The sequence below is a fragment of the Megascapheus bottae genome, chromosome 2 (assembly GCF_031878675.1).
Source record: "Megascapheus bottae isolate mThoBot1 chromosome 2, mThoBot2.hap1, whole genome shotgun sequence".
Lineage (NCBI taxonomy): Eukaryota > Metazoa > Chordata > Mammalia > Rodentia > Geomyidae > Megascapheus > Megascapheus bottae.
In genome coordinates, this window is record NC_143510.1 from 46,448,930 (window position 1) to 46,509,877 (window position 60,948).

Here is a 60,948-nt window from a genome sequence, read left to right on the forward strand (position 1 = left end):
GAAGAGGGGAGCCCCTCCCCCCGCCATGTGCTTGCCGACCCGGCAGACCCCAGTTCTCCCGAGCTGACTGCCACGTGTCCAATCCAAGGCTGACGTGTTTCAGCGGGGTCCCGCCCCTTCCCAGGCCCCGCCCCAGGCCCCTCACCGTGTAGTGTATGTGGAGCGTGTCTCCAAAAGCAGCGGGTTCCACACACGGCTCGGGGGGCTCCACCTGCGACCGGACTGTAGGGATCACGGATGCTCCTCCAAAGATGCCGTTCTCGCCCACCCCTGGACCCAGCACCACCTCCCCAGCTCAGAGCCCGCACCTCCCTCTTCCCCGCTCCCAGGTTCCCCGCGAGTCCCCGCCCCGCACGCGGGAGTCGGGGCCGGTAGGACGGTGTCCTCACCAGGGTCTCCACTTGGAGGGTCCGGACAGGACTCTCGGTTCCGACCTCAGCTTTCGCCCCGCACACCGCTCCACTAAGCAGCAGCAGCTGCAGCAGCAGCAGCCCCCGGAGAGTCCGGAGAGAGGGTCGCAGAGCCATGGCTGGACCGGGGCCCAGGGCCAGCTGCTCAGATGACGGCGACTCGGAACGTGCTACCTCTGCGCCCAGGCCACACTGGACGCGGAGGGCGGCGATGAGCGAGCTCCTCCTCCCGCGGCCTACCCCCGCCCCACTTAGTTCCCACCCCCCTGGAAGGAGGAAGGAGGAGGCAGCCGGGAGCCCTCCCTATCCTCTCCCGACCTCGCCGTTTCTGACCAGTTCGGTCCCCTGACATGGGGTGGGCGGCACGTTAACTCTTTTGTGCGCCTACGGTGTAAACCCTGAAAGGTAGACACGGTGTTCCCATGGTACAGCTAAGAAACAGGGTGCTCAGGTTAACTCACTCTGGACGGGATTCCATCCTAAGCCTGCCCAAATCCAGCGTGTTTGTGCTGCACTCGCTTCATTAACTGGCTTGCCCCACCCCAGCAGGTGTCAAGGATGGCATACTTCTCCACCTAACCCTTCCACCGGAATCTCTGGAGAAAATGCATCCAAAAGCTAGCAGGCGGCTCTCAGCCTCCTTCGCGCCCAAAGCTAACTAAAAAGTACAATAAGCTATTTTCTTGAACGTATGGGGGAAATCCCTGATTTTTTCCTCCAACACTGCCCTATCTCTTCTGGTTTCGCCAACCTTTTGAAATTGAAAGCTCATGTTTGTGAAGGACTTCAGTTTTTTTTTTTTTTTTTTGCCAGTTCTGGGCATGAGTCAGTCTGAGGGCCTGAGCACTGTCCTTGGGTTTTCTCAAGGCTAGAGCTCTACCACTTGAGCCTCAGCGCCACTTCCGGCTTTTTTCTATGTATGTGGTACTGAGGAATCGAACCCAGATCTTCATGCATGCTAGGCAAGCATTCTACCACTAGGCCAAACTCCTAGCCCCAGGACTTCAGTTTTGGTTTTTTTGGCCAGTCCTGGGTTTGAGCTCAGGGCCTGAGCACTGTCCTTGGACTTTCTCAAGGCCAGAGCACTACCACTTGAGCCTCAGCATCACTTCCGGCTTTTTTCTATGTATGTGGAACCGAGGAATCGAACCTGGGTCTTCGTGCATGCTAGGCAAGCACTTTAACCACTAGGCCAATCTCCCGGCCCAGGACTTCAGTTTTTTAAATGGAGTTTCAATGTATTTCCAGTGATCTTACCTGTCCCTCATCCCCCCCCTTTTGTTTTTCATGGTTTAAACCCTCACTGATATCATTGAGACTTTGGCACTAGGATTTTGCTTTGCTCAAAAGCTATCATCTAGCTCAATCAAACTCTTGGACTGTTTTTTTATTTTATTTTTAAATTTTTTAACCCCTCCTCCCTTGGACTGTTTTTTGGCTAGCAGTTCTCTGGCATCTGAAGCCACTGATCTCTGACACAAGCTCTACACACAGCTGCCTACTAGGCACCCCCAGGCATCTGGTCAGTACCTCAGACTCAATACACCCAACACACAACAGTGCGTCCTTCCCTTGCAATCTCCTTTGTGATGACATTATCATCATCCTGAGTCATCTCTCATCACCCATCTCCAACCACTCTCCCTTGGATTCTTCCTCTACAACATCTCCAGCTCTTCCTTTGCATTCCATGGATACTATCATCATTAAGCCCTCATTTTTTTTTGTCATTGTCAGTGCTAGAGATTGAGCACAAGAGCTTGTTCATGATTGGCTCAATGAGAGCAAAGACAAGTTCTAGTAAATGCAAAGTTCTGAGTTCAATTCCCAGCACTGGGGAGGGGGGAGACAGACATCTCTACCAACTTTAGGGATATCTGTGAATAATAAAATGTATCTAGAGGCCAGGAATTTGGCCTAGTGGTAGAGTGCTTGCCTGACATGCACAAAGACTGGGGTTCAATTCCTTGGTACCATATACATAGAAAAAGCCAGAAGTGGTGCGGTGGCTCAAGTGGTAGATCTCTGCCTTGAGAAAGTCCAAGGACAGGGCTCAGGACTAGCAAAAAAAAAATGTACCTTGAGAGGAACATGAGTTAGATGAACGCATGCCTGTGTCAAAACTTGTTAAAATATGTTCTTAGGATCTGTGCCTCTTGACATGCAATTATATCTCAAATATATTTTTAAAAAACTGGGAAGTCACTGGGTGCTGGCGACACATCTATAATTGTAGCTACTCAGAAGGCTGAGATCTGAGAATCATCATAGTCCAAAACAAGCCTGGGCAGGAAAGCCTGTGTGCCTCTTACCTCCACTATAAACTACCAAAAAAAAAAAAAAAAAAAAAGAAGTGGAGCTGATTCAGCTACAGTACTAACCTTGAGCAAAAAAACTCAAGGACAGGATTAACACACACATACACCGAAGAAAACTACATTTCCAGGTTTCGCTTAGAACGGATATGAACATTTACATTTAACTGATGAGACAGGGGAGTCCTGAACTTCCAAAGCTTCTCCATGGGAGTTTAACTGGCTAAAAAGTGGATTATCATGTGTTCTTTTCCTTCTTCCTCCATCTTTCCTTCTTTTTGCTGCCTGCAATGTAAATGAGGTGAATTATGCTTTGGCAGCCACATTATACTATGAAGTCACCATGAAGATACCATGTTCTAGGTTGCTGAAGTAAAAAAGATAGAAACTTGGGTTGGGAGTTTGGCCTAGTGGTAGAGTGCTTGCCTAGCATGCATGAAGACCCAGGTTCCATTCCTACTTACCACATACATAGAAAAAGCCGGAAGTGGTGTTATGGCTCAAGTGGTAGAGCTGTAGCCTTCAGAAAGCCCAAGGACATTGTTCAGGCCCTGAGTTCAAGTCCTAGGACTGGTGCACGCACGTGCATGCACACACACACACACACACACACACACACACACACACATATACACACACAACACAAGGGTGTCCTGGGGCTTGAACTTAGGAGCCTGGCTGGTATCCCTGTACATTTTTGCTCAAGACTACTGCTCTATCACTTGAGCTTCAACTCCACTTCTGGCCGTTTGGTGGAGATGAGAGTTTCATACTTTCTGCTCTAGTTGGCTTAAAACTGATATCCTTAGATCTCTGCCTCCTGGGTAGATATTTGAGAAAATTTGGCTTAGCTAAAGAGTAGAGGAGATGAATGCAGAGGAAGTGTAAGACTGATTTGTAGAAACTACAGATATCAACAACATTTGATGTAGGGAGAATTTACGCATTACACAAATGCAGTAGAACTGGAATAGGGTCGTGATAGTGGAAGACTAATTGTCTTTTCTAAACCATCTGGAGTTCTGTTTATGATGCTGAATGGGAAGAGGGAATGGATGGATTAGAAGAGAACAGTAGTGGGAAATAAATGGGCAAGAGCCATGTGCCAGTGTCTCATGCCTGGAATACTAGAAACAATTCAGGAGGCTAGGATCTAAAGCCAGACGGGGCAGGAAAGTCTGTTAGCTCCAGGACTGGCACAATCAATCAATCAATCAATCAATGTTAGTTAATTAGAGACAAGAGTATTTCAGACAAGATTCACTTGCATAGGGAGGACCAAGCATACCTGGACCCAGGAGGGTCCTGCAGGAACCATTTCTTTCTATCAAGAGGACCCTGATGATCGGAGTTTAACCTAGTGGTAGAGTGCTTGCCTAGCATGCATGAAGACCTGGGTTTGACTGCTTGGTACTACATACATAGAAAAAGCTGAAAGTAGTGTTGTAGCTCCAGTGGTACAGCTCTACACTTTGAGAAAGCCCAAGGACAATGTTCAGGCCCTGTGTTCAAGCTCTGGGACTGGCCAAAAAAAGGAGGGGGGGCAGAAACAGAAAGATGTGGTTTAAGCAGCAGAGCCAGTTTGACTCAGGCTAGTGGCACAATGTAATGGGATGCCCACTCCTAGAACAGCCCCTGCCCTTGGAGGTGTTTCCTTTCAGTTAGCACTACATTCATTTACGCCATTTCCTCATTCATTAAGTTCACATACTTATTAGATGCTAGAGAGTAAGTTGTGCACCTTGCTTCTGGGGATCAAATGAGGCTCACTTCCTTGTCTTGTGCTACACCAGATGGAATCCAGGGCTCAGCATGCTAAGCACAAACAAGCTCTACTACTAACCTACAGCGCAGATCCTCTTTTAGGTATGTCTGTGCACTCAACTATCTTAAAAGCTACCTTCCTCCCAGACTCTCCCTCTATGGCTACTCTAAGAAATATCATCCCTGGGGTTGGGAGTTTGAATTACGGGTAGAGTGTTTGCCTAGCATGCACAAAGACCTGGGTTCAATTCTTTGGTACCACATACACAGAAAAAGTTGGAAGTGGTGCTGTGGCTCAAGTGGTAAAGTACCAGGCTTGAAAATGCCCAAGGACAGTGCCCAAATTCTTAGTTCAAGCCCCAGGACTGGCAAAAAAAGAAAAAGAAAAGAAAGTATTATCCCATCAATACAAGATCTGACAAAGGCAAAAACAGCCTCTTTCTCCCATCTGTAACATAGAACCAAAGCAGTGCTGTTTGTACTCAACTCAAAGAATCCTTGTACTTGAGACCCAAGCTAAACCCTTAAACCTTTAAAGTCCTGTTTCAATACCATTCTAGGATAGCTCTCAACAATGTGTTGCTTTGTTGTTCCTTTGTGTGGTGCTGGGGATTAATCTCAGAACTCTCACATGTGAGGCTTCCATGTACTCTCCACTGAACAATATACGAGATTGAGGTAGGAGGTGGAGGGTAGGCGGACAGGCTCATTTTCAAACCTCTTGAGTGGCCTAGTCTAATTGCCAGTGGGCTATCAACACACCTGGCTTGGAAGAAAGGGTGGCAGAAATTTTGGTTAAGTAGATTGGTCACCTCTGAACAGAGTACCAGGGTTTTTTTTTGTGTGTGTTTTTTTGCCTTAAGTGTCCTTCTCCACCCACCAGCTCAGGAGTCAGTCATATGATCACCTGAATTATAGCCCAGATACATTCCATTAGCTTCCATCTAAAAGACACAAACAAGATGATACCTTTATGATTTGACAGTAAATGGTCCTAACCCAACTTCCTCATATTCAGAGCCTCACTAGCCATTAATGGCTTGGTTCCCCTTACCGTACACAGGGCTTCCATTTCCTCTGTCCTAACCTTCTTCACCTTTCTCAGAAACTCTGGGTCATTCTTATCCACCCTGGCAATCAGGGCCAGGAAATCCAATTACAAAGAAAAACCTGAAGAGGAAGAAAGGCATCTGGCTTCTATCACTCCCCAGTGACCGTTAGCTACTAGTTGAGAGAGAACTGGACTCTGGTCTTTCTACCTCTTTGGAACTGGAATAAGGTACTTCGTTTTAGGATGGCCTGCCTATGGACACCATTCCCTATAATAAGCAGCACTGAAGGAGAGGTATCCTCTTATTTATTCTCCAACTTCCACTACCCAGCATGCATTAGATATCCCAAAGGATTCCAGAGCATCCCAGAACTAGATCTCCAGCAGAGACAGCAAATGTCTAATAAGAGTAATGTAGACTGAATCTGATCAATGTACCTTAGTATGCATGTGTACAATTAATTTTTCCTACTAAAGTTATATTTAATGTTTTTTTTTCAATCATAGGAATTGAATTCAGGGCCTGACCGCTGTCCCTAAGCTTTTTTGCTTCAAGGGGTAGTACTCTACCAGTTAAGCTGCAGCTCTACTTCTGGTTTTCTGTGATTAATTGGAGATAAAAGTCTCATAGACTTTCTTGCCCAGGGTGACTTGGAACTGCAATCCTCACATCTCAGCTTCCTGAGTAGCTAGGGTTACAGGCATGAGCCACAGGTGCCTGACTAATGAAGTTATTTTTAAACAGATCCTTAAGAGTCCCTTCCTTCTGTAGGTTTGCTCCCTTTTTAATGGCTAAAAACATAGAGGATACAAATATGTGTCCCCTTTCTGCTCTAACCACATGGGCCTGCACTGATGAGTGTAGTTATATGGGTCCCAAGAGCCTTCAGACATTGTCCTTCAGGTCTGAGAAATACACACATACTCACTGGCACTATTCCACCTAGGCCAATCCGAAGCCTTTCCGCCTTTTCCAGGTTCATTTTGGAAGCTCCTTTGCCCATATCATCCTGAAACGTATTGAACCCTGTCAAGCAATGGCTGATGAGTTCTTCATGCTCTGGAGGACAGAGCTGCTGTTGGTGCTACAGCTTTCACAGGTTCAGCATCCTCATTCCATGTCTCCCCCAAAGCTGGCAGGTTTAAGCAACTGCCACAAGAGGGCTCTCCTCAACCTCATTCCTAAACTGAGCACTGAGGGGCAGAAAGGAACTGGTAATTATCTCCCCAAGTTGTTCAGAGTGGGGAGACCTCTGTTCCTTAAACTCACACTGGCTTGTCATTCGGCTAAAAAGATCCATTTTTACTGTTTCATGAAAAAAAATACAGTACTGGAATTTATGTATTTATTACACACCTGGGAAAGGTATTCTTAACTCAATAGCTACCAGTCAGCAAGTAGGACAAGTAAGAAGCCTTATAGAAGGAAAATTAATGCTTGAGGCTACAGACTGGTAAAGGGGTCTCTGACTGGAGTAGTTTGAAGGCTACAGATGGGCAAGAAGCCTTATACAGTCCTTGAAGTAAAACATTAACAACAGGACGGGCTGAAAAGGACAATTGGCAAGGAAGGCAACAGAAGGGCTGTCTTCTCACCCACCATGGCAGGTTCAGACCTTTATACTACATGCTTAAGAAAATAGTGAGGGGGTCAGAGTTTGGCCTAGTGGTAGAGTGCTTACCTAGCATGCACAAAGACCCAGGTTTGATTCCTCGGTACCAATACATATATAGAAAAGCTGGAAGTGGTGCTATGGCTCAAGTAACAGAGCACTAGCCTAGAGAAAGCCCAGGGACTGTGCTCAGGCCCTGAGTTCAAGCCCCAGGACTGGCACCAAAAAAAAAAAAAAAAGAAAATAGTGAGAATGGGAGGACTACTTAGCTCACCCAGACTAAGGGTAGCACCTTTAGGAGTGCTAAAGGAATAGGGCAGAAATAGGGCAGAGGTGGGAAAAGGATGGGATAACGAATGCTTTATGGGGAAATAAAATTCCCTAAATTATTCGTGCAATCTCTGGATGAAGGATGGCTTCCTGAGAAAGGAGAACCACCTTCCAGAAGTAGAGCTGTGCATGGCCACAGACTGTAAAAGAATCAAGTTCATTACACTATATAGATGCTTATCCTTCATGCTTATTCACTGCCAAAGTCCAAACCTAGGTAGGAGGAGAATCCAATTGATGGATATGGGGACTGGTTTTCAAACTAGAATTACCTGATGGTGTGGGGATAGGAAGGCCTGAGAATAGAGGAAGTGTGGGGTCTTCCAACCATTGTCTAACAACAGTTGATAAATATGGCTGGATTCAGGGTTAAGCCCTTCAGAACTAGAAGAGCAAATTCACAGAGTTCATATTCTGGTGCCAAATTAATTTGGATGCCCCTGTGGAATAGGATGGGAAGATATAAGCAGTCTTCCCAGCAGGCCCTAAGTCCTTTCACTTTCCATCCACCCCTCGGGTGTGCCCTTTCCCCCTTGTGCCAGAAGAAGCAGCCTAGAAAGAGGGACCAGAAGCAAAATGCCCTCATCATGAACCCACTGCACACAACTGCTGTATATCAAAGATGAAGGTCTGCTCCAAAGCTGCATAAAACATGTTTAATTTCCAACCAGGGTCACAGTCATCGCGTTATCCCACATTTTGAGCAAGGATAGAGAAGGTGAATTATTAAACATATACAGTCTATATTCCAGAGGAAGAAAAAAGAGAAAAACCAATCCAGAACTGCATTTAGCACTATAACACCACAAACAAACCTGGGGGAGGGGGGAGGGGAGTCCCAGGAAAAATGCTGGAAAAAGGGAAAAAGCATAAACTTAAACCCACCTGAAGGAAGCTGGGAGGGAAGTGGACAGAATAGGAATAAAACACCCAATCCCAAAAGAGCTGTTAGGTATAGGAATGCAGAAAGGAATCACCCTGCCCAAAGGCCTCAGAGCCAGGGATGCTACCAAGAGCACTTACTACCCCCTGCTGGACATATCTGGAGCAGCGCAATGAAACCCCCCAAGGCAGCTTCCTTGCACCTGCAGCCCAGTTTGGCCCTGGCAGCTCCCCAAAATAAAAGGGAATAGGTGAGGCCTGAAGCAAGAAAAGTCTATTTTGAACTGGCATCTCACTTAGGGAGGGTCTCACAGGGACAGGGCAGGAAAAGAGCTTAAAAATCTTTACCTACAACCAAGAATGGGGTAGGGAACTATAGAAAAGGGGGAAAAAATAGGCAACAGCAGTGAATGAATAAAGGCAGCAAAGAAAAGGGTTCAGAGGAAAAGAGCAATAGGGCAAGACATGAAAAATCAGGAGAGCAATAATATGGAGGGAAGCATCTGTGGAGTCAGAGAAATAAACCCATTTTAAAATAAAATAGAACCTCCAGTACCCCCCACACACATACTACGCACACCCACACATGCACACACACACATACATACAGACATGTGTCCACACAAAGGCCTAGAGAGCAGGACACCTGCACATATCTACATCTTAATAACACATCACAAAGTAACTGGCACTGAGGGAGACACCCCTGAAACCTTTCACAGTCCATCTGGAGTGGGGTCAGGGGGTACTAATCTGCTTGCTATAGACAAGGGGGACAGAAAGCCTGATCCCTTGGAGTAGAGCTCTGGACAGTCCTTCTGGGAAGGGATCCTTCAATCAGGCCCTGGGCCCTGACTTTAGCAGAAAGGTCATGGGCAGCTGTCTTGGAGCTCAGGGCGCAGCCAGCACACACACAGGAGCCTACAAACAATAACAGCTTCCCAGAAACTGCAAGTCAGGTCCCTGGCCAGGACCTCAGGTACAAGTGCCCCTGTATACAGATACTATAGCAGCAGCTTCTGAACAATACCTGATAGTGAGGGGAAGACCCTCAAGACCACTGCACCTCACCAGCACCAACAACCACTCAGGGTCCCAGTATCCTTCACTCCAATTCCCAGATTCATTAATGAGAATGGGTGGGAAAGACCAGGAAAGCTGTTGGACTAGAGGAGAGAAAACAGCAAGGATGGTCTGCAGGCCTGAAACAATTTTAAAAACTCCGTTGGTTAGCTTGTCCTGGACTAGAAAAAGAGTAGAGGGTTTGACACTGAAGTCTGCTATGTCACCCCCACTCCATGGCTTCTCATTAAACCATTCACTCAGCCCTGATCAGGCTAGCAGAACTACTAGGGTAAGAAAACTTCTGATGAAGGATAGATGAAACCATCCAGACCGTAAGATCAAAAGGTATGTAGAGAAGGGACGGGAAGGAACAGGACTGTCCATGTTTCATCTCCTAATAACAAGAGAATGAGGATGGAAAAACCTAAAGCCTACCTCATGATACCACACCCCACCCATCCACACCCTGGGTCCAAAATACACACCAGTCTTTCTATCGCTTGAGCTCCTGAAGAACCAATCCAAGGATGGTAGGAGATCAGCTGAATACTCTGGACTTGAGTGGGCTCCTCTCTCCTGCCCACTAACAAGCAGAGCAGAATGGTATCTCCCTGCAAACAGGCATCTAGAGATAAATTCCACCCCGATGATTGTGCAGAACCCATCATCTGTCCTATCATTCAGAAACAATTACCTATAGAAAAGAGAGAAATGAGTCTCAGACTGGGGCAGTCCAGCAAACCACCTTTCTTGTATCTCACCAACGTGGAAGGGACAGATGACTAGCTCCAGTGGGCAGTGTCCTGGCTGTAAGCCCTGAGCTGCGCTCTCCACAACCTTTCCCCTAGCCCCACATATATATCTCTCTATACATGTATATACAGGCGCACACATGCACGCAACACACAGAGAGGCCCGTGCAATTTCCATGTAAAATAAGGAGAGGGTGCTGAAGGAAAGGAAGATGGAGTAGGAAAGGGATCTGGAAGAAGGGGGATAGGGAAGGGACTCAGATGCCAAGAACACAGCAATCAGTGCCAAATGATGCAAATGGAGAGACTACCCCATTCTACTTCCCAAAACCCAAAGGGTGAGAAGAGAGGGCACCCCATGAAACCATAACAACCTCATTTTTGTTTTAAATCCAGTAAATTGGAATGATTCATCATCAGGACAGCAACGGGGGACTGGTCATGTCAGTGGACAGGGCAGAAAGGAGAGGAAGGGAGGAAGGAGAGGCAAGGCTCTTACTGGGCATGCGGACATGATACCCAGGGCCTTAGCCACACTTGCAATGGGAAGGAAGGAGTTAGGAAGGGCTGGGTGGGGACACAACAGGTATGTCAGGGGTGGGTGGGGCAGTCGGACAGGACTGCCTGGCTCTCACTTCTTGTTTTTGAGCTGATTGGCCAGCCAGTCCAGGCCTTCATACAGCCCATCCCCGCTGGTGGCACAGGTCGCCTGAATGTACCAGTTGCGGTGACGCAGGGAATGCAGGCCAAGCTTGTCTGTGATCTCAGCAGCATTCATAGCATTCGGCAGGTCCTGGGGTGTGAGGGAGACACACAAAGGAACCTCAGGATCTTTCAAAAGCTTCTAGAGCACCCATCTACCAAAGAGACATGTACCAGGACTTTGTCCCTTCCTTCCTCTTAGAAAACCCAAGATCTGAAGGAGCTACTCTGGACTCAGTCATTGTAGAATTCCAGATTTTTCATTTTATCCCACTGAGGAGCTGGAAACCAAAGAAAGGGATAATGAGAAATAGGTGATTCAGACAGGCTGAAAAATCAAGTCTGACAGCAGAAGTGAGGGCAGCTGGGCGCTGGTGGCTCAAGCCTGTAATCCTAGCTACTCAGGAGGCTGAGATCTGAGGAACGGAGTTCAAAGCCAGCCCAGGCACAGAAGTCCGGAAGTCAATGAGACTCTTATCTCCAATTAACCACCGGAAAACTGGTAGTGGTGCTGTAGCTCAAACAATAGAGCAGTACCCTTGAGTTGAAGAGCTCAGGGACAGTGCCCAGACCCAGAGTTCAAGCCCCATGACCGCCAAAAAAAAAGAAAAAAGTGAGGACAATTCCAATAAGGTGCATTACAGGGAAAATCAAAGAGAGTAGAGTTGATGTACCTATTACACCAATGAGTTACTAAATGAAGATGGGTAGGAGACAAGAGGAGTACAAAGAAGCCCATGTTCATGGTTCCTACGCTTCTACATTGAGAACAGTACAGGATTTCCCATACAATGGGCCCTAAGGCTCCATGGTTTCCATAGCAAGTTTGCCCTCTCTCAAATTCAGGGATGGGGAGAAATCTTACCTGTTTGTTTGCAAAGACAAGGAGCACAGCATCCCGGAGCTCATCCTCTGCCAGCATCCTCATCAGCTCTTCCCGAGCTTCATTTACTCGCTCCCGATCATTGCTATCAACCACAAATATCAAGCCTGGGGAGGCAGAGCATGGGCTGCACAGAGATGACAGATGTTCCCCTCCCCCACCACCAAAAAGCAACACCCTCTTCACACCCTCCAAATATCTGTTCTCTTTTCTCTTTATCTTGACCACCTGGAGCTGTAGCAGAGTTAAGGTTGGCTGCTTATAACCAAAGAAGAGAGCCACACTCTACTCAACTCCAGGCAGCACACGCCAGCCCTGGGAATTTTATCTGCCATACCTTGGGTGTTCTGGAAATAGTGTCTCCAGAGGGGTCGAATCTTGTCCTGGCCACCTACATCCCACACCGTGAAGCTGATATTCTTATATTCCACTGTCTCCACATTAAACCCTTGGAGGAAAACAAACAGGCAATGACCATTTGGCTTCAAACACCAGACCTACAATGACCCACTTAGACTGGACCTATTTCCTCCCAGTCTTGGTCATGATACCAAATGATGCAAAGCTAAGACCGCCCTAGGCCTGATGATACTTGACCAAGTAGTCAGAAGGCCATAAAGCAAACCTATAAAGAGAAATCAAAGCAGATGAGGAAGGTGGAGAGACAGACAGCCAACCAATTAGGAAAAGATATTTACCAATACTACATCTGACAAATGCTTAATATCCAGTATCTACAGGGAACTCAAGAAACTAATCCTGGGGGCCAGGAGTTTGGCCTAGTGGTAGAGTGCTTGCCTAGCATGCACGAAGACGCGGGTTCAATTCCTCGGTACCCCACATACACAGCAAAAAAAAGCCAGATGTGGTGCTGAGACTCAAGTGGTAGAGTGCTAGCCTGGAGAAAGTCTAAGGACAGTGCTCAAGCCCTGAGCTCAAGTCCAGGACTGGCAAAAAAATAAAAGAAAAGAAACTAATCCTCCCCACACCCAACAAACCATTCACTAAATGGGCAAGGGAACTAAAGAGAGACTTATCAAAAGAAGAGATTAACATGGCAGAAAAGCATATGAGAAAATGTTCATCATCCATGGTCATAAAGGAAATGCAAATAAAAACAACCCTAAGATACCACCTTACCCCAAAAAGAATGGCCAAGATTTTGAACTCAGACAATGACAGATGCTGGCGGGGTTGTGGTGAAAAAAGAACCCTACTGCATTGCTGGTGGGATTGTAAACTAGTTCAGCCACTCTGGAAAGCAGTGTGGACGTTTCTTAAAGAACTGAAAATTGACCTTCCCTACGATCCCGCCATACCACTCCTGGGCATCTACCCTGAACATCATAACCCAAGATATGATAAGGACACCTGCTCAGCTATGTTTTATCTCTGCATATTCACAATAGCCAGGCGATGGAAACAATCCAGATGCTCTACTGCAGATGAATGGATATATATATACAATGGAATTCTACATAGCCAACCAACAAGATAAAATAATGGCATTTGCAGGGAAGTGGATGAATCTAGAGCGAATCATGTTGAGTGAGACAAGTCAAGACCAAAGGAACAAAAGACTCATGGTATCCTTAACATGTGACTATTAGATCCAAACAAGAGCAAGGACTCAAAAGTTGCATACCCAATGCTATGGACATGGTATTGGAAATATAAACACAACTACATAGTCATAAAAACTTATGACTCTATAGACATAATGTTTTATTACACAGATTATTATGCATCTATGACATACAAACCCTCAGCCTAATTTTGATTATGTTCTAAAATCTAAGTGCCAGTGATTGTATATAGAGATTCCCTTCTTGAATACCTATTTATTAAACACGTCATTTGAAATATTATGTAAAAATCAATGTTAATAAATTCTGTAATTAAAAAAAAAGAAAAAAAAACAACAGATGAGGAAGCCCCAACCAGGAGGTTCACAGCCACTAGGGTAATGTGAATCAACCCTCCCCACTTGCTCATTCAGTCTTTGGCTCTAACAAAGAAATGACTCCGTTCCACTGGTATACCTAGACCACTCCAGTCTTCCTAGGCTAAGATGTGCTGACAGCACAAAGAATGAGCAAAGAGCTACAATCCTGGAACCCCAAAAAGAGAACAAAACTGATGACAATAAACCAGAATCCCCATCTATGCAGCAGATATTCTCTTGTAAGTCGGTAATCTTGTAACCAGGATTGGCCACTGAAGATCTAAACCAAAGCAATTGTAGGCCTCTGGCATGAACATCAAAGCTCTTTACTTGGCTTTCCAAAGAACACAGAGAACAAACCAACTCCAGTGCCTGAGGGCAACTGTTGAGTGAGTGTGTGTGTGTGTGTGTGTGTGTGTGTGTGTGTGTGTGGCGGGGTGGGGGGGGGAACTTCCCTCATCAAGGAGGGCCGGGGTAGGTAGGCAAAAAGCAGCCCTAACAGCTGCTAGTAAGCTAGTAAGAGATCCTTCTGGGGGGCCCCACAAAATATGTGGGACTTACCTGGGGAGAACAGGCCAGGTGGGGAATCTAGGAATAAGCCACTGCCCTGCCTAGCCAACAGCACAAAAGACCACATAGAAGCTTACCAATGGTAGGGATGGTGGTGACAATCTCCCCCAGTTTCAGTTTATACAGGATGGTGGTCTTCCCTGCGGCATCCAAGCCCACCATCAGGATGCGCATCTCCTTCTTCCCAATCAGGCTCTTAAGAAGATTTCCAAAAATATTGCCCATGATTACAGCAGCTGCTTTCTAAGGACAGTGGGGCTCAAGTGGAGGTCAGTGGAAGTCTGGTTTTAGCCTGGTCTCTGGTATGAAAGACTTGATCCTAGGCAAAAGAAAGGCAAAAACTCATTACCACCATTTGTTTATCAGAACTTCACATAGACTAAATTGGAGTTCATTTACTGCAAATAGAGAGCCTGAGGGGACTGAGTCCCACACCACATCTGAAACTGAGAGCAGAGACAAAGCAGTGAGCATTCAGGATCAGCAAGGAATTTACTATGTGACTTTGAGAAAGTAAACTTTATTTTCCCAGAACTGTAACTGTAAACTGAGGAGAGGGGGATTTACCCTAGTGATTTTTAAAGATCCTTTCAGTTCCGACATTCTTGCTATACTATACCCCCAAGGCACTGCAGGATCTTTTATGTGCCTCCCTCCCCTAACCTTTCTCTGAGACTTCTAGAAAGGGTGAGAGAGGAGGGAGTGGAATGAGGAGTGGCTCTGTGTGACTCCTGACAAAGTTCAGACTTGCCAATTCCCCAAGGTCTACCCCTTGTGTTCTAATCAAAAGACTGCTTCTTCCTTGCCTGTAATTCTCCAATTCCATCTTCCTTCATACCAACCTAAATGATGAAGAAATAAGCAGTATTCCTAAAATAGGTTGGTCCTTTATGGAACTGCCTGTCCATCTAACAGCACACCAAGCACACCGAGAGTTGGGAGAGGGTGAGCTAGCGCTCTACCACTTGAGCCTCAGCACCACTTCTGGCTTTTTCTTTTTTCTATGTATGTGGTACCAGCAACTTTACCATTAGGCCAAACTCCTGGCCTTCTTTCTTAACCACAAATATCCCAGGTAGTCATACCACTCTATTCTTATTCTTCTGCCTATTCACATAGTGGCCACAGTGGCTTTTTTTTTTTTTCAACCAAACCTAGGGCATGTGGTTATTGTATTAAAAATCCTGTGAAGGATTTACAGTGCCATTTAGTAAAATTCAAACTCTCTTTTACCAGATCTCCTATTTTCACTCCAATTCTCCAATATTTTCTTCTCTCAAAACTTTTGTACTCATCTTCTCACCTTAAACAGTTCTCTACAAGAAACCTTCATGGACTACTCCCTTATATCCTTCAGGTATGTGTTCCAATGTTATCTAGCTAAGACACCTCCCTAAAGACCTGTATAACACATACCCCTAAACTTCCTATTAAATTATCCCACTTTTCTCCAGAATGTTTATCACCATGGGATACATTACAGCATTATTGCTGGCTGTATTTTTGGTTCTCCTACTGTGTCAGTGTTTTCTTGTTGTTGTTTCACTTTTTCCATTGCTGTGTCCTTAATACCTATGCCAACAACCTACAGCATAGCTGAGTAAGTGAAATAATTCCTAAGTTCTCCACTGACTTCACTGGATATGTAAGCTGGTGGTGATGGCTTACACCTATAACCCTAGCTACTCAGGAGGCTGAGATGTGAGGACTGAGGTTCAAAGCCAGGCTGTGCAGGAAAGTCTGTAAGACTCTTTTTTTTTTTTTTTTTGCCAGTCCTGGTGACTGAACTCAGGGCCTGAGTTCTGTCCTTGGGTTTTTCTCAAGGCTAGTGCTCTACCACTTGAGCCACAACACCACTTACAGCTTTTTTTCTATGTATGTGGTACTGAGGAATCAAACAGGTCTTCGTGCATGCTAGGCAAGCACTCTACCACTAGGCCAAACTCCCAGCCCTGTAAGACTCTTACCTCCAATTTACCACCAGAAAATTGGAAGTGGAGCTGTGGCTAAAGTAGAGCTTAAGTGCTCTAAAGGGACAGTGCCCAGACTCTTTTGAGTTCAAGCCCCCTCTCCCTCCCCAAAAGGCCACCCATCTGCTCCTGGCCATTATAACCAACAGACAAAATCACAGTTTTATCCATTCACCTCTCCTCTCCTTCTCTGTGGCATAATCTGAAATGGGAGTTCAGAACTACCCATACCAGTCAGTCCTCCATGCCTGCAGGAGGCATGCACTAGTGATCAGCTTATTCAGCAATCACTATATGCCAGCTGCTAGCAAACTCTACAGACTGGAAACCAGACACACATATATGCACGCCCCAAATGTAGACGAAACAGGTCAAGACAGAATGCACACAAACCAAGAATGTGAAAGGTGGATGGTAAAGAATCCTTCTTACAAGCTAAAGCATAGTGATTTAGTGGGAGTTCAGTGGTTTGGGTTTTTTCAAAAATGTCTTCAGGTTTGTTTGTTTCTTATTATGTTCTGTTTTTCTTACTTGATTTGCAGCAAATTCCAGACAAGCACAAAAGAAGCCAGATCAACAGTCCTTGGAGACTAAAGTACTAGTTTGTCCAGGAACTACAATGAGTGCTTATGGAGTGTTTCATCTTCAAAGGTTTCCCCAGTCATCTACTAACTAGCCAGGTGTGGGGCTCCCAGGGTTCTCCAGACAAACCAGGCCCTGACCCACAGGGTTCACATTCCAGGGAAAGGGACTGGCTGCACCTTATGTATGGCTCAAGCTCATCCAAGTCACCCATTAGCCATCCTTCCTCCCTTCCAGCCACAATCCACTCAGGCATAGGGGCTCCTAAAAACCCAAGACAGAAGGGGGCATCTGTCCAGTTAGTAAGATTAGATGACATCAACCCTGGCTATCTGTGGTAGTCAGCCTCTGGCTCTGCAGAAATATGAACCTTCACTTACAGAAATATAAACCTTCCCCAAGTCTTTGGGAGATGAAACAAAGATGATACTTTGCTTTAAAGATTTGGTATTATTAGGCTTTTGGCCAGATTTGAACAGAATACAGCATATATTTCTTCATGACTACAATTAGTACTCATGGAAATTATTTAAGAATTCCTTAACGAGCCAGGAGCCAGTGGTGCGTGCCTGTAATCCTAGCTACTCAGGAGGCTAAGATCTGAAGGATCAAAGTTGGAGGCCAGACCAGACAGAAAAGTCCACTAAATGCCATCTCCAAAATAACCCCAGCAAAAAGTAAAAGGCTAAAGATGTGGCTCAAATGGTAAAGTGTCAGTCTAGTAAACTCAAGGAACTGAGTTCAAAATCCTAATACTACAAAAAAAAAAAAAAGAATGTACTACTACAGAGGTTGAAAAACACGAGGAATCAGTATCCCTTGTTCCACAACATTTAACACTATCCTTTGATTTACTTCTCTGCTAAATAAAGTACTACTTCAAAATTGGACCTTAGTAAGCTGAGAGAATGGTTAAGGCTAGTGATGGGAGAAATGGAGAAATGGAAAAGGAGGCACTAAACAAGATGCACTGTGGCTAGACATTAATGGCTCAGTCTGTAATCCAGCTACTCAGAAGGCTGAAATCTGAGAATCTAGCTTCCAAGCCAGCCCAGGCAGGGCAGTCTATAAGACTGTTATCTTCAACTAATCACCAAAAAGCAAGTAGAGATGTGACTCAACTGGTAGCGCTTGTGCAAACAAGCTCAGAGACACCCAGGCCATGAGTTCAAGCACCAGTACAAGCACACATGCGCGCACATGCATGCACACATGCACACACACACTACGCACATGTGCACACACACACATACACATACAAACTCATTGCATTCATAATCTGACTTATGGGGTTAAAACCTCTTTGAACTACTTAATTTTTTAAAAATTTAGCCAGATGCTTGGTCGCTCACACCTATAATTTTAGCTACTCAAGAGGCAAAGATCTTAATATTACAGTTTGAAGCCAGCCTAGGCAGGAAAATCTGTAATAGAATTAAATTTTTAAAAAAGTTCTTAAAGGAAAAAACTCTGACCCTAGTATTATACCAATTCTATTTCCTGGCAAGTGTTAGTAAGGCCCTTGAATGATGTGATCCTTGTAGCAACACCTTGTGGATTTTTTGTGTTTGCATGCCTGTGTGTGTTTGGGGAACAACATAAGATGATCAGTAGAGCTGGGAGGACTAGTGACTCACACCTGTAATTCTAGCTACTCAAGGATGCTGATATCTGAGGATCCAGGTTCAAAGCCAGCTACAACACAAAAGTCCACGAGACTCTTATCTCCAATTAACCACCAGAAAACCAGAAGCAGCACTGTGGCTCAAAATAGTAGAGTGCTAGCCTGAAGAGCTCAGGGACAGCGCCCAGGCCCAGAGTCCAAGCCCTATAACCAACCAAAAAAATGGTCAGTAGATGAGATTTGGTGAAAATTCCCCTTACCATTGTATAATGGATCTGATGAGTTTTGTTTTGTTTTTTTAAATCTGACAGCTACCACATGTCTCTCTGGACCAATCAGAGGTCTTGAAATTAATAAATACCATGACTCTCTTAAAGTATAATCAGTAGTTTGACATAAATCAGCATTTCAAATAGGATGGCGGCTTTCTAGTCTTGAATTCCTCTATCCCTATTTACCAGATAGTATAGCCTTATTATTAGGAGAGTGGCAGCTTTTTTATGTCATAAACACAAAACCTTTGGCTATAGAGCCAAGTCTACCTTTAACTAAAATGCATTCCTAAAACTCTACAATAAGCAAACAACATGGTCTATATATTTCTCTATGTATGATATCACCTGTAGTTATTCTTTTACCACAGATGGTACTCCTGTGTTGATAGGGCAAAATGCCAGCGTTCCATGGGTTGTCAGATACCAGGAACAGCAATTAAAACTGAATATGAGCAATTAAAACTGATGAGAAATGGAATATAGTAATATCTCTTAACAAAGAGGACATCTCAACATTTTATTTTATAGTCAAATTTTTATTATCAGAAGTATTAGCAGGGGCCAGGAGTTTGGCCTAATAGTAGAGTGCTTGTGTAGCATGCACAAAGGCCTGGGTTCGATTCCTTGGTACCACATACATAGGAAAAAAAAAAAAAGCCAGAAGTGGTGCTGTGGCTCAAATGGTAGAGTTCTAGCCTTGAGAAAGCCCAAGGGCAGTGCTCAGGCCCTGAGCTCAAGGCCCAGGACTGGCAAAAAAAATGTATTAGCAGTAAGAGCTACAAAACTGTGCTCCCATACTTTCTGCATGTATTACTGTAGTTCAGTGTAGCACACTGATTGACTGGAAGTTTATATGAGTTTATATGAGAAGCTGGGCACTAGTGGCTTACATCTATAATCCTAGCTACTCAGAAGGCTAAGATCTGAGGATCATGGTAAAGCCAGTAAGTCTGGAGAAACAAATCTGAGAGGGTTTTTGCTTGTTTTTGTTTTGGCCAGACCTGGGGCTTGGAACTCAGGGCTTGGGTACTATCCCTGAGCTTCTTTTGCTCAAGGCTAGCACTCTACCACTTGAGCTACAGTGCCACTTCTGGTTTTTTTTCTGCATATGTGATACTGAGGAATGGAACCAAGTGCTTCATGCATGCTAGGCAAGCACTCTACCACATTCCCAGCCCTGAGAGATAAGAATTAATGAGCAAAAAGTAAGAGAGCGGCAAGCAGTGGTTCACACTTGTAATCCTAGCTAATCAGGAAGCTGAGATATGAGGATCATAGTTTGAAGCCAGCAGGAAATTCCATGAGACTCTTATCTCTAATAAACTACACAGAAAGAGCCAATAGTACTGTGGCTCGAGTGGTAGAGTGCTAGCCTTGAGCACAGAGACTCAGGAAGAGTACCCAGGCCCTGAGTTCAAGCCCCAGGCAAGAAGTGGAGGTGTGACTCAAGCAGCAGAGTACCTGAAGTGATAGGAAAAAGTCTAGCAAAAGCATGAGGCCTGTAGTTCAAAGATGCATGCCAGACATATATACATACACATACACACACTCAACTCAAATATTCTTAAGTGAGAGCCACTCATCAAGCACTCCCCTACTCTGGAGAGGCAGGTTATTGCAGCAGTTGGCTGATCAGCCATCTTGGTTAGAAGTGTTTTGCAGAAATATGCTTGACTCAACGCCTTTCTGACAACCACACCTCAGTCTACCATGCACTTTTCTCCCACTGAATTCCAGTGCCAGATCAGGCTTATGTACCAAGACATCCCTGGGGAACACCTGGCTCCACACCCTCCTCTTCACAAGGCCCAAGAGAAGGAAGAACAGTCTCACAAATGCTCTGTTGATCCACAGGGTAGAGTGTAATAGCAGCTGTGTTCCCAGATAATTTTCAAATTGAGATATCATTAATAGATGCTATTTTTAACAATACTATTGTCAACTGCATAAGGATGCAGAATAAGGAACTTCCCACTTAGGGAATAAGGCCGATCTATGATCTCTCAGCACCTTATATTTTTACTCTAGGACTTGGAACAGTATCATTTACTCATTTGCCTTTTGCTTTCAAAATTTCCCAAACTGCTTCCAACACAGGTCAGGTGGAGACACTGATCTCAATAACCAATGAGTGAAATGCTGGGTAGGGAATGAAGCAGCCAGAGCTCTTACATCAGTCAAGTGCCTGTGTCTATATGTGAATTCTGAAAAGGCTGAACTCATTTCAAGGACTGTGCTTTATGCTTCATGCCCCAGCATCCAGCACCATGAATGAGTTGCAACTAGTGACTAACATGGCAAGAAGCTACGAGCACAAGGTAGAGTATTCTTTACATGACCCTATTCTCTTCCTCTATTTGACAATATGGAGATGTGGTTTCCATGTTCTCAGATCTTGGTTTCCATAGATAAGATGTAGAGCTGGGCTGAGAGTTTGGCCTAATGGTAGAGTGCTTGCCTAGCATGCATGAAGACCCAGGTTCAATTCCTCAGTACTACATACATAGAAAAAAGCCAGAAGTGGTGCTGAGGCTCACATGGTAGAGCTCTAGCCTTGAGAAAATTCAAGGACAGTGCTCAAGCCCTGGGCTCAAGCACAGGACTGGCAAAAAAAAAAAAAAAAAAGATGTGGAGCTGCCTGGGAAGAAAGGCAATTATATCAGAGTTTCTGTTCCACTCTCTACTACCACCAGAGCAGCTCCAGGGCTCTGAAGGAAATATTTCACCTATTAGACTAGATTTCAGTAAATTTTACTAAAGGTAAAGTTTTAATGATGCTGGGGGGGTGGTGTTTTTGGCTCCAGTCCTTGGGCTTAAATTCAAGGCTTGGGAGCTGTTTCTGAGCTTCTTTTGCTCAAGGCAAGCATTCTACCACTTGAGGCCATAGCTCCACTTCCAGCTTTTTTTTTTTTAAGATTAGTCTAGTGAACATAAGTCTCACAGACTTTCCTTCCTATGATGCTTCAAACTGGGATCCTCACATCTCAGACTCTTGAGCAGCTAGAATTTCATGCATGAGCCACTGGCAGCTGGCTTGAATTATTATTATTTTTTGTCAGTTGTGGGGCTTGAACTATGGGCCTGGGCACTGTCCCTGAGCTCTTCAGCTCAAGGCTACCACCCTACCCCTTGAGCCACAGTGCCACTTCCAGTTTTCTAACGGTTAATTGGAGATAAAAGTCACACCGACTTTTATGCCTGGGCTGGCTTTGAACTGCAATCCTCAGACCTCAGCCTCCTGAGTAGCTAGGACTACAGGCATGAGCCACCAGTTCCCTCTTTAAAAAAAAAAAAAAGAAAAGAAAAAAGAGGGACAAAAACTTGAGAAGGGGTATCAATGTGTGAGAAATAATGCACCTACTATCTGGTGAATATAACTGTAACCCCTCTATACAATAAAAATAATAAATTATTTCTTGAAGCAACAACATCAACAACAACAAAGAACAAAACTACTGCAACAAAAAGCAAATGCTAGGGCTGGAGGCATGGCTCAACTGCTAAGAGTATCAGCTAATAAGTGAAAGCATCACATATTTAAGAGTCCAGGTTTTGGGGGAGGCAAATGCTCTCCTGAATCTTAAGTTCAAACACTGGCACACTCTGAAGCCAAAGCCAAAAATTATGCAAAGCTCTCATCAGCAATGTGAGATAGTCCAAGCCTGCCTCAGTCATCTCACCTTTCTTCAGGAATATGATAATGATGGTAGATCACTGAAATCCTGAGCCATTTTCTTTCAGATCCCTTGCAGCTATCCAGACTAAGGCCTAAAGTATCCACAGAATCCTTACTTCTGTTAATTCTGTTCCAGTCTATAATAGAAAGCCTTCCTTTGGTGGGATTGCAAATATTCCCCCATGTCTTTTTATTAGCAAGGGCTTTATTAGGCCAGTCTAGGCACATTCCTGTAAATAAAACTAAGAGGTAGAGCTAGAAGGATCTTGAGTTCAAGGCTAACACAGGCAAAGTTATCAAAACTATGTATCAACACCAAAATAAAAACAAAAGCCCTGGAGAAGTAGTTCAAGTGGTAGCAATTATGAAACCCTAGGTTCAACAAAATCTCAATTAGCATCTACCTATATGTTACAAGAAAGAGAGTCCAGTATAGTTTTATGAAGCTAATAAATTCTGGATGTAAACACAGTATTTTGTGAAACAGATATGCAAAAGACATTTTTAAAAGAGATAATATGGATAAAAGAGATTTATCTTGTGTGATTGTTGTTTTTAATGTGCTACATTATTTCTCTTCTCTTTTTTTGCCCTTTGGTGAATCTCATATTGTTACTGTATCTGACTTTGTTACCTGGTATATTGTATATACACTTATTTGTTTATTTGAAATAGGCAAGGGAAGGGGGGAAAGCAAGATATTGGGCAGGGGTGGGGGGGAGAGAAATGGGGTCAAAAACATGAGAAGGGGTATTAATGTGTGAGAAGTATGCACCTACTACCTGGTGAATGTAACTGTGACCTCTCTATACATTACCATGACAATTTAAAAAACAAAACAAAAAAAAGATATGATTATAGCCAGGTACCAGTAGCTCATGCCTTTGGTAAGGCTCATGCCTAATCCTAGCTACTCGAGAGGATGATATGAGGATCACATTTTAAAGCCAGCCCAGGCAAGAAAGTTGTGAAACTCTTATCTCCAATTAACCACTATAAAAAGCCAGAAGTTGGGCAGGGAGTGTGGCCTAGTGGTATTGTGCTTGCCTAGCATGCATGAAGCCCTGGGTTCAATTCACCAGAACTACACACAGAGAAAACGCCAGAAGTGGCACTGTGGCTCAAATGTCAGAGTGCTAGCCTTGAGCAAAAAGTGTCTGAGGACAGTGCCCAGGCCCTGACTTCAAACCCTAGGTCTGGCAAAAAAAAAAAAAAAAAGCTAGAAGCGGAGCTGTAGCTCAAGTGTTAAAGAGTACCAGTCTTGAATAAAAAAGCTAAGAGACAGTACCTAAGGCCTGCGTTCAAGCCCCGAGACCAGCACTATACATATTACATATATGCACATATATATATACATATATATATGTATATATATAACACACACAAGACTAAATGGAAAGTGTCCCAGCAAATGAAAGGTGCTCAAATTTTGACAGACACATAAAACAAGGGAACATGGGAATCTGAATCTCTCAACTAGGTCAATCAGGACACTCAACTATTACCTCAGAGTCACATTAAGTTTTTCTAATAAATATCATTCTTAAATCCTCACATCCTCATTCCACATACAAATTGATGGCTGAGGTCCCCTGCCTCGCTCCAGCTACACTTCCCACTCAGACAGCAGGAGCTGTCTCTGTGGGGCTGATGCAGAGAGAAATATTTCAGTACCAGCACAGACAATCATGGTAACAATCACTGTTCCACATAAGCACCTCAGGTGCCAGTTGTTCCTTTAGAAACCTCCTCGCCTCTAAGGCAGCCCTGAGTGCTCATTTTATTTTACTATTATAATGGTAGATTATTAATAGCAGTTAATACTTATTTGGTACTTACTATGTGCCTTGTACAATATGAAGTGCTTTACATTTGTTATCTCATTTAATTCTCATGACAACCCTACTTGGTAAATGCTGTAAACACTACCATTACAGATAAGAAAATGAAGCTAAGACAAGTAATTTTTCCAAATATATGCAACTAGTATCACCACAGGCAGAATAGCTGATTCTAAGTCCCAGCCTTAGTCTTTATATTATTATGCTTCTAAATTTACCTGCAACCAAAATAATGAGGAGAGCCAAACAGAGACATGCTTTGACTCTTAGGTCTGTCAGTGTCCATTTCTAAAGTTATATGGGAAAGAAGATTCCACAATTTCTCATTTATATATTCAGCTTTAAAACACCTGTATTTAAAGAAGTTTCTCTTTGGGCTGGGAAAGTGATTGCCTAGCATGCATGAAGCACTGGGTTCCATCCCTTTGTACCACATAAACAGAAAAGGCTAAAAGTAGTGCTTTGGCTCCTGATCCAGTGCTAGCCTTGAGCAAAAAAAGCTCAGGGATAGTGCCCAAGCCCAGTTCAAGCTCCAGGACTGGAGAGGAAGATGAGGAGTAGGAGAAAAAGTAGTTCCTCCTTGTAATCAACAAATAGTAGTTTCTGCCTTCTAAGTCCATTTCCTCTTCTTATGACTACAGTGGAAAATATAGGGAAGATGAATACACACAACAATGACCCTTTGTGCACTTTCATTCCAAGGCTGCTGTCTGCTCACTTTTATTCTTACATTCAGTACAATAGCTGCCACCATTTTCTGGTACCCATTTGAGGCTAGGTACCATGTATTTACACAGCTCCTTCTTTATCTCTAGGATTTCCATTCACAGAAAATAATTCGACCCACAATGGGAAAGCAGGAAATCTAAAAGTTTAAACAGTGACTTTGTGTTCATTAAGGTTCACTGTGTTCCTTCTGGGGTCCTAGCTTCCATTATCTATGCATGTTCTGCATTCTTAGGAAAAATGGAGAGAACAAAACTTGTCAACTACTAAGTCTAAAAATCTCTGTAACCTTGTTCAGCCATCTCCACGTGTTTTCACTTACAGCCTGCCCCCTCCCCTTCAGTCCTGGATACTGAACTCAGGGCTAGAGCACTGTCCTTGGGCGTTCCTCAAGGCTAGTGCTCTACCACCAGGGTCACAGCACCTCTTCCGCCTTTTCTATGTATGTGGTACCAAAGAATTGGACCTGGGTCTTTGTGCATGCTAGGCAAACAGTCTACCACCAGGCCCCACTCCAGGCCCCACCTCTGCCCTTTTTAGAAGGGTTTTTGCTAAGCAGCCCAGGCTAGCCTCAAACTTTCCACTCTTCTGCCTCCTCCTCCAAGTGCTGAGAATTATAGGTATGAACCACCAGCCCTCACACCCCTTCCCTTTTCTTAAACTGTAGTTCTTAGAAACTTTTGAGTGCCATAACATTCACACTTTCACAAATGGTGTCCATCACTCGCTACAATGTGCACCCAATGTGCAAGCAAAACCCTTCTAGTCTCAGAAAAGTAAGACATACACATATACAAAAGTTTGAATACACAAAGTAATAATTTTATGCTGGGAGGGAGGGGGCAGGTAACATGTGATACATGGAAGCCATTACTGCCTGAATCCCAGGTCAATGATTCATTCGATAAAAAGGAAACCCTCCTTGGGTCTGACTTCTTTCTCAGAATGAGTTTTTACAGATACATTATTCAAACTTGGGTCTAATGGTGCAAGAACAAATCCACCGGCCAGTAACAATCACAACAAGCAAAAGGCACATTAACCTAACAAAATGGCAGCACACAGTGTCTCTCTTTGACTGGGGACAGGAACGAAGGTATGCAGAGACTAGATTCTATCCTGTTGCACTGACCCAAGCAATCAGACTCCTGTAGCAGATCTCTTCCCAATAAAACTTTCATGCCATAGACCAGGGGTGACCCAATCCAACAGCAGCAGAGACAAGTTTTACATTACACTTCTCCCTCACCCTGAGGATCTCACTACTTCTCATTCCGGGCTACATACCACAGCTCCCCCAAGCACATTACACCTGGTCTGGCCACATGAAGACCAGAAGTAATATAACCCAGAAAGCAAGATACTCTCCCAAAACATGTTACCACTTGGCTAATACTCAAGAAGCCGGTTTTAACAGGGAACTTCACCGCCCCACTCCCCACCCTCCCTACTTCTTTCAAAGGATCGGGGCGTAAGCAACGGCTCCATTTTCTGTTCCGGGAATTCTGGTACTTCCTAAAGAAAGAAAGCGGATTGGAAGACACAAACTCAGGGCCAGTGACAAAGATGCTCCCTCCTTCGGTGAGACCGCCCCTGTCAGTGACCGGGGGAGGGAGGCCCCACCTCCCTTATGCGAGCTAGCTCAGACCCCCCCCTTCCCCCTTCTCCAGCCTCCTCACCACCCTCTCCCCACCTGCTGCCCTCTTCCCAACCTGCTGTGCCTTAAAGAACGGAAAAGCAACCTCCACAACGTGGTGCCTTACCAGCTGGCCCCCGTGGTTAGCCCCCAGACCCTTGCCCCATTAGGGGGGGAGGGGGTGTATCCACAGCTAAGGCAGGGGAGGGAGAGGGAGGGAGGGGGAGGGGGAGGGGGAGAGGGAGAACATTCCCAGTCCTTGTACCCGGGGAGAAAAAAAAAAAAGATACCATCAGCCCGGACCGCCCCCGCATCACCCCTTCCAGGACGCCCTTCCTCTCCCTCACCCTAACCCACGGAAAGCCCACCTCCCGTAGGGTCCGCCGGCGAGAGGAACCGAACCGCAGCCTTAGGTCGCCCCGCTTTTGCGCGGCGGAGGACAAATTGGTGTGCGGCCCCCCGCCCCCACCCCGGCTGGGCGTCCTTCGGACGCGGGGGGCGGGCCCGGCCCGACGCCCCTCTCCCCGAGTTCACGGGTGGGAAAGGCCCAGGATCCAGCAGCACGGTGGGGGGGGCGACGGGGGGGTCCAAGGAGGAAGGGGGCGTCTATCTCCTGAGCGCCCACCCAGACCGGGCCTCTCCTCCGTGGGGCCCGCCTGCCGCCCAAGCCCCTCACCTGCTCCAGCTCCCCGCTCCGCCGCTGCGACCGCCGCCTCCGCCCCCGCAGGATCCGCCCGGCGCTCGCTCGCCCCGCTCCCCCGCGCTCGCTCGCTCTCTCCGCCCTTTCTCCTCCCCGCTCCTTCTAGCTCCCAGGGCCGACTTCAGCTAGCCTCCGCTCCCCGGGCCCGCTCCCCGGCTCCCTCCTTCCTTCCTTCCCTCCACCTAGCACCGGAAGCCGCGACCGTGACTGGAGGCTGTGCGGCGCACCCCCACCCCCAAGCCCGGGATACTTCCCACCTCCACGATCGCGCGAGAGCTGCGTGGTACCCAGCGGCAGTTCTCGCGAGATCGAGTCACCATGGCAGCGGCTGCAGCAGAAGCAGCCGGGAGTGAGCGCTGTAGCTGGAGTCCTGGGCGGGGGTTGGTGTGGGGGCTGAATTTCTAGGGCGGGCCTCGGCTGAGCTCAGAGCGTGGAGTCATCCGAGAATGAGGATGAGGCAGTGGGGACCAAGGTGAGAATACCAAACCCCAGGGCCTTGTCTAGAAGTGTGTGTGTGTGTGTGTGTCTTGGGGCTTGAACTCAGGGCCTGGGAGCTGTCCTTGAGCTTTTTTAACTTCCTACTACTTGAGCCACAGCTTCACTTCCAGCATTTTGCTGCCTAATGTGCTATGAGAGTCTCACAGAGATTCCTGCCTGGGCTGGCTTTGAACCACAATCCTCAGAATCTCTCACAATCCTGTAACCTCAGAATTACACTTCTAAGCCTCTGCATCCAGTCCCCATCTAGAATTTAAGGACTGTGGTCACATGCTGGCTGCACTGGAGATTGATGTTGGCAAAGGGGTCCACAGGCTTCTTAGGCAAAGCCAGCAATTGCATCACCCTGCTTTATCCTGCAAGACTTCGGTTGTTTTTTTTTTTTCATCTAGAATACCTGCATACACATTCATGCCCTCCCAATCCTACCCCCAGCAACACAGTTCTGTGGTTCCCTATTCCTAGGACAAAATTACTCCAAATTCTGAATCAAAGTCCTTTCCTTGGAACAGGCTTGGTGCACCACACCCTACAATCTGAAAGAAGTTGGTACTTGAAAGACAATGGGCTGAAGCCTAATATTCAGATGTGTGATCTGATGATGTCTAAGCGAGTGTGGGTTTTAGTATCCCAAGGGAAAATGAAGGACTTAGCACTCATGTTTCTTCTTACCTATCCCCACTTCCTTCACTTTTTTTCCACCTGGTGAAGTCATAAACCTGTTTTTGGAACAGTCACAGCTATGATAGAAGCTGTACTAGAACGGCACTTGTAGTGCTAGAACAGAAGGTTCTTTAAATGCCCTCTCGTGTGTAAGAGAACACACGGCTGTTGCCTAAAGCTTGAGCCAAAATTGACAGTCTTCTAGATTTTTTGTTTTCTTCCTTGCCTCATCAATCCTTGATTTAGTCTGTCTTCATTTTTAAGTTACTCAGGAGGATGAGAATTGAAGATTGTGCTCAGACCTAGCCTGGGCAAGAAAGATGCCTGTGAGACTCTTATTACCAGTATTCTACTCAGAAAAATCTGGACTCGGCATTGTGGCTCAGTGGTAGAGTACTAACTAGCCTTGAGAAAAAGAAAGTCAGGGACAATACTACCCAGGCCCTGAGTTCAAGCCCCAGAACTGACACACAAAAAAAAAAAGAAAGAAAGAAATGGGAGGATAAGATGGACAAAAATAACTTTTATCTGTAGCTGGGTGCTGTTGTCTTATGTTTGTAATCCTAGCAACTCAGGAGGCTGAGATCTGAGATTCACAGTTCAAAGCCATCGTAGGAAGACAAATCCATGAATCTTTTTTTTTGTTTGTTTTGGTTTTTTTTTTTTTGCCAGTCCTGGGCTTGAGCTCAGGGCTTGAGCCCTGTCCTTGGACTTTCTCAAGGCTAGAGCTCTACCACTTGAGCCTCAGCACCACTTCCAGCTTTTTTTCTATGTATGTGGTAGCGAGGAATCGAACCCGGGTCTTCATCCATGCTAGGCAAGCACTTTAACTACTAGGCCAAACTCCCGGCCCAAATCCATGAATCTTTTATCTCCGGTTAACCAACAAAAAGCAGGAAGTGGAGGTATGGTAAATTGTCAGCCTTAAATACAAAAGCTGAGGGAGAGCACAAAGCCCTGAGTTTACCTGAGTGCTGGCACACACGAGCACACGCACACACACAAATTATATCTGTCCTGACTCACTGCTATGAATGCCCTTTGCCCTCAGATATGGGTTTTTTAAGTCAAAAGACTTTCCTAAAGCTGGGCATGGTGGCTCAGGCCTGTAATCCTAACTACTCAGGAGGCTGAAATCTGAAGATCAGGGTTCAAAGCCAGCCCAGGTACTAAAGTCCATGAGACTCTTATCTCCAATTAACCACTAGAAAATCAGAAATGACACTGTAGTTCAAGGGGTAGGGCAGTAGCCTTGAGCTGAAGAGCTCAGGAACAGCACCCAGGCCCAGAGTCCAAGCCCCATGACCGACCACAAAAAAAAAAAAAAAAAAAAAAAAGAAAAAAGAAAAGAAAGACTCTCCTAATACAATCAATACTTTTGCAGTATGTTCTTGTAACATTCATGTGATTAGTCTATCCATTCCTTTTCCTAGAATTTTTTTTTTTTGATGTGGGACGGTTCTAGGGATTGAAATCAGGGAGTCTACACTGTCCAAGTCTCTCTGTGCTCAAGGCTAGAGGTCTACCACTTGAGCCACAGTGCCACTTCTGGCTTTTTCTGTTTATATTGTACTGAGGAATTGAACCCAGGGCTTCAGGCATGCTAGACAAGCACTCTACCACTAAGCCATATTTCCCAGTCCTTCCTAGAAGTTTTTAGTAATAACTGCACTACGTTATTCCCTGATAATGCCCACCAAAATGATGTCTTACAACCTCCACTCCCTCCCCTAGTGCCTCAGCCAAACCAATATGCCTTGTACTCTGACAAGGAGATATAACCTGTCAGTGGATGTTTTTGCCCAAAACTTCAGATCCTCTCGAAGTTTTATCTCAGATGTGACAAAAGGATCAGGATGGTGAGTAGCAAATACCATGATCTGACTCCAGGATTGATGAATTGGACAAGAGAAACTCTTGTCCTTCATCCTTCTGAAAACTGGGGAATAAAGTTTTCCTAAGGTGAGTGTCTCACAACTGCAATCACAACTAGGCTTAGATCTGAGGATCACAGTTCAAAGTCAGCACAGGCAGGAAAGTCCATAAGACTCTTACCTCCAATTAACCACCAAGAAACAGAAATGAAGTATGATTCAAGTGGTAGCTTGAGTGAAAGAAGCTAAAGGGCCAGTGCTCAGGCCCTGAGTTCAAGGCAGTACTGACTAAATAAATAAATAAATAAAAAGTGTTTTGTATCATCATGGTGTAAACAGAAGCTGAGATTGGAGGAATACTGTCTAGGTGTCAGCTAGTCACCGCCACTCTCCAATTTCTCAGCCACTTGGTAAATGGATAAGGAAGAAGAGATCATCCATACATAGCTGAAGGGGACCTGAGGCCTGACTTGAGTTTATCAGGCTTTTTCCCTCCCTCTAGCTGCCACTGGAGCCTAGTAAAACTTGAAATTGTAGCCACCAGCTCTGTGGGTTGTATACTCCCACCCCATCACTGACCCCAGGCCTGGGCCTGAGCCCAGCCGTGTGCCGAGAGTGGGAGGCAGGGAGATGTTGGCCTTGCTGACAGAATCCATTTGGAATTTGTCAAGGTTGCGGTTTGGGGCTTAAGTTTGCCACAGAGTGTGTCTGATGAAAGAAGTGGAAAAGCTAGAAAAGAGAGGGAGCCAAAGGCACTACGGAGGAAGGAAACAGGAGAAAGTTGAAATATTCTTGTTACTACAACTCCATTAGAGATTCTCCTTCCTATTTCTAAAGGTGAGAAATTCCCCCTCAGTATGTTCTTTAGATGTGTTTGTTATATCCTATACCCATTTTAACTGTACCCCTTCACTCTTTCTCCTCCTTCCATATAGACTAATTCAGCAAGCACCGAAGTAAGGATGGACTATCTGCTGGCACTACCAAATTTCCAAATCCAGAATTTTCAGTGCTCAAGTGAAAATTTAGGACAGAAAATATTGCTATAACTGAGCTCTAGTGGTCCAAGCTACTCAGAAGGCTGAGAGTGAAGGATCACAGTTTGAAGCCAGCCTGGGCAGGAAAGTCCAAGAGAATTTTATCTCCTGTTAACCAGCAACAAGCTGAAAGTGGAGGTGTGGCTCAAGTGATAGAGAGCCAACCTTGAGAGAAAAAGCTAGGGGACAGTGTCCAGGCTGTGAGTTCAAGCCCCAGTACTAGCTCACATGCGCGCGCACGCATGCATATACACGCACACGCACACACGCACACACAATATTGCTATCACCAGGTGCTGGTAGCTCATGGCTGTAATCTTAGCTACTCAGGAGGCTGAGATCTGAGGATCATGATTCGAGCCAGCCCAGTCAGAAAAGACTGAGAGACCCTTATCTCTAATAAAATACCAAAAAGCCAGAGGGCCAGGAGTGTAGCCTCGTGGTAGAGTGCTTGTCTAGCATGCACAAAGCCCTGGGTTCAATTCCTCAGTATCACATACTCAGAAAAAGCCAGAAGTGGTGCTGTGGCTCAAGTGGCAGAGCACCAGCTTTGAGCAAGAAGGAAGCTAAAGGACAGCACCCAGGCCATGAGTTCAAGCCCCAGGACTGGCAAAAAAAAAAAAAAGAAAGTTGATATAAAATTACTCCCTAACTTAATACTCCTCAAAATTTCCTTGCTGCTCTGGTAGTACGCTTATTTTTCCTGACTTAAGTAAGGGAAGTTGTATAGAGTAGCTATATGTATTACCTTAGAGAAGTGGAAAGAATTATTTCCCCAACAAGGCATTGATGAATTAAAAAGCAGGATCCAGAAGGTCCCTAGTGTTACAGTTATTTGTAAGATTCTGAATGTGCTTTGTGTATTCACTTTTCACATTGCATACTGAAACGATAACTTTGTTTTCAAAGATATTGGACTAGGAATAGAGAGACCAGAACAAAGGAAATTCTGTTCACTTGATTATTACTTTAAAAATAAAGGAATTTTGACTATGTTTAAGTGTGAAGAAACCTTAAATAAGGAAGGCAAAAATACATTTGCAAATAATTTAGGGATAGAGCATCATAACTCTTGCTGGTTTTCTGGGAGAGAAGAGGGAATCCTGTATTTACCTACATGTGGTAGTCCACGGCTGGACCTGCAGCCTCAGCACTCAGGAGGCTGAGGCAAGAGGATCACTAGTCCAAGGCCAATCCAAAACAAACAACTGAGTGCAGATGGCTCGTGCCTATAATCCTAGCTTCTCAGAAGCTTGAGATCTGAGAATCACAGTTTGGAGCCAGCTGGAAGAGACACATCTAAGAGACTCTTATTTCCAATTAAACAGCAAAAAGCTGAAAGAAGAAGTATGGTTCAGATGGTAGAGCACCAGTAATAAGTGAAAAATCCAAAGCCCAGAGTTCAAGACCCATTACTGACACAAATTAAGACAAACAAGCAGCTGGAGGCATGACTCAGCAATGTCTGCCTAGGGAGTATGACAGGGATTCAGACCCCAGCACCACCAAAAACAAAACCAAACAACACAGCAGCTGGGCACTGGTGGCTCATACCTATAATCCTCATGAAGTTGAGACCCAAGTACTGCAGTTCAAAGCCAGACTGGGGAGGAAAGTCCAAAGTCTGGAGTCTCTATCTCCAATAACCACCAGAAAACCAGAAGTGGAACTGTGGCTCAAAGTGGTAAAGCACTACCCTTGAGCAAAAAACCCTCCAGGACAGCACCTGGGCCCTGAGTTCAAGCCCCATGACCAACAAACAAAAACAAAAGAGCAAACATCCAATTTTAACCACAGAAATCCCTTTTGTATGTTTCCCATCAGTCTCACACTTCTCTTTGTAGTTCTCTGGTTTGTAGTTCTCAGCTGGGCACTGGTGGCTCAATCCTGTAATCCTAGCAACTCAGGAAGTTAAGATCCAGAGAATTCGGATTTAAAGCCAGCCCAGGTAGAAAAGTTCTAGAGAAACTCCATCTCCAAAAAATAACCAGCAAAAATCAGGACTTGGAGGCATGGCTTAAGCAGTAGAGTGCCACCCAAGTGAACAAACAAGAGGCCCTGAGTTCAAACACCAGTACCATCAAAGCAGTGATGACTTACTCCTAATATATGGGGTAAGAATAAACCAAACTATACCAGAGGACTAAATCTGGTCACTTTTTGTGAATTATGTTTTATTGAACACAGCCACTCCCATTCCTTCATTTATGATCTATGGCTGCTTTTATTTCTCCTTCATCCCCATCTACACACACACACACACACACACTCCTGTGGCTGCTTTGGTCTGTAGCAGCAGAGGTGAGTCATTATGGTAGACAAAGACCATAATGTAAATAGCCTAGTACATTTACCCTTTACAGAAAAAAGAAAAAAGCTCAAGCGTCATTGAAGGCAGTGATCAAAAGTGGCACTGTGGCTCAAGTGGTAGAGTGCTAGTGAGTAAAAAGGGGCTTAGGGACAGTGCCAAGGCCCTGAGTTCAAGTCCTACAACCACAAATTATAAAAGTAACCATAAGCTGGCATCCCAAGTATGTCTAGATACAGTCCACCAGTCAGTAGCTTAATTTATTTTTGTTTCAAACAAGTCTCAGTACAATAAATTATCCATTCCCACCCCTCTTGCTGAAGAAGAAAAAAGACTCCAAGTGTCCTTTTCTTTAGAGAGACCCCTTTTAACATGAATGAAGAAAGACATCTTCCCTAAGGTCCTGGATCAAAGACTCTGAAGATTCAAGGAAGAACACCCACCCCTAGTCCTTTCCCCAAGAAAAACATCTGTACCATTCCTGACTCCCAGCCCATATAAAGGCATCCCAATTGTGGTAGATGGGTTTGGAAACCACAAGTAGGAAGGAGTGGTCTCTTTTAAGATATGGGACATAACAATGTCCCAGAAGGCCTGGATTTAGCCTTTAAGGAAAGGAGAGTGGCCAAACTATAGGACCTCCCCAGCCAGAAAGATTATGAATCAGAGTTGAAGAGACCCTGGGGGCTGAGAAGAGGGGAGCAATACAGTGCATTTCATCTCAGTCTGTTTAGATGTGTAAGGAACGGAAGACCCGCCAACTGTGGGGAGATGGCTATATAGCACAGTCTCCACCTGTTCCCCCACAAAATCCAAGCTGTTTCTGGATAGATACTAGAACTTCCAGGGATGGAGACTGGCCCTGGACAGAAAGCAAAGGGCTGAAAAGGTGCCTCTCTTGTATATCCCCCCTTCCCAGCCCAAAGGAGAGGTTGACCCTCACTTACACACGTTGACCCATTCTGTGACCTTGCATTCATCACACAGCACATAACAGCACCAGTGGAAGCGACAGTGGCAGCGTTCAACTCGTGTCTGCCGGAGCACGTTGTGCCCACGCCCACAGCACAGACTGCCACAGCCATCCAACAGGCGACTGGTCTTATTGCAGGCCCGGCCTCTTGTGCCAGGGGAACCCACGGTGGGGTCTCGCTCACAGAAGTCAGGAGACTTCTCAAAGTAGACCAACTCTCCTGCGAGGCGCCGGGGACGTAGACGAGGTTGGAAGACTCCAGAATTTCGGTTGTGGGTATCGATGAAGACGGCTCTACTCAGCCTCTCCTTCAAAGCTGCTCCCACGGCACGGAACTCTGGGGCTGCCCTCCAACATGTCTTGAACTGGCAGCTGCCTGATGTTCCATGGCACTTACATTTCCGCTTCAGGTTTTCAGTTACCACCTAGAAGCATGAGAAAGGAAAGAGCTAAGAAGAGGGCTAGTTAGCCCAGTGCTACTTGTAATCCTATTTACTCATGAGGCTGAGACCTGAGGATCATGGCTCAAAGCCAGCCAGGGCAGGAAATTATTAACTTCCCATGAGATTATTAAATTTTTTTGTCAGTTGTGGGGCTTGAACTCAGGGCCTGGGCACTGTCCCTGAGCCTCTTTGTACTCAAGACTAGCACTCTACCACTTGAGCCACAGCACCACTTCTGGTTTTTGAATGGTTAATTGGAGATAAGTGTCTCGTGGGGACTTTTCTCCCACGGTTGGCTTTGAACCATGATCCTCAGCCTCTTGAGTAGCTAGGATTACAGGTGAGCCACAGTGCCCCTCTAAGCCCATGGGATTCTTTTTTTTTTTTTTTTGCCAGTCCTGGGCTTGAGCTCAGGGCCTGAGCACTGTCCTTAGACTTTCTCAAGGCTAGAGCTCTACCACTTGAGCCTCAGCACCACTTCCGACTTTTTTCTATATATGTGGTACCGAGGAATCGAACCCGGGTCTTCATGCATGCTAGGCAAGCACTTTAACCACTAGGCCAAACTCCCGGCCCCCCATGGGATTCTTATCTCCTATCACCCACCAGAACGCTGTAAGTGGCACCAGGAGTCAGGTGGTAGAGCACTAGACTTATGACTGAAGACCTGCCAGAGCAGTGTGATTTGCCCATTTGATCCCTCGCTAGTTATAGAACCAGGACTGAACTTCAGTTGTCCTGACTCCCGGTTATCCAGTGCTCTTTCCAGAATAAGTACTGATAAAATGGGAAGTATGATCCAGGGTACCTCCCCAAAGCTTGTAGGACATGCAACTTTAATAGCAGCTACCATGTAATGAGCCAAGGAGTAGTTAGTGTGTGGGGCTCACTGTCTGCTAGCTCAGCTTTAACAGCAATTGTAATTGTGGGTTACCATCAGGTTCTGTCCATGGATGCAAAATCTAGGATGAGTGGCTTGCCAATGGCAAATGGTGATCCCCTATTATATCCAGTTCTTCTGCTGGGAATCTCAGACTCACTCTAGGCTGGCGACACACACCTATAATCCTAGCAGTGGAGAGGCTGAGGTAGGAGACCAAATTTCTGTGGGCTATCCAGCTAGACTCCATCACCAAAAGAAAAAGTACAGAGAATGGAGAAGAAAAAGGAAAGGAGAGAAGGGACACTGGGTATCGACTGTGTGCAAGTGACTCACGCCTGTAATCCTAGCTACTCAGGAGGCTGAGATCTGAAGACTGCAATTTGAAGCCAGCCTGGGCAGAAAAGTCTGTAAGATTTATCTCCAACAAACTACTCAGAAAATGCCAGAAGTAAGGCTGTGGTCGAATGTTAGCCTTGAGCACAAAGCAGCTCAAGGACAGCACCAGAACCCTAAGTTCAAGCCCCAGGACAGGCAGAAAAAAAAGCTGAAGAAGTAAAGTAGAGCTGTAGCTCAGAGTGTGACAGCTAGTCTTGAGGGAACATAAGGGGAAAAAAAGCTCAGGGAAAGCACTCCGGCCCTGAGTTCAAGCCCCACAACTGACAAAAGGAATATGTCTTAGTGGTAGAGCGCTTGCCTAACATGCATGAAGCACTGGGTTCAATTTCCCAGTGACATAAACAGGAAAGGCCAGAAGTGGTTCTGTGACTCAAATGGTAGAGTGCTAGCTGGAGCAAAAAAGTGTCCAAGGACAGTGCCTAGGCAAAAAGCAAGCAAACAAGCAAGAAAAGACAGATAGACAGACTGACAGACAGACAGACCAGGGAATGGTGGGATGCTGGTGGCTCATGCCTCGAATCCAACTACTCAGTAGGCTGAGATCTGAGAATCATGGTTCAAAATCAACCTAGGCAAGAAAGCACTTGAGACTCTTATCTCCAATTAACTATTAGAGAACTAGAAGTGAACTGTGGGTCAGAGCAGTAGAACACTAGCCTTGAGCAAAAGAGCTCGGACAGTGCCCAGGCCCTGAGTTCAAATCCCATGACTGACAATAAAAGAAAAACAAAAAACTGGAGAGATATAGACATAGACACAGACAGACAGACAGACAGACAGACAGACAGACAGACAGACAGACACACACACACACACACACACACACACACACACACACACACACACATACCTGGCGCCCCACCCTGTTATTGTGGATCCTCATTCGTGCCTGGATGTCTCGAGGAGCTTCCCTGGAATCCAAGAAATCCCGAGAGAACTTCTCTCCAAAGTCCATGTCATGGTTACAGCCACCCCATTCCCATGTGTCCTGAGGCCCAGGGCTGGGGCCCGAACCAGGCACAGGGCTGGGCAGTGAGTGGGGGAAACTCTTGCCCCGAGATAATGCTTGCAGCTGCAGCAGCTTGGCCCTCAGCCGATCCTGCTCACCACTGCCCTTCCAGCCACAGCCACAGCTCACCAGCTTCCCCAGGCTGCAGGCTGTGGCGACTGCATGCATGACCCCAGCAGCCAGCATGGAGAAGGAGAAAGCACTCTCACGGAAACCTGGGGACAAGAAAGGTGTGATGCTGCAAATAAGCTTGATAGGCATCAGGGATCAGGGTTGCAATCACTCTCCTTGTTAGAAATTTTCAAACAGAGGAGTGATTTGGGGAGAAGAAAGTGATGGGGCAGAAAAGAAAGCACAGGGTGTCAGTCTCCTTATTTATAACGGGAGAGCCATTCATCCAAGATGGTCTCGGAGGCCTCTACTTACACTCTATAAACCTGTGATTTTTCAGGTGCAGATGAAGGAGCCAGCCCAGAGGCAGAGCCCCCCTAGATTGGGAGATGGCTGTGAGGAAGTCCCTGAGGACTTTGAAGATGTGTTCAAGGAGTTCTACATCTGAAAGACTAAGAAATTCCCCAGCCCTGCAGGGAGCTTGGGTGATGGATGAGGTGTGCCAAGCTGAACTCTTAGAGGTTCTTTTATTTATTTATTTTCTTATCCAGAGTTATTTAAATGTGTCTTTTAACCAGACTACCCTCTACTACTGGAACACCCCCAACACACTGGAGCTGTGGGCCTGTCTTTCCCAGTCACAGGTTCCAGTTTTATATTTGCCCTTCAAGGCTGCCCTTTATGTTTATCCTAACCTGCCATTACCCTATAAAATACTAGGAGGAGGAGGGGGAGAGGAGGAGAGAGAGAGGTGAGGATGATTTTTCCCTAAGGCCTTCTTAAAAACCTTGGCCTCTTATGTTTTTTTGGGGGGGGGGGTGTCACAGAGGCTCAGGATGACAAGGCTTTCCCAGGTTTTATCCTCAAACTCGCTCATCATTTTGGGTGTTGAAGCCTTTCCCTGCATCAGACTCCCTGGCTAAGAGGAGTCCATCCATTGCCTCATTTCAAGCAAGGGTTCTTTAGAGCCCTGAGAAAATAAAAGGCATCACCTCCTTAGGCCTCTCTTACTCCAGGATCCAGGGCTCCTGGGCTAGCCTCCTGATCCCCTCCACCTCTCCCCCTTCCCCCAAATCCTCCAAAGGAGAAGCTGTTTGCACACGTCTTGGGAATTCCCCAGCAGTAGGCAGCTGCCTATTAACCTCCTAGTCCCCAAAGCATGACTCCCACCGTGGGTGGAGCCCCTGTGGATCTGTACTCCTCGGGGCATGAATTTCCAGCAGGACTTGGGGAAAGGCGATGGAGCCTCCCAGACCATCTCCTCCAGACCAGGCCAGCAGTGGCCTGTTCACCACCCCTCCAGCCACTCCTCACCTGCTCAGGTGAGTGACATCTGGGGCCCCCGCAGCACAGAGGAAGGGGCTGCTCCCCAGCTTCAAAGCCATCAGGGTCTTTGTTCCCAGCTTTGGCTCCTGGGAACCCCAGCAATTAGGGGAGCAGGTTTAACCCTTAAACGGTTGGGGGCGTCACCCCACCCCCGCTGAGACTCTGGGGACACCAGCCTGGGCTTGTCCCGGTGCAGAGGGAAGGGAGAGGAAAAATGAGGGGGGGGAGGGAGCACGTTTGAAGCTTCCAAAGTTGGGGCATCTCTTGTTCACAGGTGCAAGCCAGACAGGGTTGGGTGCAGGCAGGAAAGGGGGGCTGGTCTAGGGAAAGGGGAGCAGGCTCCCAGCTGCTTTGCCAGCAGCGCGCAGGTGGAAGTCAGGCTGGTAGAGAGGCGCAGACGGGTGGCCAAAGCCGGCTCCGTGCGGCTCCCAGCGGGGAAATTCCCGGAGAGGCCCCTCTCCCAGCGGTGAACAGGTCCCTTCCCGCCCCTACCTGCCCCCCCCCCCCGCACCCAGCCCACCCCTTAGCCTGGGCGGCAGCATGGACCCGCCCCGCCAGGCTCACCCCGCTTGAGGATGGCGCTGTGGTGCGGCAGGCGGCCGCCGCCCTCCAGCGCCGAGCAGTTCCAGCGCTGGTCGCGCAGCTGGTGCTGACACTCGTGGACAGCAATGTGCAGACCCTGAAGCGCGGACGCCGTCACGTCGGGGCTGCGCAGACACAGGCCTAGCTGCCGCTTACTCAGGCCTGACAGTGTCAAGCACACTGTGTTGGCTGTCAGTGGTGGCTCACCGGGCAGCTTCAGGCCCAGAATTTCATTGCTTAAAGCCCTAGGAACCGAGAAGGCATCTTGGGGGTGGGGTCTGTGATGGTCCAGGCCTCACAATCCCGCCAACATCTCTCCCCTTCCCACCCCACCACCCCATCCCAGCTTCAAGACAGGGACAACTCACCGACTGCACAAGGCCAAGAACAGGAGACCCGCGAGGCCCGAGGGCGGTGGCCGCAGCCGGGGCTCTTCCAGCATGTCGAAGCCCGGAGGCTCCGGTGGGCAGATAGGTCAGCCGCCTGTGGGGCCGAAAATGGGATAAGGGCTCTGGAAGAAGGTGGTTCCCCAGAAACCTAAGGATGCCCTACTTAAGTGTGCTGAGCCACGGATGCCACCTCCCTGACCTTTCTTACCCATCCCCTAACAAAGCAAGTAGAATCACCTCCCCCCACCCTGCTTTCCGTAGTCCTGAGTCCTAGAGCCTCTAAAAGAAAACTCCAAGAGCACCCCACCCCGCATCAGACACAATACCAGGCACACACACACACACACACACACACACACACACACACACACTCAGACAGACAGTTGAACACTCGACTCTCGCTTCAGGACCTCACCCACTGCTCCCTCTTCCAGGGCCCCACAACTGGCTTCTCCACCCTTATGGGCTAGGGAGGCAGATCGGGGAAGGGGGTTCCCCACCACACAAGGGGGTGTCTCCAGGTGCTGACAGTGGCAGGCAAGCTCTATCAAAAGGGTCTAGGACCAGTCTCCCCGCCCCACTTTACACCCTTGCCTACCCAGGATGAAAAGTGGAGAGGCTCCAGGTGTGACAAAGGCCATGAAGGAAACCTGGTGTCAGCAAGGGACATTGTCACCGACACGTCCTCTTCCCTCTTTCCCCCTCCCGATTGCCCTTTTCCTAACGACGACGTGCTTTCTGGTCCCCACGTTTCTCAACCTCGGTCCCCACCCCTTTCTCGAGTTCATTGCCCTCTCCATCTAGAGACACTCCTTTATTCTCTGTGCTTTTATCTCTCGCAATATCTCTGGCTTTCTCCGTGTCTGTGCTCTTGTGGGTGGATGTGCCTCTGTCTGTCTGACTTATCCGTGTGCCGGTCTGGTCCCAGATGTGTACCGCTCTGCCCTCCCTGGCTTTCCCAGATCCCATTACCTCCAGTGGTTCGGGTTGCAGGGTCTGCGACCCGCGCGTGGCTGAGTCGCCTGAGCTCTGCTTGGGCGGCTTTAAACGGTGGGGAGATTGGATTTGGTTCGGCCCCCTCGGCAGAGCCGCATTCTTCCAGGGCCCGGCCACTCCTCTGCGCCGCTTCCCCAGCGCCGCCGCGGCCGCCGGGAGGAAGGGAGGGAGGAAGAAGGGAGGGAGTGATCAAGAGAACCAGCGAGCTAGAAAAGCTCTGGGGGCTCTGGCTCCGCTCAGCTCCTAACTTACAGGCGGCTCCACTGGGCTGACGGAGCTGCGGCCCCTCCCCGAGCCCCGGGCATCCCCACCCCACCCCTCGCACCCCCCGCCTTGACCAGGGGAGCACAGCCCTCTGCCCCCCCCCCCTCCAGCGTACACATACACACACACACCCTTTCCCCCGACGCCCCGATTCGGGCTTGGCCCCACTTAAGGAGGAGATGGCTACGAGTCCCTCTCACCTGCTCTAGGGGGTCCCCAAAGCTGTAAGGGAGGGTTCAAGGATCCAGCCTAGGAAGAGAAGGCAGGACCCCATCCAAATGGCACTTATCTTTCGTCATGTCCCCTTTGGCTCTGTCTCTCCACCGACAGCCGGGTGGATGTCGAGGAGGACGGAGCGGGGCTGTCTTCTGGTTTCACGCGTTGGACAGTCGCTTGGTGAGTCCAGCGTGAGGGCGCACCACAGGTCACTTGGTTGGAGTCGGTGGAAAAAGGCGCTGAGCCACCACCGCCGCCGGGAGGCTTGGCCCCCGCCCACCTCCAGCCCAAGCCTGCCCCTTGGGAGGGGTCAACTTTGGCCACGGAATTTGGCCTGTCTCACACACACACACACACTCACACACACTCACTCACACACTCACACAGGTAGCTCCAAAGATGGGCCCTTGAGCCTCTCTTCCCTGGAAGGCACTCAGGGGTCTCTCTCCTCTCCGGGCATTCTTGGGGTTGCATTTCGCTCGGCCCAGATTCCTGTTCCACGCTTGCTCACAGCTTTTCTTCATATGGTCTTTCTTCAGAAGGGCCTCAAGCTTCCAAATTGAGCTCAGCTCAAGGGCAACTGGAAAAGAACCCAGTCTTGGGGTGTCCCGGGCATAGGCAAAATAAATGCCTTAAGGAGTTCCAGCGGCAGTGAAGGGGTGAGGCGCCACCGCACTCCCGCCTGACTCACCCTCGTAGCTCTAACCACTTCGGACTATTTTTGCCAGAGAGGGGCCCCAGGCTTCCCAACCGCCCCCAGCCCCTGCCAGACCGCAGCCCAAGGCATGGCTGGCCCTATGCACCCTAGGAACATTGACTCAGAGACACCCCCACTCCCCAGTAAGCAGAAGCTCTGGGTTGATATCTCCATTCCACAATCACCTCTTCATTGAGAGTGGCAGACAGACAGTTCTGTTAGGCAGCCAGCTTCCAGTCTTCACTGTGGCAAGTCTTGCCTGGTACTGAAGATGTGACACTGGCTGAGGACAGGACAATCTGCCAGGACATCTGGGATTTAGAGAGAGAGAGAGAGAGAGAGAGAGAGAGAGAGAGAGAGAGAGAGAGAGAGAGAGAGAGAGAGAGAGTTGCAGGTTGAACTCAGGGCCTGGGCACTATCCCTGAGCTTTTTTGCTCAAAGCTAATGCTCTGCCACTTGGAGCTGCAGCTCCACTTCCCCTCTTCTGGTTGTTACAGATCTCACAGGTCTTCCTGTGCAGGCTCATCCTCAGATCTCAGCCTCCTTGAGTAGCTAGGATGACAGACAGGAGCCACCAGCACATGGCTTTGTTGGGAGTTTTACTGGGCATCTTATGCATTAGACTCTGAACAGGCTGTGAAGTGCAAGTGCCATAACTAATGACCTGAACAGGTCTGGACCACCAAAGGTCACATTTCTCTGATTCTCTACCTGTGAAGTGGCCTGCTCCAGACTTTCTAAGTCTTGGGTGGCTTTTGAGGCCATTAGAATCTGCAAGCTCAGTCCCAGTGGTTTCCATCTTCACACCTAGATTCAGCAGTCCCCATCAATGTCCTTATCCATTCTCCTGTATGTCATCTTGAGATTCCACCCAGGTTCCTAGAGCACTTGCATAAGGGATGAAATTTCCTATTCTCCCTCTCTCCACCTAATAGATATATTCCTCCATATACCTGTGGTCTCCCTCACCCTCACATATTTACTTGCTTTTTTCTTTTTGATGCTGGTCCTGAGTCATGAACTTAGGGCCTGGGCACTTGCCCTGAGCTTTTACAATCAAGACTAGCAACCTAAAACTTGAGTTACAGCTCTACTTCCAGCTTGGAGATAAGAGTCTCACAGACTTTCCTGCCCAGATTGGCTTTGAACCATGATTCTCAGATCTCAGCCTCCTGAGTAGAGAGGATTCCAGGCATGAGCCACCTGCAACCTACTCTTGTTTAAAATTGTGATTGCCTTCCTTCTTTTTCCTCCTCTGATACCAGCTGGTCAGATTCCAGAATATATAGTCAGGTGTGAAGAAGGAGCTGGAGTCGGGAATTTCTACCCTAAATCGTAACTTCTTAGTGATGGGGGGATTCCCCCAAGCTGGACTGTTCCAAAAGCAGCAACCTATACTCGTGCTTCCTCTTCCCCACTGAAGCCTAGTTCTGGGATAGAAGGCCACAGGCAGGCCTACTGGGTGGCCTGAGCTGGCCCACAGTGCCCTCGGCCCGACCGGTTGGCCTGAACACTGACCCGCAGGCAGCTAGGGGGCGGTGGGACAGGCGGGGCCTGGAGAGGGCTGCGGGTGCACACCCATTGCCTAATACCCCAAGCACGCAGCCAACTCCAGGAAAGGGAGGGGCGGGAACCAAAGAGACCTTGACAGGGGCTGGGAGGATGACAGGAGGGGGAAAGAAAGGGGCTGCCATCAGTGCAGGGAGGGAATGGGAGCAAGTTGACCTCCTTTTGCTCTTGATGAGAATAGGGGATTTCTCTTGCCATCATGGAGATGGAGGGTGTAGCAAGAACAGTGAGGGAAGAACTCTGGGGCCCTGGAGGGCGGGGGTCAGAGAAAAGAGTGGGGGCCCCTGGAGATTGGGGGATCTAGCAACTGAGGCGGTGGCTAAAGCTGGGTCAGCCTTTGGGAACCTCCTCTCCCCCGGGCCCCCCCCCACTATGTTTGCCTTGGCCCGGGGTCTCGGGTGACTCATCTGTTGCTAAGCCGCTGATAGGGGCGGCCAGGCTCGGGGAACCCAAATTATAGGCCCGGGAGGGATGGATGCGCCCGCGGCGGTGAGCTCAGCGGTGTTGCCTACCCTCCACCTCACACGCCTTCTGCTGCAGCGCCGAAAGCCACCACGAGGGGGCACCAGAGGGCCCCAGCCAAGCTGCTCTACTCAAGAAGCCTTCTCTATATTCAGCTTGGGCAAATCTAAATCACCCTAGAGAGAATTTTACCCACACCCTTGTCTGAGATGCGCTGTGCCCTCTCAGTCCAAGACGGCAATGCTACTGCCTGTTGGTGCTTCAAAGGAAGTAGGCTGAGTTGCCCACAAATTCTCAACCCCGGTCCCCTGCTATTCTTCCAGATCCCAAGATTAAAACATAACTCCTTGCTCCTTCAACATCTCTCCCCTGTTTCTATTCTAGAAGGCGGTTTTGCTACTGAATTGTCTGTTTCAAGCCATTGAAGTTATCTCTGGATGTGGTGGTACACACGGGCAATCCCAGCACTTGGGAGATTGTGTACTTTAGAAGCCAACTTGAGCCACAAAATTCTGTCTCAAAACCAAAGATGAAACAACAAAAATACAGGAGAAATGAGATTATGAATGACATTGTGTTTTATAAAGGGTGAGATGAGGAAGAAGCAAAGGCACAAAGACATCTGAGGAAAGACTTTCCTGAAGACAGAAAAAGCTAGTACACATACCCTGAGAAAGAAATTTGACTGGTATATTTAAAAAAAAAAAAAAGAGCAATAGACCAGGCACCAGTGGTTCAAGCCTGTAATCCTAGCTGCTTGGGAAGCTGAGATCTGAGGATTGCAGTTCAAAGCCAGCCCAGAGAACAAAAGTCCATGAAACGCTTATCTCCAATTAGCAGTAGCACTGTACCACTTTACTTCCATTTTTTTGATGGTTAATTGGAGATAGGAGGCTCACAGACTTTCCTGCCAGGGTGGCTTCAAGCATGGATGATCACGTCCATCTCTTTAGTAGCTAGGATGACAGGTGTGGGCCACTGTCATCTCAGTGGGTCATCTATTTATTCCCATGCTCAAAATTTCCCAATGATTCACCTCACAAACCAAAATCTTCACCATAAAGATGGCCCAAACGGCCATTAAGCATGCTCTTTTCACATCCTCCCAACTTCATTGTTACCATCCTTTCCTTTGTAGACTTCTTCCTCTATCCCCATCACCTCCTTGCTCATTTTTTTTGTAGGTTATGGGCCTTGAACCCTGGGCCTGGGCGCTGTCCCTGAGCTCTTTAGCTCAAGGCTAGTGCTCTACCAGTTTGAGTCACAGCACCACTTCCAGCTTTTTGCTGGTTAACTGGTGATAAGAGTCTCTTAGATGTGTCTGCCTGGTTTGGCTTTGAACCACAATCCTTAGATCTCAGCTTAACGTTAGAATTATGGGCATGAACCACCAGCATCTGGGTTTGAATATATTTTGAAGATTGTGGCAGAACTAGGTGCAGGTGGTTCACACCTGTAATCTTAGCTCCTAAGCAGGCTGAGATCTGAGGCTCAAGTTTCCAAGTCAGCCTAGGCAGGAAAGGCTGTGAGAGTCTTATCTCCAGTTAACTGTCCCCCCACCCCGCTCAAAACAAGGGTGGAAATGGAGATGTGGCTCAAGGTGGTAGAGCATCAGCCTTGAGCACAAAAATTCAGACAGTGCCCAGAGTCTGAGTTCAAGCCCCAGAACTGGAACAACAACAACAAAAAGATTGAGGTAGAGTTTGTGGATGGTTCAACGTAAAGTGTGAACAGATTCTTCAAGGACAATTCCAATTTTTTTTTCCTGAGCAGTTGACAGAATGGATTTGCCATGCACTGAGATAGAAATGACTGACAAGAGCCAATGGAGGGCCAGGAATTTGACCTAGTGGTAGAGTGTTTGCCTAGCATACGCAAAGCTCACAGACATAGAAAAAGCCTGAGTTGATGCAGTGGCTCAAGTGGTAGAGCTCTAGCCTTGAGAAAGCCCAAGGACAGTGCTAAGCCCTGAGTTCAAGCCCCAGGACTGGCAAAAAAAAAGAAAAGAAAAGAAAAAAAAAGCCAATGGAGTTCAGTTTTGGATATGGGGATTTTTTTTTATTTTTGGTTGTGGGACTTGAACTCTAGGGCTGGGCACTATCCCTGAACTCTTCAGCTCAAAGCTACTGCCCTACCCCTTGAACCACAGCACCACTTCCACTTTTCTAGTGGTTAATTGGAGTCTCGTGGACTTTTCAGTGCCCAAGCTGGCTTTGAACAGTGATCCTTAGATCTCAGTCTCCTGAGTAACGAGGATTATAGGCGCAACCCACTGTGCCCGGCTTGGATATGGGAGTTTAAAGTGCTTTTTTAAGTATTAGGTATGTAAGACTAGTGTTCAGGGCCAGAGATATAAACTAGAAAAAATGAGACCCAAGTTCACAGGAGAAGTCAGCTTTAACTGGAGTATACTACCATCTTTTTCTTCTTTTTGTCATGCGGGCTTTGGGGGGGTGTTAAACCCAGAGGACTACACATGGTAGGCAAGTGCCCCACCATTAGCCTGTATCCTATATGTACTGATATTTATTTATTCAATTTATTAATGGGTCTGGGGATTGAAACCAAGTCATTGAGCATGCTAGACAAGCACTACTGCTAAGCTAAAGCTTCAGCCCCTGCAATTTTTTTTTTTTTTGCCAGTCCTGGGCTTTAGCTCAGGGCCTGAGTTCTGTCCTTGGACTTTCCTCAAGGCTAGAGCTCTACCACTTGAGCCTCAGCACCACTTTTGGCTTTTTTTAATGTACTAAGGAATCGAACCCAGGTCTTTGTGCATGCTAGGCAAACAAACACTCAAGCACTAGGCCAAATTCCTGGCCCTGCAATTTTTTTTATACCACCTTAGGGCTTTAATTTAGGGACTGAGCACTGCCCCTGGGCTTTTGTGCTCAAGGCTGTGCTTTACCTATTTTTTTGGGGGGGGAGAGCAGTTATAGGGCTTGAACTCTGGGCCTGGATATTGTCCCTGAGCTCTTCAGGTCAAGGCTACCATCCTACCCCTAGGCCTGGGCGCTGTCCCTGAGCCCTTCAGCTGAAGGCTACCACCCTGCCCTTGAGCCACAGCTCCACTTTCTTTTTTTTAGCGATTAATTGGAGATGAGAGTCTCACTGTCTTTAGTGCTCAGGCTGGCTTTGAACCGTGATCCTCAGATCTCAGTCTCCTGAGTAGCTAGGATTACAGGCATGAGCCATGGCACCCGGCTAGTGCTCTACCTATTGATCCACAGCTCCACTTTTGACTTTTTGATTGTTAATTGGAGGTGAATCTCAATGGATTTTCTGCCCAAGCTAGCTTTGAATGGTGAGCCTTAAATCTCAGCCACTGAGCAGCTAGGATTACAAGCATGAGCCATGGGTACCTGACTGTACTTTAGTGTTTAGAAATGAGGTAAACAAAAAGGATCAAGATAAGGAGACAGGTAGAAGAGAAGCCAGTGAGGTAGAAACAGCACCTTGCCAGGCAAAGTGGCTCAGCCTTGTAATGCCAGGCATTTAGGAGGAAGAGATAGGAGATCATGGTTCTAGGCTGGCTCAGACAAAAAAAAAAAAAGTTTAGGAGAGTCTGATTCTGTCAGTCTGTCTTTCAAAGCCACTGGGATACATCAATAGGGAGATTGCACTCTTTCCATCCCAAACATAAGACTCTAGGTTGAAAATAAGCAATGTATAAAAGGGCCAGTAGAGTGGCTCATGTGTTATAATGCTTTCCTAGAAAGCCTGAGGCCCTGAGTTTGAATCTAATGGAGGTAGGGGGGGATATCAAACAATGTCTCTTGGAATGCTGGTTAAAATGAGAATTATGTCAGGCACCTAGCTACTCAGGAGGCTGAGATCTGAGGATTGCAGTTCAAAGCCATCTCAGGCAGGGAAAGCTTAAAGTAAAGCCAGACACAGTTCAAGGGCCCCAGAGTTCAAGCCCCATGAACCTCCCTCAAAAAAAAAAAAGAAAAGAAAAAAAGCTAGACGTGGTGCTATGGCTAAAGTGGTAGACTGCTAGCCTTGAGCAAAAGGAGCTCAGGGACTGTACCCAGGCCCAGAAGTTCAAGCCCCAGGACAGGGGGGTGGGGGGATTGACTATTGGCAGGCACTGGTGACTCATATCTCCAATTAATGACTCCCCCCTCCAAAAAAAGCCAGAAGTAGAGCTGTGACTCAAATAGTAGAGTACTAATCTTGAGCATAACAACTCAGTGCTCAAGCCTTGAGTTTAAGTGCAGGACTGGAACAACAACAACAGAAGATTTGATTTTTAGTTGAAGGCCAGACAGGTGATCATAAGTGATTTTGATAAGCAGGTGTAATAGTGTAGTTCAAAGGAAGTTAAGAGGTCTTAGGTTAATTCCTCAGTATGGAAAACAGAAAGGGAAGAAAGAAGCTGGGCACCAGCAATTCAGACTTGTAATCCTAGCTACTCAGGAAATTGAAATCTGAAGAATTGAGGTTCAAGGTCCAACCCCGGGCAGAAAAGACAATCAACCAACAAAAATCTGGGTCAAGGTATGACTCAAGTGATAGAGCACCAGCAGTGAGCAAAAGTTCTGGGCCTTAAGATCAAGCTCCAATACTTGCAGAAAAATCAAGCAAGTGAGAGAGGAAGAAAGGAAGGAAAGAAAGAAGGAAGAAAATTTAAAAAATCATAGGTCATTAATAATGTGCCCTTCCCTTCTCAGCCCCCACATACATCCCTTGGAGTAAAGATACATCCCATACAGGAATAAGGGATTTTTCCTTGGATGTCAGAACAAAGAATACTGGCTCCTTTCCTCTCATCCCACTGCCTCTGTCTTCCAATTTACTTCCCAGCCTTATGGGGCTGTATCAATCTACTAGGTGTGACCCATGTCCTAGCCAGAAGAAAGAGCTAGGGGACAAAGAACAGGTTATCCATATAGATTGTTCACTTACTTGAGTCATCTCTGAGTCAGACAAGCTTCTGGGTCTCCTGTCATTGCTGCCACCCCCCTCTCTGACACACTGCCCAGGGCAGTGACTGTGACAAAATAACTTGATGATCCCTTGATGAGCCGATTCTAAAATGCTTTGGAAAGAGTTCCTAATCTCCCTTCTTAGAACAAGGAATTTCTGAAAACACCAATATAGGGGAATGTGCACCCTGAAAACATATGGATATTCTCACGTGCATAACACACACACACAGCCACTTGTGCTGTCCTGGACCATATGCGGCTCTAGGTCTCTTCCCAGTCAGCCAGCTTCATTTGGTCGGTCCACCCCGACACCCCACCCCCGGGAATCCCTGACCACAACTCCACCCATGCCCCTTTATCCCTCTTTTCCTTTCTCTGTCCAGCCGTCGGGGGTTCCTGGGCGGGGGAAGTGTCTACCCAGAGATGCTGGCCTGAACCACAGCTTTCCTTCCACCATTCAGGATGGGGGTGGTGGTGGTGGAGAGAAAGGACACCGACGGGGGCCCTGGGTGACGTCGAGGGGACAGCCCCACCACATGTGGGCTAGGCAGTTGGGGCTCCAGGCAGGCGGGTTCTCCCTAAGCACACGGTGGCTGCGCCCCCTGGCGGATGCTCCGGCCCCGACGGGGCTCGGGACGTGAAGAGGAGTGAGGCAGGCGCGCGTGGGAGGGCGCCCCAAGGGGAGGGGTCGGCGGCCAGTGCAGACCCGGAGGCGGGGGCCACCAGGCAGGGGGGCGGGGGGCGAGCTCCGATGGCCAGCCTGTCACCTCTCCGCTCAGACGGGCGGGAGCCACGGCCCCGCTCGCTGCCCATTGTCTTGCGCCCCTGACCGGTGCGCCCTGGTGCCACATTGCGGGCCCCGGCGGCGGCGGGGCAGCCTCTTCTCGTCATTCCAGCCAGCGCCGCAACTATAAGAGGCGGTGCTGCCCGCTGTGGCCGCCTCAGCCCACCAGCCGGGACAGCGAACCATGCTGCCCGCCGCCCGCCTCCAGGGTTGTTAAGAGTCAGACTGCGAACTCTCACCACTGCCGCCACCGCCGCGTCCGGTCCCACCGTCGCGGGCAGCAGCCAAAGCCAGCCACAACTGCAGCCCAGAACCGGCAAGGCCAGACAGGCCATGGGGCGCTGGGCTCTGCTGCCCAGCTGGCTTTCTGCTACTTTGCTACTGGCACTGGCCGCTCTGCCTGCAGCCCTGGCTGCCAACAGCAGTGGCCGATGGTGGTAAGTGAGTTGTCGCGCGGGGTTCGCCACTTGTCCTGGGGCGCACAGCCAGCCCTCCCCAGCTCCTACGCTGTGGGATCCCTCAGCCCACAGGTTCTCTGGGCTCTCTGACTTCACTCCACCACAAACAGGGTGCTCTGGCCCAGAGACCTGAGCTCAGCCAAAGTTGGTGAAAAAGCTGCCAGCCCCCCTCCTCCCGCCCTGAAAACTCAGGGTACTCTAGTGGAGAGCTCACTCCCATCTACTATCACCCGTCCACTTGGAACCCCAGTTCCAGCCTTAGGCCGGTGGCTGCCCCCACAGGTCTCCACAGGTCAGGAATCCAAGTTGTGTTCGCTTCAGAAGGAATTGTGAAGAGGGTGATTTCCCTGAGCATTCCATGCCTTGGGAGGGCAAAGACTATACAGGCCAGGATTTCCTCACAGGGTCTGACCAGAAGTCGGCTGGAAGAGCCAACATGCACATAGAGTCTCTGGGTTCTTCTTGCCTCCTCTGTCCAGCCTCTGTCCAGCCCCTGGAGGCAGGGCTCGAGCGGCTAAGACCCCCGGGGCTACAAAAACCTGAATGCACAGTTCTTTTCAAACTAGCAACCAGGGGCACCTAGGCATTACCTTGTCGTTGATCTGCCGCCGTTCTCTGCAGGCACCCGACCCCAGCCAGGGGACAGGGTAGGTACAGCCTTCCTGGAGAAGGTGCTCGTCCCCTTGCCTGTGCCTGAACTTTTCGTTCTGCGTCCTACCAGGGGCATCGTGAACGTAGCCTCGTCTACGAACCTGCTGACGGACTCCAAGAGTCTGCAGCTTGTACTGGAACCCAGTCTGCAGCTACTAAGCCGTAAGCAGCGGCGTCTGATCCGCCAGAACCCGGGGATCCTGCACAGCGTGAGCGGTGGGCTGCAGAGCGCCGTGCGCGAGTGCAAGTGGCAGTTCCGGAACCGCCGCTGGAACTGCCCCACGGCGCCCGGGCCCCACCTCTTCGGCAAGATTGTCAACCGAGGTGGGTGCCCGGGAAGGCGACGCTTCCGGGACTAGGGGAAACGCAGGGTCACCCCCAGGGCATAGGCGGGCGAGTCGCAAAGGAAGACGTCCCCGGGCGCCCGCAGTGTTTCACCATCAAACTTCCCAGCGCCTAGCGCCTGGCTGCCTCGCCCGGGCCAGCCTTTCTACCAGGCTTTTTTCCAGACACACATTTAGGGCTCAAAACTTGACCTTTTCAGAGCCACTCCCTCCCCTTTCCCCGGAGAAAGGCAGTCCCGACCGCGCGTGCTGGGAGGCAGGGTCTCCTTTCCCCAGATTTTCTCCAAGGTGTCTGGGAAGCTGCTCTGCGGGCATAGGGCGTGCTTCGTGCCCAGCCAAGCCTGCGCCGCCAACTTGATTAACTTTGGGCTAGGAAAGTCTCGGCAAAGCCGGGGTCTTCCGCTCCCCTCTTTTCCGTTTTGCCTCTAGAGCTGTCCCACTTCCGTTCTTCACCCCCCCGCCAAAGTCGCCCCCCAAAGTGTCTCCGTAAGGTGTGATTAGGAGCAGGGTTCATGGGTGTGTGCCCACGCACCTGCTTTCCCCGTGAGACCCGGAGGGGCAGCTCTCCAGCGCCGCCCGTCCAACTTCAGAGCCCTAAGCCCTGCGTCGGGCGGGCGGGCGGACGTGCGTCCCCGGCCCCCGCGCGCGCCTCCTCAGCTCCGCTTCCTGCATTTCCCCAGGCTGCAGGGAAACCGCGTTTATCTTCGCCATCACCTCGGCGGGAGTCACCCACTCGGTGGCGCGCTCCTGCTCTGAGGGTTCCATCGAGTCTTGCACGTGCGACTACCGGCGACGTGGCCCTGGGGGTCCCGATTGGCACTGGGGAGGCTGCAGCGACAACATCGACTTCGGCCGCCTCTTCGGTCGAGAGTTCGTGGACTCCGGGGAGAAGGGGCGGGACCTGCGCTTTCTCATGAACCTCCACAACAACGAGGCGGGCCGGACGGTAAGTCGCCTAAATGGCAACGTCCGCACCCTAAGCGGAATGGCAGCGAAGTACGCGTCAGAGATGCGGTTAGGGGCGCTCAGAAAGGGCACCCCTACGGAGCTGGAGGCTGGGAAGAGCTGGGGAAAGGAAGACCTAGTGATCCAGTTGCCCCACGTCCGTGCCTTCCCCTCTGTAATCCTAACTACACAGGAGGCTGAGATCTGAGGACGGCAGTTCGAAGCCAGCCCGGGCAGGAAAGTTTGTGACATTCTTATCTTCAATGAACCACCAAAAAAAAGAGCCAGAATTGGAGCTGTGGCTCAAGTGGTAGGGTACAAGCCTTAAGCAAAAACGCTCAAAGACAGCGCCCAGAGCAGAAAAAAAAAAATTCAAGGACAGAGTCTTGGCCCTGAGTTCAAGCCCTAGTACGCGCGCGCGCGCGCACGCACACACACACACACACACACACACACACACACACACACACACAGGCGGAGGTGCTGAAAGAAACCCTGTCTCACATAGAATAGATTGCCTACCGCCCCCTCTATCGCACAGTTTTGAAAATTAGACTGAAAGGCCAAGATTGACTCGCCGGGCTGGAGCCGAGTTTGGTCCGGGGCCCAAATCTCCTCGGGATAGCTCGCACCACCCTCGCCCGCCCGGGGCTCTCGCCGGGGCTTTTGGCTTTTGCTGAGGTCCCGGCAGCGTCCAGGAGGGGGCGGTATCCGGGATAGTGGTGGCTCTGGGCTCTGACAACGCCACGGGGACACTCTGATCTCTCCCCCCTCTGCCTCCAGACCGTATTCTCCGAGATGCGCCAGGAATGCAAGTGCCACGGGATGTCCGGCTCGTGCACAGTGCGCACCTGCTGGATGCGGCTGCCCACGCTGCGCGCCGTGGGCGATGTGTTGCGCGATCGCTTCGACGGCGCCTCTCGAGTCCTCTATGGCAACCGAGGCAGCAACCGCGCTTCTCGAGCCGAGCTGCTGCGCCTGGAGCCGGAAGACCCCGCGCACAAGCCTCCCTCCCCCCACGACCTGGTCTACTTCGAGAAATCGCCCAACTTCTGCACGTACAGCGGACGCCTGGGCACCGCGGGCACCGCCGGGCGCGCCTGCAACAGCTCGTCGCCCGCGCTGGACGGCTGCGAGCTCCTCTGCTGCGGCCGGGGTCACCGCACGCGCACGCAGCGCGTCACCGAGCGCTGCAACTGCACCTTTCACTGGTGCTGCCACGTCAGCTGCCGCAACTGCACGCACACGCGCGTACTGCACGAGTGTCTGTGATGCGTGGCGCGGACTCGCCCCCCACCCGCCCCCACCCTCAGATCGCTCCCCTCCAGTCCACGCTCGCTACCACTCAAGACCCTGATCGATAAATCGTCCACCCTCCCCACCCCCACGCCCGGACGTCCGGTCTCCCCCACCGCCTCTCTACCTGGGGACTCCTCAAACCACTGCCTGGGGCTGCATGAACCCTCTTTGCCATCTTGAGGGCCCTGCCCTGACCTACCTCCCTCCCTCTCCGCGGGAGACCCCCTTTATTGCACTGGCCCCTACTTGGTCTGGAGGTGAGAGAAGGATTCGTCTCCTCTCCTACGGGGAGCGGGGGACAGGCGGGAGTCAGCTCCGTCGCGCCAACCACCTTTCTAGTCCTCTTTCCTCTGGGCCCCTACAAGGTCTCCTTCGCGTTTCCAGCCAAGGTGCAAACCCTGAACACTCGCCTTCGTCTTAAGGCCTTTCTCCTCTCCACCGGTAGCTGAAGCGGGGGTGAAAAGGGCAGCTGTGATGATGTGGAAAAAATAGGGAACCCAGCAGAAAAGTCTCCGTTCTCTCTCCCAGCTTCTATCATGAAGCCATTGAACAGCTGTGAGCTATGCCTCCTTCTGCTGCCTCCTACCTCTTCCTGTCCTGCCTCTTCATCAGTGTGTAAATAATTTGCACTGAAACGTGGATACAGAGCCACGAGTTTTGGTTGTTGTAAATAAATCTATTTATTGTACTGGGTTCCAGCCTGGTTTGCAAAGACCACCAACGCACCCCCTTTCTGTTCTTCTCTCCTTTTGTCCTCCAACCTTCTCCCGTCTACCCCCTTTCCCAAGTATCTTAAAGATGCCTTTGCCTACCGGAATCAGCATTTCCTTTCACTGTAGCTATTAGTGGCTCCTCGCCCCCACCAGGTTGTACCTTCCTCTGCAGAATAAAATATCTATTTTTATCAATGACTTGATAGCTTTTTCTTGAATCCAGAACACGGCGTAATTTGTCTTGTCTCTTTTCCCCAACTCTGATGTTTTTTGCTTATTTGTTCTTTGTGCACTGGGGCTTGAACTCAGGGCCTGGGTATTGTCCTTTAACTTTTTCCCTCTCAAGACTGGTGCTCTGCCACTTGAGCCATACCTCCACTTCTGGCTTTTTGCTGGAAATAATAATAAGACTTTCCTACCCAGGCTCGCTTTGAACTGCAATCCTCAGATCTCAGCCTTCTGAGTAGCTAGGATTACAGGCGTGAGCCATGGATTTCTGGCTTCTTTCTCAGCTTTTTATAACCGTTTTGGGGGTGTTTTATTCTCTTAAACACGTAGAGTGGGTACATTGTTGGAGAGCTATTTTCCTGGCCTTACAAGAAGTCCCAGAGATTCTGACCTTTGGATGACCCTAATGAGGCTGCAGCGGATCTGGGATTCCTGAGAGAAGAATCTAGTCAGAATCCAGTGATCCTGCAGGGTTCTCCTTCCTAGTTTTTAGCAGTGGGGGTGGGGGGAGGGAGCTGTGTGATAATGACACATACATACATTGATGCATGGGATTAAACAAACTCTGAGCCAGCTTTTCCCACCTTGGGAGAGTTGTGAAAGTAGCCACCACCGAGTGATGCTTGTGTGATCATGTACTGAAAAGCAGGAGAAGAAACACCAAGCAGAGTAGCTGACGTTGGCCCAGTGGTACAGCCATTGAGCTCTGGAACTGGCCTTCTTCCTCTATAGTCGGGGAATTGGGCAAGGGTGACTTACTCCTAGACACAAGACGAGGAAACACTGTACCTTTGCCCCAAACCTTGGGTCCAGGAGAATTCAGGCAATGGGGGTGAGGGTTCTAGTCCTGACCCCAGACATGGTGGGGGAGAAAGAAAGAAGCAGGAGGTGTTGGGTACCAGTAGCTCATACCTATAACCCCAGCTACTCAGCAGGCTGAGCTAGCCTGGACAGAAAAATCTATGAAACGCAGCTTTCAATAACCAGCAGAAAGCCAAAAGTGGAGATGGCAAAGTGCCAGCCTTGAACAGAAAGCAAGGGAAAAAGCAAGAGTCCCTGAGTTCAACCCTCAGTACCACTGCCTCCCACCCACCCCACCCCTAAAATGCAGGAGGCTTAGTATCCAACACCAGCAAGGTTTAAACCACTATAACCAAAAGAAAGCTTAAATGTGGTCCAGAAGCAAACCAATAAACTTAGCCATTCCCCTTGGGCTGGGAATGTGTCTTAGTGGGAGAATACCTAGCATGCATGAAGCCCTGGGTTCAGTTCCTCAGTGCCACATAAACAGAAAAAGCCGGAAGTGGTACTGTGGCTCAATTGGTAAAGTGCTAGCCTTAAGCAAAAAGCAGCTCAGGGACAGTACCCAGGCATTGAGTTCAAGATCCATGACTGGCAGAAAAACAAAACATAAACAACCAGCCATCCCCACAAAGAACCAGAATGAGGATTCCACCACCCACAGCACCAATGGGACACACCTCTGTGTGCATTCAAGGTCACATCCAGAGTCAGCAGGGTCATTAGTTCTGCCCCCAGAGTCCTAAATCTCTAACTACAATCTTCCTCCTGCCTCTTGGTCTAAGTCAAGCCTTAGTGTTAATCTGAACCTCAGACAAACACTGATCCCTCCCCAAATACTGTCCAGAATTCTAATTCCAGCCTGCAGGGTAGGACCAAACAGGCAGGGGGAATCTATGAAGCACCCTACATTCAAAGAGCAACAAAAGGTGCCAGCCAGCTTGAGAATTTCCTCCTCTTCTCAGGATGCCTTTGCTATTCCTTTTTTTCTCCCACCTTTCCCAGGATATTTGAACTCTGACCCCCTGTTGCTCTTTGGAATATAGTTGGGTGGGGGGAGGTAGTGTCAACTCTGAAGTGGCATCTCTCTCCAATGGTCAAGCTAGCACCATCTCAGCTCTCAAGTGTGGCCTGGGGGGGGGATGAATAAACATTTTTATTGGTCTTGGGTAGGGGGCACCTGAAAGGCCTCAGATTTCCAGTAAGAACAATGAGCAGAGAATGACGAATCTTCACTAAGTACCCATGGCTCACATCTATAATCCTAGCTACACAGGAGGCTGGGATCTGAGGATTAGGCCAGTCTGAGCAGAAAAGTCTGGGCCACTCTCATCTTCAATTAACTACCTAAACACTGGAAGTGGAGCTGTGACTCAAGTGATAGAGCACTAGCCTTGAGCAAAAAGCTCAGGGATAATGTCCAAGCATTCAAGCCCCAGAACCAGCCAAAAAAAAGGGGGGCCAATCTATAACCCAAAGAGCTCCCCTATATTACTTAGGAGGCTGAGATCTGAGGATTAGGGTTCAAAGCCAACCTAGGCAGGAAATTGAGGCTCTTATCTTCAATTAACCAGCAAAAGCATAAGTGTGGCTGGGGTGGTAGAGCAGCAGCCTTGAGCAGCACCTGGGTCTTGACTTTAACCCCAGTATTGTGTGCATGTAAATACAAAAAGACTGGAGAGAAAGGGAGACAGAGAGAGATGGAGACAGAGTAGAGAGAGAGAGAGAGAGAGAGAGAGAGAGAGAGAGAGAGAGACAGAGACAGAGACAGAGACAGAGACAGAGACAGAGACAGAGACACAGAGAGAGAGACAGAGAGACAGAGAGAGACAGAGACAGAGACAGAGACAGAGAGAGACAGAGACAGAGCACTGAGCTTTCAAAATAGATTACTGAGCTGCCAGAGGTGAGAGAGAGGGCTTGGGCCACGGCTGAACAATGTTCAGGATTGAGGAGAAGCAGCAGGGTCAAGGGCTGGCAGTCAACTTTGACCATTCCCACCGATCTCCTAACTTCAAGGATTAGAGCTTCTCCCCTCTCCAGACTGGGGTTGGATAGGCTTCAGGAAAGTACAAAATAAGACTGGGTTCTAATGAAGATGCATCAGTTGAAATGACAAACTTCAAGGAAAAGTTGGGAGTGTTGGTGCAGTGATAGACTCCCCCCCACCTCTTTCTTTTTCTTTCTTTCTGGGTAACCTTATCAGGGATTAAACTTGGGGCTTGGGCAATATCTTGTAGCAATTTTGCTCAAGGATAGAGCTCTATCACTTAAACCATAGCTCTGCTTCTGATTTTTTTTTCTTTTTTGGCCATAAGAGTCTCACAGCCTTTCCTGCTCAGGCTGGCTTTGAATTTTGATCCTCAGATCTCAGTCTGTTGAGTAGCTAGGGTTGCCAGCATGATCCACTGGCACCTGGCTTCCTGGTAGAGTTTTGCCTTGGTTCTACCCCCACCATGAAAAGAAAGGAAGGAAGGAAGGAAGGAGGAAAGAAAAGAAAGAAAGACAGAAAGATCCATCAAAGCACGGCAGAGGACCAATTCATTTATTATGATGATCATCTGTGGTATTTCCATGCTGTTCTCTCTCTGTGCCAGCGCAGATAGATCCTGGGAAGAAAAATAGCTGTGCCTAGAAAGAGTCTCCCTAAGCTGGCCAGGCCGTAGCCATAGGATAGTGTCCTCAGGAATGTGCTTGATGCTCTGATGCCCGCCTACTTCAGGTGCCACACACATGCCTGGTTGTGGTGGGAATTTGAAACTGGCAGGGACTCTGGACATAAGGTCAACCTTCATAAATGCAGGAGGAACCGATCCTGAAATATCCTGGGGGTGGTGGAAAAGCTGAGAGGACTGAGATGGCAGACCAGCACAGTCCTGAGGGGGGTCAACAAGCTGGCACCACACACACCCTGCCACACGCACCTTGGAAAAACCCTGTCAGTGGGTCTGCAAATACCCTAGGGTCCAGTCTACACCCCCCCACCCCATGGCCCCAGGCTGGCTCAGTCCTCCCCTCCAGGCTAGAGGGAGAAAAATAACAAAATGAGGAGAAAATAAGCTGTTTGGCTGTGGTGTGAGCAGGAATATCCATGCAGAGCTGCCCACCACTCACCCTTACTCACTGTTTCCACAGCCAACCGGGGCCCAGCATGAGACAGACCACCCCTCCTGCCCCCTCCCCTGTCTGGGCTAAAAGCAGCCACTGGTGAGCGAGCAGTAAGTTATAAATATGCCCAGGGAACTGCCGCCAACTCTCTGCTCTCTTGTCATCCCCTGGGAGAGGGGTAGGGTGGGGTGGCTCCTAGGGAGGAGCCAGGGGCTGCCCTGGATTCCCTGGGGCCCCAGAAGGAAATGGGACTTCCAACAGGCTAGTGCATATGTTACTGATTTATTTAGCCTTTCGCAGGTGAAGGGCCCTCTGGCATTCCACTCCAGGACATTTCCTGGTCTTCTTGGCTAGAAAGAAGCTTAGCTACCCATGACACTTAGCCTACTGTCATGTCTCTAGTGCATACCCATTTACTCTTAGCAAAATGGAAGTGCATCCCTTCCTTTCTTTCTTCATTCAACAGGTATTTGGTCAGGGCCAGCTAGTTACCAGGCCTGGGAACCATGCACGCATAACTGCATGCACGAGCATGTGAACGTGTATGTGTGCTTGCACACATAACTACTCCTATGTGTTCCTATCAGCTCCAGATCCATCTACCCGTGGATATCCTGGCTTTAACCTGGAAGCCTCTAGGGTAATATAATGCCTTAGGCTCGTGGTTCTGCCTCCCAATGTGGTATGGGATGTGGAGGGGAGAAGCTAAGAAAAGGGGTCCCTAAGCCTGCTTTGCCTCTATATGCCGCCCTGATGAATGAGGGGTCCTTTCCCTCCTTCCTGCCCAATCCTCTGCTCATGTAGGGAATGAAAAGTATTCTGTGGGCTGCTGAGGGTATCTGTGTAGGTTGCCAGAGCCTCCTGTTTGCAGCCATTTGCCAAGTGGATGCCCAGATGAGCCCAGAGGGGCAGTGCCACCCTGTGAAGCTTCCAGTCCTCTTCCCCTCCCTTCCCCTCTCCCTTTTAATCCTCGGAAGTAAAGGGGCCGTCCCTGACTGGCCCTTCAGCCCTATTGTGGCCCCTCGCCCTCCTCGGCTGGCGTCTAATTAACTCCTCCTGCCCCTGGTTTTGTGTGCCCCCCTTACCCCACCTTGTCGCCCCGCCCCTCCGCTCGGCCCGCTCCCCCTCCACGGACATTCCAGCCAGGCTGGGCCAGTGTGCCAGGGCAACCAGGGCCGGACCAAGGCCTAATCCCCCCGCCGCCTGGCCCGGCTGGGGGAGCCCCACTCACCTCCCGGCTCTCCGGGGGCTGCTCGGCTCTGCTGTGGTGGAGACACACAATCAGGACAAAGGCACAGCCCCCAGGGGGCTAACTCAGCCTTCACGCCCAGGTTGTGCAGCATTTGGGGAGTTTAATGAATTGTCCATCACGCCTTTCAGGGCCCGCCCGTCAGCCTGGATTAATCTTCGGAGCCCTGGTGGGGTAGGAGACACTAAGCCTGTATTTATTACTCTCCCATTGTCACTAATTGAGGTAATTATCTGTGACTCTAGCCTGGCCAACAATGCGGCATTCACTCCCGGGACCTTGATGGGCCTGGCTCCCACTCTCTCAGCACCAACCCTCCCTCCCTTCCTCTCCCAAAACCCCGCCAAGGGCTAAGATGGGCCCCGGAGCATGTTGGGAAAGTGGACAATATCCCACAATGCTCCGCTTCCAACCTGTGTCTCCTATAGCCACCACCACTACAGAATTGTGTCCTGGGACAAGCTTGGGCCTCCCAAAGTAGGGGTGAGAAGGAAGATAGCCTCTATTGACAGGTAGGGTTGAGGAGCAGAGCCCCTCAGGTCACAGAAGGGTGAGGTTCTGAGATCTTTGGTTTTCTACACTTTCCAGCAACTCACTTCTGGATAGGTGGTCCCAGAATCTCACAAGGCTTTTCTTAGATCCATCTTTGAATCCCTCCAGGGTGCTAGGGTCTCGGCCTCTACCAGTACTGGGGCTTGAACTCAAGGCATAGGTGCTATCCTTGAGCTTTTTCTGACACACTCCTACATCAGGCTTTTGGGTGGCTAAAGATAAAAATCTTACAGGCTTACCTGCCTGGTCTGGCTTCAAACTATGATTCTCAGATCTCAGCCTCCTGAGTAGCTTAGGATTATAAAGCCTGAGACACTGGCGGCTGGTTATCAGCCTATTTTACTGATGGTTCCTAAAGCTACCATGGCTGACAGAGTGGTTGCAATAGGATAGGAAAGTTTAGGATAGGAAAACAAAACAGTGAGTCAGGTAGCTGAAGGGAAAGGCAAGAGAAGCTTTCCTGGGGAGGAACAATCAGAGTCAGGGAAGTCTCAACAGTCCACACAAATGCAGGGCCATGCAGCAACCTCAGAGAAAAGGAGTTTGGATATATTCATGCATGCACACACATGCATGCATACATACATAAATTCATACATACATACATTCATACATACATACATACATACATACATACATACATACGTGTATATAAAAGAAAGAGAGGGGAAGAGAAGATGTGAGCAGAACTAGATTGTGAGGTCCTCGAATACAGGAAATCTTACGGTCACAGGTTCTTTTATAAGACCCTAACATTGTGCCTGGCACGTAGTGGGCACTGTTAGTGGGAGATTGGGTAGGTAGATGGATGAGGCCTGTACTTGCAATGAAGCTGGGGGTCTTCTCAGTTACTCAGTTCTACAGATGTAATTAGGCTTTT

At 48.5% G+C, this 60,948-nt stretch overlaps 4 protein-coding genes across 5 annotated transcripts in view; 1 reads left to right on the plus strand and 3 right to left on the minus strand.

Moving 5' to 3' along the window:
- Window positions 1–597, minus strand: part of Fkbp11 (FKBP prolyl isomerase 11) — a 4,659-nt gene extending 4,062 nt beyond the window's left edge. The window contains exons 1-2 of the mRNA XM_090325120.1: window positions 390–597; window positions 146–211 (exon numbers count right to left, since the gene is read on the minus strand). Of these exons, the coding sequence (XP_090181246.1) occupies window positions 146–211; window positions 390–527 (204 nt within the window). The 5' untranslated portion in view covers window positions 528–597. The remainder of the gene's footprint in view (window positions 1–145; window positions 212–389) is intronic.
- A 7,527-nt stretch (window positions 598–8,124) lies between these two features.
- Window positions 8,125–27,536, minus strand: Arf3 (ARF GTPase 3). 2 transcript variants are annotated; one of them, XM_090325133.1, is made up of 5 exons: window positions 27,289–27,536; window positions 14,360–14,601; window positions 12,105–12,215; window positions 11,750–11,874; window positions 8,125–10,975 (listed from the first exon to the last, which is right to left on the minus strand). In XM_090325133.1, exons 2-5 carry the CDS (start codon window positions 14,505–14,507, stop codon window positions 10,814–10,816), a joined length of 546 nt encoding a protein of 181 aa, XP_090181259.1. In that variant the 5' UTR covers window positions 14,508–14,601; window positions 27,289–27,536; the 3' UTR covers window positions 8,125–10,813. The 2 variants fall into 2 exon arrangements, with proteins under 2 accessions (XP_090181259.1, XP_090181267.1); XM_090325141.1 differs by lacking the exon at window positions 27,289–27,536 and adding an exon at window positions 26,428–26,491.
- Window positions 27,537–34,477: 6,941 nt separating this feature from the next.
- On the minus strand, window positions 34,478–40,970 carry Wnt10b (Wnt family member 10B). The gene is made up of 5 exons (XM_090355668.1): window positions 40,777–40,970; window positions 39,784–39,898; window positions 39,398–39,660; window positions 37,238–37,611; window positions 34,478–35,090 (listed from the first exon to the last, which is right to left on the minus strand). Exons 2-5 carry the CDS (start codon window positions 39,855–39,857, stop codon window positions 34,632–34,634), a joined length of 1,170 nt encoding a protein of 389 aa, XP_090211794.1. The 5' UTR covers window positions 39,858–39,898; window positions 40,777–40,970; the 3' UTR covers window positions 34,478–34,631.
- Window positions 40,971–50,053: 9,083 nt separating this feature from the next.
- On the plus strand, window positions 50,054–54,325 carry Wnt1 (Wnt family member 1). The gene is made up of 4 exons (XM_090355681.1): window positions 50,054–50,157; window positions 50,900–51,153; window positions 51,854–52,119; window positions 52,902–54,325. Exons 1-4 carry the CDS (start codon window positions 50,054–50,056, stop codon window positions 53,388–53,390), a joined length of 1,113 nt encoding a protein of 370 aa, XP_090211807.1. The 3' UTR covers window positions 53,391–54,325.
- The last annotated feature ends 6,623 nt before the right edge of the window (window positions 54,326–60,948 follow it).

What these genes read in the sequence shown, in the direction of transcription:
- Arf3 (XM_090325133.1), bottom strand. Translation starts at nt 14,507, where the DNA reads ATGGGCAATATTTTTGGAAATCTTCTTAAGAGCCTGATTGGGAAGAAG. An exon ending in CACCACCATCCCTACCATTG is followed by an intron (nt 12,216 to 14,359) that starts GTAAGCTTCTAT and finishes TTTTCCTCCAAG; the next exon opens with GGTTTAATGTGGAGACAGTG. An exon ending in TTGTCTTTGCAAACAAACAG is followed by an intron (nt 10,976 to 11,749) that starts GTAAGATTTCTC and finishes CTCACACCCCAG; the next exon opens with GACCTGCCGAATGCTATGAA.
- Wnt10b (XM_090355668.1), bottom strand. Translation starts at nt 39,857, where the DNA reads ATGCTGGAAGAGCCCCGGCTGCGGCCACCGCCCTCGGGCCTCGCGGGT. An exon ending in TTCTTGGCCTTGTGCAGTCG is followed by an intron (nt 39,661 to 39,783) that starts GTGAGTTGTCCC and finishes CTCGGTTCCTAG; the next exon opens with GGCTTTAAGCAATGAAATTC. An exon ending in CAGCGCCATCCTCAAGCGGG is followed by an intron (nt 37,612 to 39,397) that starts GTGAGCCTGGCG and finishes TCTTGTCCCCAG; the next exon opens with GTTTCCGTGAGAGTGCTTTC.
- Wnt1 (XM_090355681.1), top strand. Translation starts at nt 50,054, where the DNA reads ATGGGGCGCTGGGCTCTGCTGCCCAGCTGGCTTTCTGCTACTTTGCTA. An exon ending in AACAGCAGTGGCCGATGGTG is followed by an intron (nt 50,158 to 50,899) that starts GTAAGTGAGTTG and finishes GCGTCCTACCAG; the next exon opens with GGGCATCGTGAACGTAGCCT. An exon ending in CGGCAAGATTGTCAACCGAG is followed by an intron (nt 51,154 to 51,853) that starts GTGGGTGCCCGG and finishes GCATTTCCCCAG; the next exon opens with GCTGCAGGGAAACCGCGTTT.